The sequence below is a fragment of the Rhipicephalus microplus genome, chromosome 1 (genome assembly GCF_043290135.1).
Source record: "Rhipicephalus microplus isolate Deutch F79 chromosome 1, USDA_Rmic, whole genome shotgun sequence".
NCBI classification, from domain to species: domain Eukaryota; kingdom Metazoa; phylum Arthropoda; class Arachnida; order Ixodida; family Ixodidae; genus Rhipicephalus; species Rhipicephalus microplus.
The window spans coordinates 154971713-155043801 of record NC_134700.1 but is presented as its reverse complement, the minus strand read 5'-3'; the positions used below and the strand labels follow the sequence as shown (position 1 = coordinate 155043801).

Below are 72089 nucleotides of genomic sequence, written 5' to 3'. Positions count from 1 at the left end.
ACGTTTATAGCTCACCATCAGACACCCGGGAAACTTTCAATGTGCTTCTGTGCAAAGCCTCCAATATCGCCGGCTCGGCTTCGTTTACAGTATAGCTGGCGACTTCACTGCGCACAATCAGACATGGGGCTATATCCGTAACACGGCGAAGGGGAGGGCGCTTCTGCAGCATAATAATGATCTTAACCTGTTACTGGTTACTGATCACAACTTTCCCACATGTCTGGGTAATTCTGTAGTGAGGGGCACCACGCCGGACCTGGCTTCTGTCAGGAACGTCGAGCCCCCTCTGGCAGAACTTGCATGATAACTTGGGGAGTGACCATTTCATCGTGTCGGTCTCTCTAGAGAATAAGACACCGCCACCGCGGGTTTTCAAAATTGTTGATTGGGACGCCTTTCGAGAAATTTGAAAGCGGGATGAAAACAACTACGATGACCTTGGCCAGCTATTCGAGCAGCTTAAGGCCGACGTTAAAACTACCACAAGGTGGTGTACACGGATTTTAAAACGAATTGCATGAACAGTCGCCTAGCTAGGCTTCTTGAAGCGAAGAACTCTATACTTAACAGATGGCGTACGCAGCGACTCAACAGGTGGCTCAGAAGGAAAATTGCTCTACTCAATGAGGAGATTGAATCGTACAGCCATACCCTAGCCAGATAACAATGAGGTGAGGTTTGTAATGCTATCGACGGGCAGATGCGATCTGGGGCCAAGTGGAACACTCTCAAGCATCTCCTAGGAAATAGGCAAACTAGGGCTAATCATAGACACACTGTTGAGCGTCTCATTCACAAAGAAAGGTCTGATGGGCTCTCTGATGATCACATCTCGCAACAGCTGGCGAATAGGTACCTCCCACTGGGGGCTTCCACGGGTGCAGACTACTCAGATTTCTCCGGTCTGGAGGAGGCGGAGCTGGACTCCCCCTTTAGCGTAGCGGAGGTCAGGGCGGTCCTTTTTGGTCTGAACGTGAAGTCGGCTCCCAGGCCAGATGGTATTACTGACAGGTTACTTAAAAATCTGGACGATAGATCTATTGAGGTACCAACTGATGAGGTCAACCGGGTTTGGGAGTCGGAGCAGGTGCCGCAAGAGTGGCGAACGGCCTCTGTCGTCCTCATTTCTAAGCCTAGTAAACCTCTCGGGCTCGACACGTTCCGACCCATCACGCTCACGTATTGCGTGGGTAAGGTCACTGAGCATGCTATCCTTAACCGAATTTCCCGCTGCAATGAGCACAACGAGCTCTTTCTTTTCAACGTCATTGGTTTTCGTCCAGCGCTTTATACGCAAGATGTTATGAAAATGATTAAACATCAAATACTCGACACAGACACCAGAGATTTTCATGGCATTCTGGCACTTGACCTCGAGAAAGCCTTTGCTATTTGACATGCTCACATACTTGATCCGATATCTGAATTGGGGTTGGGGTCCCGCTTTTATGGGTTCGTCCACTCTTTTCTCAGGAATTGCGTTACCACCATTCAGCTCGGGGACCTCTGCTCCAAGGAATTTCATTTTGGCGCTCGGGGAACCCCTTAGGAATCGCTAATTTCACCACTAATTTTTAACGCGATGAGGAAACTTTCGCTAGAGCTAACTCGTATCATCGGACATGCGCTCTATGTAGATGATATTACTACATGGTGCCCGGAGAGTAGAGATGGAGACGTTGAGGATTTCCTCCAGCAGGCCCTGAGGTGCACGGAAGAGTTTCTGAATAACTAGGCTGCACTTGTCCACTGCCAAATCAGAGCTTCTTCTCTACACACTGCCAGAGAAACGCAAATTTACTACCATCCCAGTTCCACCAGAAGAGATAAGGATCGAAATTCACACACGACAAGGGCATGCGATCGCCCAAGTCGACAAAATTCGATTATTAGGCATGTTCCTGGAAGAGCACGCAGTAACTCTCATACTTTGACCCGCATTACGGCGAAGGCGGACGGCATAGTCAAACTTATACTGCGGGTTAAACAGTTCAGGCAACAGGCATGCAGGGCTTTGTGAGGCCAACCTCATGAGGCTTTTCCATGCCTTCCTCGTAACACAAATTATATTGCCGCAGCGCACAGATGGGAAAGGAAAGAGAAAAGGAAATTGGATGCAATCATTAGAAAATGTGTTAAGAAAGTCTTAGGCCTTTCAAACAACAATAATGAGAAAAAGCTCAAGGCCCTTGGTATGCCTAACACATTTAACGAGATTACAGAAGCGCAGCAAACAGCTCAGGCTGCAAGACTGTCCTCCTTCAATGCTGGCAGGCGCATTCTGTAGTTCCTGGGCTGAGAGCCTACTTTGGTGGCAGCCAAAAAGAGACAACTCCCTGCTAAATTGAGGAAGCAGATTACGGTATCACAAATTCCAAAAACGTTCACCGACTCTACAATGTAGGCCGCCGGTTGTTAGGGCTCCGTCACTCCGTTCCGCTGCTACCACTCCTGAACTTGTGGCGTTCGTTGATGCAGCACAGTATCCTGGAACAGCCAATTTCGTGGTTGCAGTCACTGACCTTGATGATAAACTCCTCACGGTAACATCCCTTCGAGATAACAAGCCGGACATGCAGGGCTGAGGAGGCTGCTATAGCACTGGCCGTGGCTATTCCCACGCACACGTGCATTTTTACTCACTCTCGGGCTGCTGTATACACGAGCATTCATGACGGGGTCAGTTTGTGAGCAGGCGGCCCATATTCTTACCAGCATTTCAAATAGCACTGCAATCGATGGTCACATCACCTGGTTTTCTGCCCACATGGGCAAAGGTGTCCACCCTGTTATCTCTAATGCAAATGAGTCTGCCATGCCCACGCACGCGCACTGTCCCACCGTGACGGGCATTCAGCCTCTAATTTGGGGGAAGGCCTCCAGCAGCTTGATTCCCCCCTCACCTTTAACGAAATATGCAAGCACTATCAATTGTCCAGGGGTAGGTTCCCGCACCCGCAACTGTCGAGGGCCCAGTCGATCACTTTACGAATGCTGCAAACCGGTACTTACCGTCGCCCTTATTTTACAGTGAGTTTATTGACAGCATGAAGCCTCACTGCCCTCATTGCGATGAGAGACGATGCGCGTCATCCCATGTGCTCTGGCAATGCACGTCGCTGCGCGATGGTGAGCCTCTCACCACAGCGGACGCCTGGAAGACTGTTATCTCCAGCTCGGACCGGGAGATCCAAATCCGTGCTGTCCAGAGGGCCCGAAGTTTGGGGGAGCGGCATGCCCTTCCTGCCCCAACGTGGGTGCGGCCCACAACCAACCCGCCCTCTTGAGGGGCATCGGCTCCTCAGGAAAATTTGTGAATAAAGTTCGTTGACCGACTGACTGAGTGGCCGCACGACAAGGCTAACGTCATTTCCGAACCTACTGGAGCTCTCGCCACGAGCTGCATACTTAAGATGTTCTCGTGTTCCGGAGCAATCGCCTCACCAACCCGGCCAGACTGCGTGGCAAGGTTTTTGGTTGTCTTCATGCTGCCCACACGGGAACAGAAAAAATGCAAGCACGTCCTCATGACGTAATCTTCTGTCATGCTGTCACATGACGCGCATGTCATGATTATTATGTTTGCATTAGCCACATACCTTCTTCATCCATTCACGTCCCGTAATATCAAACTTGGTATATGTGAAGCTAGAGAAACGGCCGCGAGCGCATCATGAGCGCGGCATGTAGTCATGTTGTTACATTTCACGCACCTGATGGTTATCCTGTTTGCACCAGTCACATACCTGCGTCATCCATTTACGTCCCGTAATACCAAATTTGGTATATGCGAAGCTGGTGAAACTTCCGCGAGCGCATCTGAGTGTGGCATGTAGTCATGCTGTTACATGACACGCATGTCACAATTTTTATGGTAGGGTCTGTCACTTGTGTTCACCATGCAGTCATGTCATACCATACCAGTTTTGCAACATTTCATGTGAACGAAACCACAGCAAGACCATGAAATGTAAATCATGACATACATTGCATGATTTTCATGTTATGACTTGTCACTTATGCTCCTCATACAGTCATGTTATGCCATACAAAGTTTGGTATCGACACCATTATCTAAACGGTCTGGAGAGCTAAATGTCGTAGATAGATAGATAGATAAATAGATAGATAGATAGATAGATAGATAGATAGATAGATAGATAGATAGATAGATAGATAGATAGATAGATAGATAGATAGATAGATAGATAGATAGATAGATAGATAGATAGATAGATAGATAGATAGATAGATAGATAGATAGATAGATAGATAGATAGATAGATAGATAGATAGATAGATAGATAGATAGATAGATAGATAGATAGATAGATAGATAGATAGATAGATAGATAGATAGATAGATAGATAGATAGATAGATAGATAGATAGATAGATAGATAGATAGATAGATAGATAGATAGATAGATAGATAGATAGATAGATAGATAGATAGATAGATAGATAGATAGATAGATAGATAGATAGATAGATAGATAGATAGATAGATAGATAGATAGATAGATAGATAGATAGATAGATAGATACGCTTCACCGAAGTTCGCTAAGAAATGCTTCGCATTTATAGTGCAGCCTCTCGCTTCTTATGTGAACGGAATTGCTTCGCATGTTTATAGAGTGACACTACGAAGATATTCGTTTGCAAGTCTATCGAGGTGCTGCTACAGATATTCGTGCTTCTCATTTCGCATCGCTATCGTAATCAGTAGTGGTGGCATTCACTACGAGTCTAAGATATGTGCCAGAGTGAATGCAAGCTGAGTGACGTGCGGGACGTAAGCACTCAAGTGCTCCGACACCGGCTCTTTGAGCTGCAACAAAGGCTCACCGAGTTGCGATTATTGTTATATAGTCCACAAATAAACTCTCTGCACCGTCGTCTTCCATTTTTTCACTGCATATCTGCGCCGACTTCGATGATTCCGGCGGTCGTTGCCCACGAAGCGACGAGTCTTTCGGCAGCGTCAACACAGGCATGCGCACAGCGTTTCTGTCGCATCTTGGAAGCACCAACTACTTGATATCACCGTCTTCCCATTCATCGTAGGTGGTTTACCAGTACGCGAGCGTCAATTTTGTTCACGCCTTCGCCGCAGCGTCTGCCTCAGCTGTGCCCGCGTCAGACACACGAACCCTGCAGTATGGAGGAAGTGCTCTGCAGCATCGTCATGGGCGCAGCCACGTTTGCTGACGAAATTAGGCACGAGCCGATAAGCGCGCAGCTTCCGAGGGCCTCGTGAGGCCGCCTGGCGCAGTGCATTGTGGGAGGAGGGGGGTCTATTCATTCGTCTTTGTAAATTCGCGGACGGGCGACAGCTTCAGCAAAAAAGTGGCTACTTGAGCTGATTGGTAATGCAGTTTTGAACATTTTCTTAATGCGTAGAAAGCGCTTTAGAAAGAATACAGGTAGGACAGAGCGAACACACTTACAACCGTTTTATTGCACAGATGACGGGAATACATTGCCGCGACAGGTTGGCCACGTTAAAGTAGCCCACCGCAATCATCGTGGCACGAGCACCAGACAAGACCCGGCAAGCATGCGCCCCGCGTTCATGCGCTCGGGCTACGAGGAAAAGGAAGACAGTTGGAGCTGTGCAGCTGTCGGCTCCCAAAATCAAGGTATAGCTATTAGTGTCTACAATCTTGTTGATTTTTTTTGACTATCTGAATCTTTTGTTTCTTTCTTTTATTCAATATACTGTCTTCATTCTACAACCCTTCCGCCTTTTTTTCTAAGCAATAGTGCAGTTATCGTCCATATGAGACTATATGTTCTCTAGGCCAATCCCCCAAAATGGGTATGAGCCATGGATTCTAGGGTACAAACAAACAAACAAACTGTGCAACTCAGCTACTCGGACTTCGACGACCATAGTCAATAGACTGGTGGGCACAAGTTCGCCCTAATTAATACTTGTTTTTTAGCCTGTCTGCCTCGGCATCGCTACATTTCTGGTGCAGGTGCGGGGTGATGAATCGAGGTCCCGTGAGCTCAAGACAGCATAGCCTCTGTGGTATAAGGCGTCGCTACCGACTACAGCGCTGTGCGGTGGCACGCGCTCGGTGGCCGCCACGGGGGAGAAGGAAGAAGATGAAATAAACAAGATGTCTCCGTTTATGCTGTGCTATTCATTATGCACGATGTAACATATTTTGGCGACGAGGATTCACCAGCCCATGTGCTACCGGCCTGAACCTCATCTGTGCCCTCGTTTATTGCCTACCATCTTCTACGATGAGTATTTCGGGGCTACAGCCGCCACCTCCGTTCCTGTCGTCACCTGGACACCCGGACATTCCATGGGAGCAATGGATCCAGGCTTTCAAGAATTACATGGTTGCTTCGGGCGCCTTCGACCTACCTGCCATTCGTCGGAAGGCGATCCTGCTCAACTGCTTGGGCTTGGAAGGACAACGTATCTTCCAGACTCTGACGACTACTGACGACCCGTGCCTCGTGCCTGCGAGCGCTGCGGCAGGTACACTGACGTCCCCTAGTCCTGATGTGTTCGACCGCGCCATCGCGACGCTGGAAGGTCACTTCAAAACCACGTTGAACGTCACTGCAGCGCGTCACCGTTTCCGTCAACGTACGCAGGCCCCAGGTGAGACTGCGGCTGATTACGTCACCGCGCTGAGAAGTCTTGTAGGAGCATGCAATTTCGGTGATCTAACGGACGACATGATACGCGACCAGCTCATAGAGAAAACCACAAGTGGATACTTACGTGAACGCCTTCTGCTGGAAGAGTCTCTCACGCTTTCTAAGGCTCTTACCATTGCCAAACAGCATGATCAAGCGACTAATGAAGCAAGAGAACTTGCACAAAATGACTTGCAAGTTCATCGTGTAAAAGATACTTCAAATCACAGAGAACGGCATTGTAGCACATGTACTTGCTATAACATGCACGGTCAAAGTCGCATATCTCCGAAAGAGCAAGTATGTTATCGTTGTGGTTCTACGGCACACCTTGCAAATAGCTCTCTGTGCAAGGCCAAAGCACATAGGTGTCGACAATGTGAGAAAATTGGCCATCTTGAAAAGGTGTGCAAGTCATTGCGGAAGTTTGAGAAGAATGTTCAGCATGTAGCGGAAGGTAACGATACAGCTGATCCAGACGACCATTTAAGTGTTTGTCAGATCTGGAGCCGTAAGAAGGGAATTTACGCAGCGTTGGAAATAGAAGGAATTTCTGTACCATTTTTGATCGATACAGGATCATCGGTTTCGATCCTGGCCGAAGAACTTTACCAACGCTATTTTTCTAAAGCGTATCCACTGAAGTCTACATCCGTCCAGCTTCTCGATTATTCAAAGGCAGCAATTCCTATACAAGGATGCTTCATTGCTACTGCCTCATTTCACGGCCGATGCACTTCTGTTCTACTATACGTTGTGCCTGGGGGAACGACCATTCTGGGATTAGACGGCATCGCTGCTCTGGATATGAAGATCCAAGGGTCACCGCTCAGGTGTCTTCTAATGACGCAAGAAACTCCGGTGCTACCTCCAGAATTACGTTCTGAGTTTGAGCACCTATTTGCAAAAGAGCTGGGAACTGTCAGAGGTTTCACTCACAAGGTCAGAGTTCGCGCGTCTGTACAACCGGTGGCCAGCAAACTGAGACGACTGCCACTTGTCATTCGCGAGCAAGTCTCGGCAGAAGTTCAGAAATTAGAAGCTCAGGGCATCATTGAGCGTGTCGACTCTTCTGAGTGGGTCTCCCCTATTGTCGTAGCCAGAAAAAAAGACGGCTCGATTCGCATGTGTGTTGACTTACGGGAGCCAAACAAAGCTGTGGTAGTAGACAGTTTTCCTTTGCCACAAACTGAGGAGCTCCTGAACAGCCTGGCTGGGGCACAGCGTTTCTCGAAGCTAGACTTAGCTTCTGCATATCACCAGTTACCGCTCAGTTTAGAGAGCCGTGACCTTACCACGTTCATCACTCACGATGGACTATTTCGCTTCAAGAGGGTTTGCTTCGGACTGGCGTCGGCGCCATCAGCGTTCCAGAAAATGATGCACATGATCTTGAAAGGGTGCAAATGTGTCCTATTTTACATTGATGACATCATCGTGTATGGGCGATCCCGAGAGGACCATTTGGGAAACTTGCGCGCTGTATTGCAACGTCTTTCTGATGCTGGCCTCCGGCTCAACAACAAGTGTGTCTTTGACGTGGCAGAGTTGACTTTTCTAGGTCACGTTGTGAGCGCCAAAGGATTATTTCCGTTGATGTCATCCATTGAGGCGATAACAAAGGCACCATCACCTACAAATATTAACGAACTCCGCTCGCTACTGGGGCTTGCAGGCTTCTATTCCAAGTTCATTCCTCATTTTTCGGATGTTGTCGAGCCAATGCGCGCCTTGCTACGAGGACAAGCCTCTTTCGTTTGGAGTGCGGCAGCACAGAGCAGTTTGGAGCGCCTGAAATCTCTGCTCACATCTTGCGAAGTGCTTCATCTTTTCGATCCTCACTTGCCTGTGTTCGTTACAACTGATGCTTCAGGATATGGATTAGGTGCAGTACTTCAGCAAGACAACGGGACCTCACTGCAAACTGTCGCATTCGCCTCCCGCACACTTCAACCGCATGAGCGGAAATACTCAGTCGGCGAACGTGAGGCCCTTGCCTGTGTTTGGGCTTGCGAACACTGGCACGTTTATCTATGGGGACGACCTTTCATCTTACGAACGGATCACGCAGCGCTGGTTACGCTTCTTTCGACGAAAGGCACCGGTCACCGACCATTAAGGATTGCGCGCTGGTCCTCACGGTTGCTCTGCTACAACTATACCGTCGAATACAGGAAAGGTAGCGAAAACGTCGTGGCTGACGCTCTCTCCAGGCTACCCGTCCAGAGTTTAATCCGCGATGCACCAGAAGAGGAATTTATCTGTTTGTTGTCTCCCGTAGTTACCATGCCAGAACTTCAAGAAGCAAGTGCCAATGATCAGATTATCTGTGAAGTTAAGCACTTCACGACTACTTCTTGGCCTGACAAGAAATCACTGTCAAAAGAATTGCTACCTTACTTTTACGTGAAGGCTGAACTCTCTGTTGTAAGTGATATCCTATGCCGGGGTGACAGGATTGTCGTGCCTGCAACGTTGACACGCCGCCTTATGGATCTGGCCCACGAGTCACATCCAGGCATTAGTCGTACCAAAGCTCGCCTGAGAGAGTCCTATTGGTGGCCATGCATGGATAGTCACATTGAAGAACTGGTGCGCACATGCGTGATTTGCCAGTCTTGTGACAAGTCCGCACGTACCTTTCCAGCGCCACTGCAACCTGTTCCTCTTCCTGACGCGGCGTGGGAAAAAATTGCCATCGACATTGTGGGACCTTTCACGCAAGCTTCGGCCGACTGCCGTTTTGCGATTACTGTTATTGACTATTATAGCAAGTGGCCTGAAGTGGCGTTCGTGCGAGATGCGACCACGTCTACAGTGAAGAAGTTTTTACTTGAACTTTTTGCGCGAGAAGGCTACCCACGTAGTATTGTATCCGATCATGGACCACAGTTCTCTTCAGCAAGCTTTGACGAGTTTCTCACGGAGCGTGGAATAACGCACTACAACTCTTCCGTGTATTACCCACAAGCTAACGGCTTGGTGGAGAGATTCAATAGGGTGCTGAAGTCGTACATTCAACTAGCCCTGCTTGAACGTCGTGACGTACGAACAGCCATGCTTGATTACCTGCAAGTATATCGCTGTACGCCTCACGCGACTACTGGTGCGACACCCGCTGTTCTTCTTCATCGACGCCAACCTCGCACCAGACTTGACATATTGGGATTGCCCGACAGATGCTTCAGCACGGACCCGTCAAGGGCGATTGAACAGCTACGAGAGCATGTCAAAAAGAAGCAAATGATCTCGAAGAGCTACACCGATGAAAAACGTGGAGCCAAGGAACCCAGTTTCGTCGTTGGTGATTACGTGCGCGTTAAGACAACTGCAGCTCACGGTAAGCTGTCTTCACAATTTTCCGCGCCCAAGAAGATCATTGGAAAACGGGGACCGGCCTCGTACCTTTTGGACGATGGGCGTGTGTGGAACGCATCTAAGTTAATCGCAGTTCACTCCGGAGCGGTCAACAAAATGAAATCGGGCACCCCTGCTGTTATGAACTGGACACCTGCATTTAATCGGTCTTCTCATGCATTACAGCCTGAAACCGCTGCCCTTATGAACTGGTCCCCTGCATCTGATCGGTCATCTAGTGCGCCCCAATGGGACACATCAAGAGCGGATGGTCATGAAAGGGCAGACCCCGTATCATCTCCACCAGACGGCACGCAAGCTTTGACCAGTCCAGGATTTAATGCGCCTGCAAGGAAAAGCAAGCGTAAAAAGAAGACCCCAAAGAAATTGAAGGACTTCGTTAGGAAGTAGACAAAAACAGTTTTGTGTGTTTCTACCATTTATTTTTATTTTATTTTATTTTTTTTTTTTTGCAAGAGGGGATATGTGGTATAAGGCGTCGCTACCGACTACAGCGCTGTGCGGTGGCACGCGCTCGGTGGCCGCCACGGGGGAGAAGGAAGAAGATGAAATAAACAAGATGTCTCCGTTTATGCTGTGCTATTCATTATGCACGATGTAACAGCCTCGACGACCAGCGACCCAACCCCGTGGAAGTGGCTCCTGTACACCAGAGGGCAAGTCGCCGTCTTCGAGGTGACTCACCTGAGTACAGCTCCTTCACTTCACACCAAAGGGAATTCAAACGATGGAAGCCATCACTATGACTAGCCAGATAACACCGGCACAAGTGTTCATCAGCCAACCGCACCAGCCGCCAGTATTCCACGGACACTCGTACAAGGACGTGAAAGATTGGTTGGACCTGTTCGAGAGTGGCGAGCTTGAATGGATGGGACGAAAGAGAGAAGCTCCGTCACGTATACTTCGCCCTGGAAGACTTCGCACGGACATGGTTTGAGAACCATGAAACCTCGTTGTCTACCTGGGAGGTATTTCGACGACATGCGGTGGCTACGTTCGTGAACATACACTAGAAAGAATTAAAAGGCGGAGGCTGCTCTTCAATCCAGGAATCAGCTCACAAACGAGAGTGCTGCAATGTACATTGAGGACATGGTCCGTCTGTTCAAGCGTGGGGATTACAACATGGCCGAGGATAAAAAGATGCGCCATCTAATGCACGGAGTGAAGAAAGAGCTGTTCGCCGTTCTCGTCCGCAACCGCCCCAAGCACAGTTGCCGAGTTTTATTCGGAAGTGACGGCCATCGAAAAAAAAAAACACTGGAACAGCGGGATCGGCAGTACAACCGGAATCTAGACTGCGTACCTACACAAGTATTCTCTGGAGGCGTGCGAAACGACGTTGAATCCCTGCGAGAGCTCATTAAAACAGTTATTAGAGAAGAACTGAGCAGACTGCAAATGCCCCAGACTGCAACAGTCTTCCTCTTCCTCATAGTCCGAGCGCACGAACGCGTGGCGCATGCCAGCCTGGTCTTGCGTGGTGCTCGTGCCACGATGGGTGCGGCGGGCTACTTCAACGTGGCCAACCTTTCGCGGCAATACACAGTCAAGAGGGCTAGGAGATCACACACAGAAAAAATGGAACAAATGATGGCGCATGCACCAGACCATCTTAGTCCAATCTTGAAATTTGTATTCATTCTCCAACAGATTGAGGGACGGGGCACTTCAGCGTACCCGAGAAGACCTCAGGTCGACTCCTGTTTTGTCTGAAAATTACACGACGCCACTGCCACCGCTTTGAGACAACGATACCTCCGTACCGTCTGGGTCTACAGAACTCCACCGAAGCAAACGCAAGGGTCAACCGCCACGAAGATACTGCAGAACCAGAATTGTAACACTTCTTTTTATTTCAAGAGGGAGAGAGAGAGAAAAGGGGAGATTTTAAATGACGTAGTGCACAATCATGAACACGCGCCAAGCCGGCCAGGAGCCGCCCCCTTTCTTATACGTACATAACCACCACCTTCCTCAATAAACGTCTTTCTTGTATGCAGCGTGCTCATCCACACTCGCAATAATTATACGATGCGTTAAATTAAACACGATTCAATTTCTGCATTACCAGACGCAAAGCTACAAATTAGAGAAAAGAAGTCGCAAGCAAGACGTTCGCTGTCAGGGGTACTTTAAAGGGATTTTGAAACGTCTTTTTTTTTATTTTTGCCTGCATTTAGGCTAGAACATTATCAAATCATTGGCACCACAAGTTTAGTGACACGCCGTGTACCAATTGAGGCCGCTACTAACAATTGCATCACTCGCGCAAACGAGATTTCAAGTTGTGATAAGCAGGTCATAAGTTATTACAAAAAAAAAGTGCTCAAGGCCATGACAGGCGTCAACGAACAGACGTAGCCTCCTTCCTTCTTTTCGGGCCTCCTCTAGAGAGCCTTCAGAGCATTCGCTCGTACGAAAAGAGAGAGAAAGCGCTGTGGTGTCATCAAATTGGTCACTTGCGCGTTCTTTGCTGCAAATGTCAACAGCTGCTCCAGGAAGCACAACACACGCTCCAAGGTTGATGCAGTCTCGCTAAACAGTGTAATGTTGTTTGTTTATATGAACGACTTTTGGTTCCAGTTAGACAGTGACGTCCCTGTGACATCACTACCCTAGGAGACTATTCACCACAACCGAAAGAGCCGCGGTCGGGAAAAGACGACGATGGTGTACGAGGGGACTTATACGGAGCGATATACAACTATACAAAATAATGAAAACGGCTACCATGCTAATCTCACAAGTACATGTATACTAATTACTTATTTTGTAATTAGTCGATTTCTTATATTTACTGTATTCTTTATTTTTACTTTCTTATTCGTTTTATTTTTTAACTATTCATAACTGCCTGTTAGCACAACTAAGCTTTTTGTTCATATAAAAAAATTAAGGCATATCCCTCTTTTTTTCTTTTTTTTCTTTCTCCCGAAATCTCACTGCCGCGCGAATAATGGCCAATACCCCGCAGTGGGTTGAGCCATTCCTCGTGGGTTCAACCAACCAACCAATCGAGCGACGGGGATCTCTTGGCGAGCGGCAGAGAAAATGCATCGGGCAGTCGAGCAGCGGGCGACGTCCCTACGTCTCGGTCCGACGCTGCTGGTATGGGGCCCATCCCTGCTCCCACGATTCCGAGGGAATAGGCTGGGCATCGCCCACCTGTCCCTGGCTGCGGTTCCCCAGTGACGTTCCTGGCGAGTGGCTGGCAATGTCCCTGGCGCTGGCCTGTCATGTCGCTGTCCGAGGTGCCTTCCTTGGCTGGTATACCGTTCAAGCCGCCCTTCGTGGTACTGTTCCTTTTGACGTCCCCGCTGCTGTACCAGGTGCGAGCACTGCTGCACTGGGTTTTTCCCTGGCCTGTATCAGCTGAGCCGGGCCACGCACCGGTCCTGACCCAGAGGAGGCAACTCACCCCCGTCCTGGCCCCGAGTCCACGCGGCCCTCTTCCGGCCCGCTGAGATCTCGACCACACGGCATGCACCGCCGACTTGGCTCCATGCACCATTGCAACCCGCCCCTCGTTCTGGGTACGCCGGACGAGAGCTCGCACCTTCGCTCTTCGACAATTCCACGACTGAAGCACCGACATAACTGCATGCAGCGGTGCGAGTGTGGAACATGTTCTTGGTAGTTACTTGTACGTGCATGCATATATGTCTTGTAGCGTAGTCCCGTGTCCATGCCAATATATGATATAAAGAGGTGCCTCTTCGTCTATTGGTGTTTCCTGTGTGCGTCTGACTAGCCTGCGCCCACATTTGCCCACAATAATGTTGTTTGTTTATATGAACGACTTTTGGTTTCTGGGCACCCAGTTAGAAAATGACGTCAATGTGTAGTAAACTTGAACACGGAGGCCCACAAATCTGTGAGCACGCAGTGCTGCATCGTCTGCTCTTGCAAACAGACGCGAGCAACCACCGAATGCCTTCAAATCTTGCTAAAGGTTTCTGACGTAGAATATTACCATGCACTGAATTCCACTACAAGCGGAGATCTTTGCGGATCCCTATTCCCCTTCAAAATTATATCACAGCATATCCTCGAGGTGAATGATGACGAGTGAGGCGAAGCAGACGGATTGACGCTTCGTCCCAATCATCATCATTCACGTCATGGATATGCTGTGACACTATATTTATTTACATGCAATGCAACTGGTTACTACGACTACGACGACACGGGACATACAACCCACGGTATAAGGAGCTTCACCCCTAAAACATTCTGGCTGCGTTATTGTTCATTACATTACGATTTCCGTCCTCGCTTGAGAAGGTAGCACATATGCGGTAGGTTGATGGCGGGTCCCATCGGCCCCTGGATGTGGTGAAGGTCCGGGACTCCAGGCCAGGAGCAGCTGCATGGTCCTGGCACGGGTCGTCTAATGGTGTGGTCCAGCTCACCCAAGTGCAAGACACGTACGACGCACGACGGTACTGATGACGTAAGGGTGAGATGGCGTGGAAATATGCGCACGTGTGTACCGCACTAGGACGACGTCCACGTGCTTGGCGGAATCGGGGAAAGCCTCGCCTACGCACCGCTCAGTGTGATAAAATAAGTGGTTGTGTCATCAGGGATGAGAGACACGTCTACATTTGTAAGTAGCCTTTGTCGCTGGCCACGAGAGGTCTGGATGAATGCTAACTCCTCTCCCGTTTATAGTACCTGTATAAGAAACTCCCAACTTTTTACAGAAAATTGTATCCAAAGGGGCTAGGCGTTTCTTGTACTGCTGTGGCATGACCGGCAAGATTAGTCAGTGGTGTATAATAACGCCCAAGGGAGGCAGGTAATCCCGTTTTGCAAGCACACTTACTGAAATACAAAAGGACGAGCACCATCAAGGAAGAAAAATTAAGGACATAGCTGAAACAACTAGCCCAACAGTTAAGTTATACAAGCGCACGCAGACCATGTGCGTGTCGATCGGCATGCAGCTTATTGCTACTGGGTAGAAAATTTCCTAGGGATGGGAGAAAATTCCGGCCGCCAATGAAGTGAAATTTCGACTCTTTCCTTCGACTTTCCTGGTGCTGTTTTGGTCAGGCAACGCGCGCCGCAATCGCCTCGGCGAACTTGCGGCAGCGACGGTAGCGGCCCCGAAAGGGAAATATAGATAGCCCTCTCATATCATTCTCACTCGTTCAGCCAACTTTCACAACCCCAACACTCCACCGTGCTCCCTAATGTGTTCCAGAAATAGGCGTTTCTTTGCACATTCTTCTTAGTCATTGCGCAGCAAATTATCCAAGAAATAAAAAAAATTGGCCCCGGATCTGCAAGGTACATTGCAAATTCCGTCGAAAGACGATAGTCTTGCGTCTGGAGAGAGTGAAAAAAAAACATTTATTTGATGTTCTGAAGTATTCTGGAGGCGCTGCGTTAAAGTCCCTCGAGCGTGCAGCGGAGGCGAACGAGCGCATCGAGGCACGTTAGAGATATTCATGGAGGAAGGAAAAAAAGTAAGGAGAATGCATTGCAAGAAGTGTGGCGGAAGTGACGTCAAACTTAATGAGGCAAACAAACCGGTATGGGGCAAACAAAACAGCAGACGCTCCGCGGCGTGCTCTCAGCGCCGTTTTGCCTTATATAGTCCCGGCGTTAACTTAACACGTATTGTATGGGTGCATGCGGCAAAAAGTTGCGAGCACAGCTTTCCCAGACTGCTCATGCGTGGCAGGCCCGAGCGCGGCGTGCTGAAATACTTCATGGAGTGTTTTTGTGCAACGGAACAGAAAGCACCGGTACGTGTCGGTATGAAAATCATTCAGCCCCTGCATCATCGTATTTGAACTCACCCGACAGTGAACTTACGCGTTCTGCTCGTCACAAGGCCTTTCTCTCTCTCTCTCTCTCTCTCTCTCTCTCTCTCTCTCTCTCTCTCTCTCTGTTAGCCATATTTCCTGATCTACGGGCCGAGTAGCAGTTCTTTGCTCGTATATAGTGTCAGTGTGACAATGCAAAACTTTGAGAGCTTGCTTCGTAGCTATTCCGTGCAAGGCCAGCCTAGTACTTGACGTACTTCATGTCGGTAAGAAGACACAGCTGCATTGTATACGTGATTGTGCCCGTTAAGTGTGTATTTCCAGTGCGCACACAACTAACACGCAGGGGGCGCACACCATACAATGCATACACACTTAGTCCGCTAACTAGGAAAGTTTATTGCCCTTCCGTATGAACGACACAACTTCTAAAAACGCGACACGACGCCTACAAATGTAAAAACGAAAGTTCGCGTGTGTTCGCAGTTGACGCAATGAGTAAGAACCAACGAAGCGTACAGCTGAGAGCTCCGCATGCAAATGCAATCAACAGTGAAGCGAACATACGTGAAAAGTGCCACCAGGTACATCTAGCGGTGCACGCAATTCGCACCGAATATTCACTACAGCTGGGCATCGCACAGCTTTTCTATTTTAAAAAAAACACGCAAAAGAAGCAGCCCTCGTGGATTGACTCGCTGCCGGCAGAGAACACCGCTTCCAAGGCCGCTGCGGCAGCTGGTCGCCGGAAATCGCGAAGTCACGGTTTATCTGCTTCTCCACTAGGAAGTAGCGCGGGTGTTGGCGATGCGGCAGCTTCACGAATATGACGTCATGGCCTCTCTTATATTTTTCCTTCCTGCATGAAGATATTGTATATGCTACCTTTAGGTAGCAGAGTTGCGCCACTGTTTTCCGGGCGCCGCTGGCTCCGCCTACAGGAGTTCGGCGCCCCTATTCGCCGAGCGTCATCACGTGGTCATAAATGGTTCAACTGCACTGCGGAAAAGCCAACGCTACGATGATTCTGGGCAGATCAAGCGTGGTTGACATCGGCTGTTGTTATTCTCGCCGCACTTCTTCGGTACTGTAGTCATGTGAGCTGTTGGTCGGGAGAAATGTGGTAGAAAATGCATTCTATGGTAAATTATACTACTTACAGTTTATGTGATTAGACACGGGTGCAGCGGGTGTCGCTAGAGAAATATTAGTGTTCAGTGAGGAAAAAATAAACGTTTGACTTCTTTTTATGTATTCGTGGCACTGCAAGCTTGCTAAATTTGTATTACCCACAGGTGCAGTGAATATAAGTTATACATCCAGAGTTGGCCAGCGTGTGTAGGCTGCATACGTCCCGATTTTGTCTGACTGGTATAACACTGCAAATAAAGGGAGAATGAGTTAAATTATACTTATTCAAATCGGCAAGGTGTTGCAGCTAGCGCGTGAATTGCATGAATTAAATGCAGCTGTCAAACCTTACACGGAAAGAATGTTGGACACGACATCGCTGTTGAACAACGATTCACATCAGCTGTCGTGAGCCGCGATTGTAATACGAGCGTGATAGAGAGCCGCGCCTAACATGGGCATCGCACGGATACTCGATCGCTATCCAGCTCGATTCAGTTGAAGGCGATAAAACAACACCTGGCTCCCTTATACAGTTAACGAATGAGTCTAACACGACGAAAAAACTTCATCCCTAACTGGTTCGATCGTGATCAAAAGTGCAAAAATAGTTTCCTTTCTACAAATGGGAAAAACGGCAGAAAAGAAGACGAAGCTAGTGTAACCAACCATAAATATATATCTGACTGGTTCAATAAGCCGGCGCACTTTGTTTTATTATTACATACCAAGAACGTAAGCATCAAATCAAGGCTTTTAGGCATACCGGAGCGACCGAGTTTTATTCATACCATTAAAGAAATAGAAAGAAAGCTAAAAAAATAAATGAAGCCATTCTAGTACCATAATCCTTCAATATTTAGGGAATATGTAGCACTCGGAAACGCGAGCGTTGCTCCTACGTGGGTGCGAGTGGCTATCCCACAAGACATATGAACCCAAGATGGCGTACCTTGGTGCAACTCTGCTACTTAAAGATAGCATAGGCGTACCTTAGTGCAACTCTGCTACTTAAAGGTAGCATATACAGTAACTCTAAGGCACGTTAGCCACGAGCACCGTGTGGCAGTTATCTCCGAAAACGAAAGAAGGCCTGCGCGCCTGCGGAGAAAGATGCGTGCCATTCTCGGAGGCGATAAGGTGTAGAACGCAAAGCGACGGGCAGGTGCCACAACCGTGTCGCTTTAGGTGAGCATTGGTAGCACTTGCCTTTTTTGAGCACCGCGTCGCACTGTCAGCGCAGCGTGTTTAACGCTACGGTCCTTAGAATTACTTGTGCGTGCCTTCTCTAGTATAAAGGCACACATGCAAAACATCGACGTTTTGTTACGGTACCCAAGATCTGCACAATGATTGCTTTTGAATTGACAATCGCACAAGTGTGAACGCTGGACCTTGAGCAATATTGGTGGGCGCTGCGGATAGGGTCGGCCGTTTGAAGTATCGTTAAGGGCGGATAAACAGACAAACGTACAGACAGACAGACAGACAGACAGACAGACAGACAGACAGACAGACAGACAGACAGACAGACAGACAGACAGACAGACAGACAGACAGACAGACAGACAGACAGGCAGGCAGGCAGGCAGGCAGGCAGGCAGGCAGGCAGGCAGGCAGGCAGGCAGGCAGGCAGGCAGGCAGGCAGGCAGGCAGGCAGGCAGGCAGGCAGGCAGGCAGGCAGGCAGGCAGACCAAAATTCTTCCGTCGAAGGTCCCCAATAAAGACTATCTCTTTAAAATTCGTGACAGAGGATTGGCACCTCCTCTTCGCAGTGCATCTAATGTTACTCGCTCCATGGCGCCACATTCAAGATTCGCCGTCATAGACACGTGACACCAAAGCGCGAGTTTGAATGCCCAATTTTATCGTGTAACTGAAGCAAACAGGCGTCACACTACTCCCAGCGACAGTCTTTTTTTTTTCAATCGCAGCAAATAAATACAGTCAGTACTATTGCGACTGCGCGCGTTTTGAAGAAAAACTCACACACTTTAATCTTTGAAAGCAGTTACTCACTTAGGACGCGCTTTCTGTCAGTCACAAAACAATAGTCGCATTTTGGCTCACTCCTCTCTCACATCTCTACTTTGCTATTAAGAATGCTACGTCCCCCGAACAGCACGTAAGCCACTCATGACCTGAGAGCACTGGAAGCGCTGAGCTAAAATGACCGAAATTAGAAATTTCTCCAAAAATTTAAAATGTGTTTAGTAGGTGACAGAAAGGGTTTCATAAGAGAGCAACCACTTCGAAAATAAAGGGATTATATGTTGGTCCCAAACTACCCCCTTTAGACACGGGCCATTGTCAAAAACTCGTCTGATTAACGTGGCATAATGCTAAGGCTTTCAGTATTACATTCCAAGAAAGAAAAAAAGCGAATTTGTTGTTTTGTCAGTTTCACTAATTTAAGGTAATGAGTGGGCAACTAACTATCTAATTATTCGGCTACCAGTCAGCTTAAGTACTTGATAAAAAAAACTACTAGGCCCAAAATGCATGCAGTTTGTTTTTTGGTTGTGTTCATTTCGAATAGAGGAAAAAAATTGGGGGACCCTTAAGCATAGTCTTGAAAGGCCAAACCCCATAAACTCGGAAACGCACGCGACAGCGACCAGCAATGCTATGAGTGACGAAACAGGGCGTTCGCGCGACGTGTCGCGTGGTAGTTTTCGCGCGATGGCTCGCTTCTCCAGATTTGGAAATCGTCGCCCATCGCCCGGAAGTGCTGTGCTCAAAGCACCGGAACAGGATGTACATGACTGACGTACTGTCAGTTCTCTTCATGTGCCGCGAAATCACCACCTCCTCTCACTCTCCTCTCCGCTCGAGTCACGCGTGCACAAGGAAGAAATAACATAATGTTTATGCACGTTCGCATAAAAAAAGTGCTGCAAGGCAATATTTTAAAACATTTTCCGTTCCATTACACAACAATATATCCCATTTTTAAATTGCATACCGCTCACTACGCGGTTTTCTTGGTACGAGTAGACGGCCTCATGCAAGCAACAGTGGAGTTCACTCACCGTCGCGTGAATGTAGTTAGCCTGCGCTAGCAACTGTTCGCGCGAAGGCAATCTACGTCGCGTCGCTCGTCGCGAGCATTTTCGCGGTTATGAGGTTTGGCCTTAAGAGTTGAACGCGATAGCGAAATCCGGCCCCTAGTGCACCCTTCAACCGCCAAGTGCATACTTATGTTTTGACGCACACGCGCGCGCAGTAGATTGTACTATAGTGTACTAGAATAATTGTACCAGCGCGCGCGCGAATGGTACATACAGGTTTTTGATCTAAAGCAAGAGTAGCATGGCCTTGAAGACATACGCCGCGCGCTTGTCATCTCGGAGGCCATATAGAGTTTCACAATGCCTCACAGATGGCAGCACATCGAGCGTTTGCTGTTTGCTTTATTAACTCTTCTGGAAAAGCATGATATGTTTTCCGCCAGATAGACATAGTTGTATATTTTTAGAGCTGCTTGAAAGTTCCTGTGCGTTTTCAGCAGCGATGGCTGCACTATCCCAGCCTTTCTCGACGTAGTTCAATGGCCTCCCACATGCGCCTACAAATCGCCGAATGGGCTCCTTTTCATCGTGACACCTGTCGAACAAAATGCGTTAAGGAGACTCCTTCCGCTACATGACATTTATGTTGTGTTTTTGCCCAAAGCAACTGCAAGCACTACTTCCTCTATAAGCTGCAAGTAACGTTGTGGCTTTGCCGTAGGACACCTGCTTGCCACGCTAACGGCCCGGGTTTGATCTTCAATGGGACCAAAAATTTTATTCGTTTGCTTCTCAATTTTTCGCCCACGGACGATTTTTCGCTCACTAACAACGGTGCCGGCGCCGACGGCGGAATTTCTGCGACACGAGCTCTCTAACGCTATCGCGTTAAAACTATTTTCCACGATAATCCTGGACGGCGGCACGTCGAACGATCGTTAAACATGGTAGTGTCACCAGCAAACCAACCCTCTGGAGCAATACGCGTAGCACAATGAGATTAAATGACCGCTAATTGTCGGGAACTCAGGTAGCTTGCAGAAATGTGCACACAGAGTTTTGAAGCCATTAAAAGAAACGGGCGACCTGTCACGCGCCTTTGAAGTTCGCGTCCACAAAGGTGGACGCCGTGACTAAAACGGCTACAGTCAATTTGTGTCTTACCTACAGGTTGAGAGGCGGAAGCTCGAGGCAGATGAAAGCTTGAGATGAGAAATCATTGAACAGCGGTTGTCGCTGGTGCCAACTTAGTCTGGCAGTTCACGCAACAGCAAAAGCTCCTTAAAGAGCCAGTCAACAGGCTCCGAAACGCGCTGAAAAAGCTCGGATATGTCTCGCGCGCGTGATCAACCACCTTATACGAGCAGTGAAGCCAACTCGGCGATCACGACGTGACACAGCTCGCAGCTCGTCGAATGGTCTAAACCAGGTCTTAACAAAGAGTAATGAAGTCACCGATCACAGAGTTGACGTCACTGCGCGTGGAAGAAGATGGGTCATACTGCGAAAGATGCGCGAGCTTTTCCTGTGCGTTTCAGAGCCTGTTGACGGGCCCTTCAATACGACACCGGTTGATTCGGCAAATAGGCCGACAAGCCTACGCATTGTTCAATGGCATCATACTCTAGTTAACACGGTGATAAGTGGCCGCAGCCGGGCCCCAATCCGAATAATTCAGACGATTCACGGAGCGCGCCGACCGCGCCGCGCACGTGCGAAGCAAAGGCGTAAAGAAAACGGCGTTCGCGGACAAACGTTCACGCCGGTAATAAAATTTTGGCTTTATGTATAGTTAGTTCGGACAGGGAGGTTTGAGCCACGGTTACATAGTGAACAAAAGCGCGAGTAGCGGAAATTGCGGCTTTTACACTGCTCTTGTGCAAAGTAAGTACAGGACTTAAGAACACATTCAGAAAGTGAAACTATTAACATAACAGACATTTGTTTATTGTTTTCTTGATACCTTTGAAAATTCGTGATTCGCACATTTTTTTCCAGCGCCGTCACATCTGAATTAACGAGCTTTCACTGTAGTTGGTACTCCATTACCAGCAGCGTAATAGCTTGGAAACAAAAGACTGAACAAGAAGAGACGCAGACAAGAGCTAACCCTTCCACAAGCCCACTTCATGCATTGAGAAAGGCAAGTCTTCTTGTCGGAACGTTGTCTCCAGCACCCCAACTTATTTATTAACTTTTTTTATGTCTTGCAGGTTATCAATCGCATGCGCAACAAGTGCTTTCGTGACATCGGCACATTTTTTTCTTTTTTGTAGTGCATTGCATGTGCACCGTGCCACGTTGCAAAAGTTTCCACTCGTACGTTCGTGACAACTTGCTTCATTTTCAGCAGGACAGCCTAAACTACGAGAAGTGTCTCAAGTTTGTCTTGCTGTTGGCGCATACATGACACTGCCAGTCGTGCCCTGCAGTCAACAAAGTGCTGCGTGAAAATAATCAGTTGCGCGCATTTGTGGGCTTCCTAAACAACGAATAGAACCTCTTGCTTACGCTGGAACGCGGTGTACCCAGAAGCGTTACTAGCGCAGCGAACATGCGTGCACCAAAGCTCCTCTTATTTTGCTCATTTTGTGTCTGGCTCTTAGAATGGTAATTAAAAACTTGACCAGGCAGTAGTCAATTAACAGCATTGCAATAAACAATGCAAAAATAACTGTCCTGGCCCCTTCACTATTCACGCTGGCCTTGAAGTGGTGGTCTTGGGATCAACCATCGAAAACTCGATAGAAAAGGTTTCTCATGAGATCATGAAAATCGGTACAGAAAATACCATTTCAGTTTGAGCGAATAAGACAAATTGGAGAAAGGCGTGGCAGACTGGGAATCCATTAATGATACAGTACTCCCAACACATGCTACAAAGCCGCTGCGCACAATGACTTCAACCCTGTAATGTACACTGTACCATTATCGATACATTAAATATGATTGATAACTTCTTTGAAAAGCAATCAGTGCATATTTAACATGTTATAGTAAAGTTACAAGGAGTTACACACTGGATTTAGATATTATCAAAATTATAAATTATCAGTAATTAAAATAATGTTAGGCCTCAAATAAAGTCTACACTTTTTTAAACTGAATTCCACAAGAACAGTAAAATTGGTCAGTGTTTTCGCACAATTTTTCTCAAAGCATAACTGCTTGTGGGCATTACAGGGTTAGTGACCTTACCGCATGCGCAGTGGCGTTGAAGCAGCGCTCAATTGACATACCAAAATGGACGTCTCCCAGCCTGCCATACCTCCCCAATTTGTCACTTGGCTATTGTCATGAGCTGGCATGAAAGGCGGTGCTAGTCCACAGTCTGAGTGCGTCACAGAAACTGTCCTGCGAAAAAAAAAAAAATGCCAGTGACGTCGTATTAAAAGTTCTGAGCGATGAGGTATGGCCATTGCAGCTGTTTCAATGACAGAGAATGTGAAGAAACAACAGGGATGAAATCATGAAGAGAAAAAGAGGCAACAAATAGTGACAGGGGAAGGGTACACTACGTCGGGGTAAAGATAGTAGGAAGCAAACTAAGGTCAGCTAGTTCACAGCCTACGGACTCGGCAGGGACTGCGGTGAATCAGGCACTAAGAAGCAATGAACCATGTAACGTGTCAACCAATCCAAGCAATGTGTGTTCCCTTGGTATTTTGCGGACAAAATTAATCTGCATGCATGCATTCAGCAGAACAATCCAGCAACTTCAAAAGCTGCAGACGATGTCACGTGCTCGCTATGTACACGTGGAACCAACAGGGTTTTTAACAGCTCTTAACAGGAATGTGGCACATTTCTTAGTACATTTTATTCTACTTGATTTACAGCACAGCTATCCAGATACACATCCAGCAGATGCCAATCTTGGCCAACATCGCACAGTGATTCGCTGAATTACTCTGAAGGAAGAGATAAAAAAAGCAGAACATTCCATCTGCTTCCAACACAAAGCAACAAGTCCTCTGGCACTAAAAAAAAAATCACAAGCAGCAGCTTTCAAAAGGACACAAAAGCGAACCTCTTAGGTCGTATCGACACCGACTACAATAGATAGGCAGAAGTCCTGAACAAAATGGAAAGCAGGAACAATGTCCAGTAATGAGATAAGAGGCATGCAATGCTGCCGAGTAAACAGTTATGCATCATAGAAAATATTACAGAAAAAGATGGTGGTCAGTCGGCCTGTCAGCTGACGATTCTTCCTGCAGGCAGACAGTGTGTCATCAATGCCTGCATGAACTTCCATTCAGCGGATAATATATGCTTGCTTCTGGCAGTACAGGGAAGCTCTGGCGCAACTACCAATGAACTTCTGTTGCTTCTGAAGTGGTATGGCCATAGTCAGCATACACGTGCAGCGCCAGCTATTGTCAGGCGACGAAAGAAAATGAACATATTCGGCCGTACCATTTTCTCTTCATTATTCAAGCTGCTGCGACACACAAGTGACAAAAATCATTAAAATATCTACATCGACATCAGTCTTTCTTTTTTTTAGGCTATACCCACAACTGAACAAGGATAAACATGTGAGCAGAGCTCTTACATTCTAAAACACTATTACATGCTGGCAAGAAAGAAATTGACAAGAACAAATATTTGGCATGTGCACTTTTTGACAAGCAACAAGGTATGAAAGGGCTTAAGTTGGGATGTATGCCAGAGTTATTTTCACCACAACTGCTGGCCAAGACAGTAGTTTACTGATAATCAATTCCCAAGCTCTCAGCGATGCTGTATACCTCACTATATTCAGCACAAAATTGTTTTTTTTTTTAATTTTGAGTTGCTTTCTGAGGAACATAAGATTTAAGCTGCCCTAAACCACATGAAACAAAATCCAAACTATACTCTTGAATAAACAGTACTCGTCAGGTCTACTAGCCCATGCAATGACAAAAAATTAAGTAGATAAAAAAACTTGCAGTATTTGGCTGCAACAATTACATACACATTTAACATCATTTGAGCACTGCTCACATATTCACATGACATATACCTGTAGCTTCAGGAATTTTCTGGCACAATAAGCAACTTAATAGATAAAGTAGGCAGGCGCAAAGGATGACGACGAAGATGTAACAATGGTAAAAATGAAAATGTAGCTCAAAGACAACTTCAGGCAATAGCCATAACTATCAGAATATCTCTAGCCAATTACATCAGTCTCTGTGAGGGCTTTTTGCAACACTGGCCAATTCATTTTGTTGTGGCTGAATAGCATAAACAAATCCCAGCAGATATTCAACAATGCAACAAAGAACATAAAGCAAAAGCTTTGGGCACCTCATCTTCCTGATAAGCAAGTAGACCTCTCTCACAGTTATTTTGGGCAAAGAAAGCTTGTTCAGCTTTCCTCAAAGTGCACCCACACACTCGCAAGCAGAGGCAACAATAGCAACACCTTAAACTCCTGGGGTGTGGACTGCCAAAGAAGAAAGTCAAAATTAAAATATAAGCTGCACCCACTAGTAAGACGCAGGTCAGCTTTCAATGAAAACCTGCTTTTACAGGAATGAAAAAAAGGAACATCGCATCACTGCGCTGTAACAGTGCGAGTGCGTCGTAAAATGCGCACAGGGGACACCTGTCAATCATGCGACTTCTTTGGGTGTCACTTGACTTAATTTTAAGAGGAGCACACGAGACTCAAAAAGGAGTCGACTTTCCGAAAGGTGTGCCAACCTTGAGGTCAAGAGTGCAGCAGCACAACTTGATTATGCAACCAAAGAAAGAAGTACTACAGCATTTATCTTAGACTGATGAGATCACAGTTATATTGATTAACCTCATGAAAGTAGTATCTAGAGCTTGAAGATATCACAAACCACAATGCTCCTGAGTCTTTCTCTCAGTCTTACAAAATCCCAAATATTTCTGGACTATTTTATCACAAAAGCAAAATATGCAATCATCATAGCATAACGAAGCTCATTATACAAGATGTTTTTAAGAAATACACAACCAGTAAAAAGGTAGCCATTAAAATGTGTAGAAAATAATTGAAGAAACAAGGACAGAGAAAACAAGAATTAACAATGTGCACACTGAGACAGGCATGCACGAACACAACAGAGAAATGCAGTTTAACTTTATGATTCAGTCCACAAGATCTCACACGTGCAGTGGTATGGGCTGGAAGCTGTGAGGACATGCACACTATCAAACTATGTAAGCAGCAGGTCCTGCATCTCATGGATGTAATACTGTCATTTCAATTAGCAGTCATAGCCATCAATGTCAAAGCCACAGATCTTATTGCAGAAGAAGCATGATTCACCTATTCTAATTTCCAGCAGTACCTCTAGGACGTATGAATCCTAAAAGAGAATGATAGTCACCAAGTGTCTTTGATCATTAGGCTTCATCAAAACTACAATCAATTAATGAAGAATGCCTTGGTGCAAAGCAAGCTGTAATGCCTTATATGTACCAGAGGATGCACTGATTGTAACTTGTCACTGCCACTGCGTGCATTCCTCACCTGTAGCTCTTCCAAGAAGCCCTGATGTCTATGTAGCCGTGTTTTAGGCTACTTTGATTACACATTATCAACAACCCCAAGCTGACTGCCTTAGTTCCTGAAAAACAAGTGTATTCATGAAATCCAAAACATTAGAGCTTTATGAAAACACGTACAAAATGACTTGAGGAAGAGACGAACTCATCACGAACAAAAAGGCAAGATAAACATAAAACCAAAGTTGCACATTTTCATGTGACAGAAAAGCGACTCTTGAACATAGGCTCTTGAAACATGAAAAAACGACAAGCTGCCACAGAGGTTCATCTTGCAGCTTGCAACACTTTGCATTATTTCTTTGTACACACACACTGAATGACATGGCTGTCATTTGAAGAAATTCTGGGTGCACAATGTCCACTGAAAAAATCTGTCTATTCCCCACCCCTCCTTTCTCTTTCACAAACAAAAGATCGAATTTTGAAATCAATTCACCAGAGCTACCTCATGTCTTTCTGATTCACAATAAAACTATGCTTATTAACAAACAGATGTACAGTATAAACTTCATCCACTGAATCTAGGCCTCACAAGCTAACAAATAAACAAGTACTGACAATACGTCCAGAATTAACTAGTTCAACGTGGCAACTATAATTTTGCAGCCACAATTCAACTTGAAGAAATGTCATGCACGTTAATTTTACACCAATAGAAAAACTATTTATGCCCCACCCAGAAAAAAGAAACAGTATTGCTTTTGTGTCACTAACACCTGCCTTGCGGCTCTAACATGCAGTTGACAATCCAAGTCCACAATAAATCGATTTGTCGGTGCATGTCTTTCAAAGAAAGCTACGGTGCAGACGCCAAGTCTCAAATGTAATCAACAGTCATGTGCCGCATGGACCATTCACAAAGAGCACACTTATGAGGACACGCAGTTGGGGGCATGTCTAATGACACCAGCACTGATACAGTTATGCACCTCCATAGATAGGTATTTCGAGTGTTTTAAACAAATCATGCCAAGCCTTACGTAAGACTCACAGCTACATGAACTACCTAAAAGACACCTCTGCACCAGTGTTAGGGGAGTTGCCTAAAATGGGGAGCTTAAATTGTATGATCACTTAATGAGCTGCCAGATAGTATTAAAAAAAATAAGAAGAAAAACCACACACTCTCTATCCAATTAAAGTTGCATCTCTTGAAAACACTTTCAAGCGCCAAAGTCTATATACTATATACATTGCACATTTTGCAAAACATGCCATCTAATTGAAATAAGTTTTCAATGTTCAGTGAACAACATGCATCCACACTACTCTGCAAATGACATCTTCCTGGTAAAGACTACCTAGAGCAAAGACAACACAAGGGTAACAAAAAACATAAAACACTGAAGACAAGGAAAGACAATACATGTGCAACATATAGCACACATGTGTCCCTTTTTTCCTCCTTCTATTGCTTTGGCACTAAATATTTTTGCCGTGTGTTTCCAATTAGAATTAATGTCTGCCCTTGTGACATTTTTCATGCTGATAGAAGACAACCGGCTTATATTTACGCAGTATTATAACTGCACCAATCATTACACCACAAAAGTACCCTTGGGAATGAATGAACCAGCAAGTCACACTTTCACAAAACATCCTGAGGCCCCATAAAGCCAGAACAAAGTACCAAATTTTTGATGATTTGATTGATTGGTATGTGGGGTTTAACGTCCCACAACCACGACAATATACCAAATTTTTTAGTATCAGCAATCAATATTGTTGTATCAATAGCAAAAAAATGATTATATCCAGTATTGTAGTTAAACCAGCAAAAGAAATAAATGTTCTGATGAACAGTTATCCCCAAATTATGAGGGAGGGGGCAAGCAAAATGTTAAAAAATTCAAGCCAGTAGCGTTTCCACTACTCGCAGTCTCCCAGTTCTCAAAAAACCAGAAAAATAAAACGGCTCGCGCAAGACAGCAAGAGAACACATACTGCTTGGAGTGGAATGCACAACGGTTTCTTTAGGGGGTGGACAGATTAGAGCGTTCTTTGTTAGAAGTTGCCCGTAAGCCCCGGCCGATCAGCAGAAGGCCGGAGCCCAACGGTTGTGCCCTAACCGAGTCCGTGATCCTCAAAAAACCCTTGCGGAGTTTCTTCCTACAGATGGAGGGGCAGAAAAACAAAGGGAGGGAGGAAAAAAAGAGGAGGCCACTATTAGTTTCTCAGCAACGCTGCACATGCCACGAGGGCATACACTCAGGACAACACCAGAGAGGAGGGGTGCAATGAGGAGAGGACAGCAACGTCAAGTTCAGAAGCACACCCTCAACAAAAAACGAGAAATAATAGGTTGTGCGACATACACAAATGTATAAAAAAATATATACGGGTATACGGATATATTACCAGGGACTTCCTATAAACCAACCCGTGGTGCTCACAAGCAAGCTTCGTAGAGTATATAACGGTGCAGCTGACACTCAAAGTCCAGTTTCCAACCGTGTGACAATGACGGATGTCCCGCATAAATACCAGCATCATATATGTCAATGCTCTCGTGAACTTTATTAGGGACCACATAGATGTCCTGAACGTCTTTCAGCTGTACAGCTGCAGTTGCCACTTCTCAAGTGACCAGAACGACTACTTGGGTATCCACATTAGGCTTAATTACTGTACCCTTGCGAGATGCTGGTTAGGAATTAATTTCCATATTTATAAAAAAATGCATTATTTTGGATAAATGAGACTAAATTATTACAATAAAGTTTAACGTATGTATGACACTTGGTCAACGTACAAAACCTTGAGCAACATATTGTACACTGGGACTGAATGAAATAACTATATTCAGGGTCTACAAGAAAACGACAAGAAAATATTTACCAGCGAGACATACAAAGGGTTTCACTTTCTTTACATACTGTTTTAAGCAACTTCATACTATGTATGAAACAGTCTTGGGAAGCAGCGATATAACGAAAATTAGAAACACTGCTGAGGTAATAGAAGCATTCTTTCGGAAGAAAATTTGAATCATTTAGGCATGCTGTAGTGCACGGACTGCTAGAAGAACGCAAAAAATAATGCGCTTTGTAGCTATGTCAACAGTGAACCTGGGCGCAAGTGAGCACAACAAACGTGCTAGCCAGTGCATGTGCTCATGCTTCCATACTGACAGCGCCAGCAGCGCTCAGTCCCAGTGTGCAATACAATCTACACCGAAGTCAGAGGAATTACGCGCTTTTTTCCAAAGCAAATGTACTCAAAATAATTTGTACACATTCCTGAAACATTCTACAACAAAACCAAGAACATTAAGCAAAGCAATAACTAAGTATAGGCAACTTAATTGGCGGCGGCGAGTGAAACATGCTTGACGGAATGACTGCCATCTTCAAATGTGCCTGCCGAGTCGTCGCTTGCTTGATTTCTCTCATTCTTTGCTAAACAGAAGCAAATGACGTTGCACAGGAGGGCATTGCAAATACAGCACTTGCAGCGTGGCACCGACAATATGAACTAGTGCACAACATATTGCACGCTGGGTCTCTCGAAAATATGTTGGTGGCAAAGCCAAGATAAAGGAGATGCAAAGTACACGGCAAAAGGTTTTCACGATTTGACACCACTACCTACGTAAAAAAAGGGGGGGAAATTTTTATGTTTCAAGAAATATCGGGAAACAATTACTGCTTCAGCTGATTATGCACATAATTCGAGCTGCATGAACATGCAATATATGCACCAAATACACATTCTGTATAAGTGGAAAATTTATTTTCGGGAATTGAAGTACAACACCGTGAATATGCTTCAAGCTATGCTTTCCCCCAAGTGTCAAGATTGTCACATAGTTAGTGCCCACCAAGTTATGTGCATATTCGCTGCATCTCAATCTAGTGCAGGGAAAAGTATGGGTCATCGAAGACAGTCAGAGAAGACAAGGAGCTGCAAGTTGTGATTAAAGAAATTTTCTCTAGGGGAAAGCTCCTTAAGGTATGGGTTGTGTGTCTCCTGTATGTAGTAGCCACTTCTCGTTATAGTCTTCGGAATGTCCGCTGGATGGCGGTACTTGTGTATGATGAATATATGATGAAAAGATACGAGATGGTGCTACTTGGAGTGTTCACTAGATAGACGGACGGACAGACATGCAGACAGATGGACATACAAACAGACAAACAAACGGCCGGACGGACAGACGCGGCCAGCAGATGATTCACGGTTAGCCGATAAAACCCTTTGAAGCTTTGCCACACTTATCATCATTCACTCTGTGAATATGCTGTGATTTTTTTTTCATGAATATGTACCTTCGATCTATAATCTTTGCACGATTTCTTCATGCAGGCAGCATTGCATAATCAGAGATTAGTGGGGAATAATCAGCGATTCATGTTTGCTGTCATTATTAACAACCTAAATTATTTACGGGGTAGTGCCACCTTTGTGCCGCACTGCAAAAGTATAATGATCCATCTTTTTTAACAACCTGACATTCCATAGCTGCAAATTTACAGGTTAAATTCTGCTGAAAACTGTTTTCCACAGCTATAGCAAGATAATATCAATGAATGTACCACACTTATTTTTATAAACAAGTTTAACAAGGTTACTCTTGAAACACTACACCACACCATCTCTTTCTTAAATTCTATAGTCGTTTATGTCCATATTTTCTAAGTGAAAGAAAATGTGTTGCTTAGAGAATGAGTGACCAAATGGAACAAACAGCAATGATGGTGTGAGTTACGGCAACGCCGCAAGAAACTGGCAGCAGACAGCGATTGCCACGCTACTTCAAGAGTTTATTAAGCAGAATGTAAAACAGTGACAACACAAAAACTAAGCACACAAAAGCGTGCGCTATATATTTATGGGACATTTTTTATGATCCACAATAACAATGACTTTTAGAGGGCGCAGAAAGAAGAATTGCCAGGCTCGTTAAGCTGAAAATGTTTGAAGGTGCATCTCATAAAAAAATGTTATAGACAACATAATCACAAAACACTAATTTGAGCACAAACACACGACACATTAACGCACATACACAACCAGGCAATGAAACTGATTTATTCATAGCACGAAGGCTAGAATATATACAAGTGGCACATAAGCGCATTAACATCATAGAAGGCCAACAGCATACACTATAAATTCTCTGAGACAAAGAAAAAGAGTCTCTGAGACAAAGATTCTAAGCAGAAGCGCAAAAAAACTGCATGCGAAGTGTTAGAGGCCTTTTTCACTAAAAAAAATAAGGATCACTGTGTAAGTGCCCCTTCGCTATCTTTGTTCCCTTTATTGGTTCTAGGCTGTGAGGATAAAATGTATGTCTTGATAGTGTATGCTGTTGGCTTTCTATGATGTTAGTGCACACATGTCCACTTGTATATATATATTCTAGCCTTGGTGCTACGAATAAATCAGTTGGAAGCGAGCACTGAGCGTGCTTGATGCCTGGGCGTGTGCGTGTGTGTGAATGTGTCATGTGTTTGCGCTCAAATTAGTTTTCGAAATGTTCCAGCAACCAGTGGCGGATCCAGAAAGAATGGTAGGGTCGATCACCCCCCCCCCCCCGCCCATCTCTTCAGTGCCTGCCGTCCATCTGCTATCACCAATTAGGACAAATAAGGGGGATTCCTTTGAGTACACATTTACAGTAATTAAACCATGGTAAGAGTTTTTGTGCTAGTAAAAACAAAGACTAATCACAACACCCCCCTCTCCAGTGTTGCTTTAAGCGACCCCCCACCCCTAATATGAGCGGCTGGATCCGCCCCTGTCACCATTAGCTCAACAATAAGCTCTTTTACAACATATTCAGAGATACAACATAGAAATTACGCTGGTACGTTACGACCGCAGACCACCATTAGAGTCACGGCAGAATACCTGCCATGACTTATCGGACATGGCCTTGAGTAGCATTCAGAGGATATGCTAGACAACTTTCTAAATAAAATTGCTTACCGAACAATATAACATTTTTTTATCCTTACGCCAACCAACTCATCAACCACACTTCAAGGTACAATAGAGAAAAAATCCAATAAACATATACAGTGAATCAACTAATGCAACATGCAAAACAATCAGGTCATGCACAGGGCAGACGTACTCTGCTTAGATTAGATAGTATTCATGCTCAACAAATGAACATTACATTGCCACAATCTTATGAATGCCTACCCACAAGCAGAGTGCAGAATGTACAAATGATAAGATTACAAACTGCAGGCGTTATGTATTAGCAAAGAAGACAAAATTGGAATGGCAGACTCCTCACGCTATGGCTATAACAGCACTATAAGTGTTTATCAATGTTTTAGAATATGCGAACTTTTTCACGAGTGACTATGAGCCTACACCAAGAGCAGGCATTTAGAAAATATTAGCACCATGCATGATGAAAAATGTGCTTGCTTATTCGTAATAGGCACGCACAACACTATTGGCATCACCTCAGTGCAAGATAATCCTATTAGTATATTACCATTGATTGTGCTATGTCAAAAGTACTGCTAGAAGCAGTGATCGTGTTCAGAAATATTCCAAGAGTAGCCTGCACACTTGTGTAGCACCAGCGAATTATTTTCATGCTTCCCAAAACTGTTAGAACTCTCGTAATGATTGTCACAGGCAATTAATAACAGCTTGCCTTTTTTTTAACATGACAATGCGTCTGTGGCTACCTACAATGTCAATGAAAAATGCAATCTGTACACCGTTTCTTGTGCTTTACATTTATAGCTGCTAGGAGTATTCACCTACAATTGCCGATTCTATAAGTGACATGTTTTATGTTTAACGAGGCACCTAGGAGTAACACGTTCCATTGTGTAAGGTTGTGATGAACTTCATAGGCTATTCCCTCATGTAGACTCGCAATAAATATTACAAAACATCTTCATAGAAGAAATGCTGTTTTACAGAAATATACACAATGAAACCAAGGAAGAGTGTCATGGCAATATTAGAGAGAGCCCACATAAAGACTTTTTCACGTCTGAAGAAGGTTAGAATGTCAACACTGTACAACAAACACCTACTTTCAACTTCTTGAATGGTTTCACCAAACTGCTACAATACCAAGGAAAGATAACGCACACACACAGCTACATACACAAAATTCGCCGATATACTTGGCTCCAATGTCAATCATCTAAAGCAACCCCCTGAAACACTGCACTGCATCAGTAACGTTGCAAGATGCTTTTCTCCTTTGTGCCAAAAATCTTTATATTTAAATAGTACATATTCCATTTTGGATGTGGAAAAAAAAAAAACTGTTGATAATGGCAGTTACAGCCAAATGGGCAGAAGCCACAATGTTTGAGTGGCATTTGCACTAACATTAAGAATAAAGCTAGCACATTAGGATATAAAATAAATGACGTAGAAAGAAAGAATTAAAAAACAGAATGCAGTTACTTAAAATTTTGAAGAAACTTGAGGTACTTTTTTACATGGCTTTTCAGACTACGAAGTCTGGTTTGAACCAACGAAATGTTCAAACACAATCCCATAGTACAACTTGAATTGTGATTGAACATCATATTCTGCATCATTTGCCTCGATAGCACGTTTATCTGAAACTTTGCTTACAATGGTCAGTGTTTCCCACCTGACAGATCCATCAACGTAAGTTGTACGCACGATAAACATGCGTTCCATGTTCTTACACAACAAGTAAATATAATTTCCGGTAGAACAATCTTCTCAGCCCATTAACAATACAACGACCATTCACAGTTATTCTTCCCCTACTACAGTTGTCGTGGGTAAGCAAGGGCACATCTGCTTGAAACTGAGTGCACATGGTCAAAAAAATTAGGCTAATGTAAAGATCTAAGACAGAAAAGCAAGACGTTTTAACATGTGATTAACATAAACTGCCACAATGAAATGCGGCAAACTGCAGTGGCTGAGGAACTGCTGAGGGCTAGTGATGAGTTGTAAACCTACATTCTAAATTATACTAAAGATGAGAGAATGCTTGCAATATTGATGCGTTGTAAGGCATGAGGTTGTTACCACGCTCGAGCGCAGATCGCAAGATATGCAGATGGCATGACAGTTGCATATCTTGTTTTCATTGTACATACCTCGATGCAGAAATTTACCGCGTTTTAAACATGCAGTGATGGTGCAACTACTGAAAACAGGACCGCCTACTTCAACATGGTAATGGCCAGCAGACCATTGCCAGCAAAGTTTTACCGATCTTTGTAGATGCTTTGTTATAAAATGATACCAGGCATATTGGCCGAAACGTATTGCTACAAATGGTAATACTGTTACCATTTGTAGCAATAATACGTTTACCTTGGTAATATTACGTTTACCTTGGTACGTTTACCTTGGTAATATTAGTGCACACAATACGTTTACCTTGGTAATATTAGTGCACACACACATATTTTGAATCTTCGGCACACCAGTAGTCTTACAATGACAATAAACTTTAGAAGTAGTGAAACAGCAAGTATTGTATTTCAGCCATTGTCACAAATCCTGCATTACACCACGAACACTACCACACCAGCTTGTTGTGGATTATCCTATTTCTCTTAGCTAGCACTTCCGAGCCTCACAATGTCACCGTGGGTGGGTGTAGGACCCCCCTAAGAAAGATAGATTCTAATATGAAAGAATAGCACAAATGAATTGACATAGTAATTCAATGATACCCTAACACAATATGATGCTACAGTGGTAACCGTATCTCAACAAGATGAGATTGCTGAAGTGAGCAAATGGTGCACATTTTTCCCATGCTATATCAACGAGTTGTAATAAGCCTGGCATTGCTGCTTGTAAATAGTGTCTCTGAACTACAACACTGATAATACACATTTCCACTTTTTACCACCGCTGCACTTTTTATGCCACGTTTTTCTTAATTCTTCATTTTCTTTGAAACTGCATTTCGAAAGCATGGATTAACTCGACAACAATCATAGTGTCAACAACTTTATCACGATAGCTGAGCTTAAATGCTGCTGTACTTGAAACAAAGCTAAAATACCAAATGGGACAATTGACATCACCAATATTAAAAATGTACAACATAACCTTCATCCTAAATAATGATCATGCTGGAACGCGACATCTTGCATGATCATGTGAGACCATACAATGCAGGCAATCTCTGAGGACGTGCGAAAATTTCAATACAGACCCCTTTGACAAGGGACCAAAACGTGACATTCAAGCATTCATGAAAATTTAGACAGCACGTGCACCAAAAAGGTTACAGAATCTAAACATACATGAACAGTTTAAAAGAACGCAACGCAACTTTTTTGCAGTTCCTCGACCACAGCAGTACCGTCATACAATGACACCCTAAATGCCGTTTTTTATCAACAATTTACAGGTTTGCAGTGCTGAACATCTATGCTGCGGCACGGAAATTGTGAGGCACCGTGCTTTGGTGTTTCTGACAACAACACAACACACTTTAAAAGAGGCAAGAACGAGAACTCTGTACTGAGAACGGAGGGGTGTCAGGATGAAGGGGGAAATCGGTTATTCAGCATGGGCCCAAAAGCAAGCTCCAACAATACAGGGAGGAACAATAATGGGAAGTGCAGGTCGCAGGCACACACGATGGTTAGTCTTGCACGCCAGTCTCAAGCATTTCATCCTTTAAAAAACAAATGGGTAGGGGAGAAAAAAAAACGAGAAAAAAAGAAAAAAATGACGAGGCAGGCTTGATATTTTTTTAGCTGTTACACACATTAGAAAAGTATGCATGCTGTAAACGTACTTACAGTAAGTGAAAAGTTAGCGGAGGAATTCCACTGGCATGCAAGATACAAGTGCAGCCTTTATTCAACCGTAAGAAAGCCATGAGCAATTGGTGTTGAAAGTAGATCATCTAGAAGAGGAGACTGAACCGTCGTAGCTCAACCTCTCAAGAGTGTAGATTAGTGCTTGAAGAGAGGATAAACAGTGCTGTTTCAACATTAAACGGGCTGGGCATCTCAAAAAGGAAAGGGGGCCAGGAAGAATGCTCTTTAGATGAACCACGGCCTATTGTGATGCACACCCAATTCTTGGTACACAAGTTGTTCGTACCTGTGAACTATCATCTGTACTTTTTCCTTTCATCCCCGATTTCCTTTATTCCTCACTGTATTACACCAATACTACTCCATGAGTACTTTCCAATGCCCCTCGAGCACCCCAATCAAGCTACGACTGATTTGGGCAGATTGAAAGCCCGAATTCTAAATTCAGGAACAAAGTGGTGCATGTGACTGCAAGGCTGAATAAAACTATCCCACACTTAAAGTGGATTACACCCCAATCAGACAAAGGGCTCGATTCAAACCCAGCTTCTTTATTTCTACAAAACACCCACATTCCGCTCAAACAGGGTCCATTATGCGCTCGAGCTAGCTTTGATTACACGCCACGCAGCGACTTTTATAATTTTCAACAAAGGATGTCGTTACTGGGTGCAAATAACAAGCGTCGTGGGGCCTATGGATATGTTATCATGGTCACGCAATGGGAAAGCCATTTGCGATGCACAAACTGGCATTCACAAGCAAAATAACTGGTATCTACTCGTCACCGTAATGCCAAAGACGAGTAGTTTGTGCTCACGATGCCGCTTCAAGGCTCATAGACTGTCAGAATGCCATGCTAGCAGCATTTACAAATTTTACTGTCAGGTAATAGGAAACTTGATATCGAATAGGATGGCAGGATGAACAATGCAGTTCAGTTTCAATTATAAAAAATGCTGGCACCCTTTTGACTCTTGCACTTATGGACATCATATTGTGTGTGTGCGTGTGTGTATGTGTATATATATATATATATATATATATATATATATATATATATATATATATATATATATATATATATATATATTCACTTATTTGTTATCTTTCAGTTTGTCTGAATTTAAGTTTACTACAAACTGCCGCAGACACGACCTCAACTTTATTGCTTCTGCTATAGGCATTGCCATATTTTGGTCATGTTGGTAAACTGAACTTGGAAGGATATTCAGAGCTAGCAGGCAAGAATGCAAGGTGATGATACTTGCTGAGGTGTTGTCTCTCTTAGTACCTTGTCAGCAAGTGCTGCGTATGCTTTTGGAGTAAGAGTATTCAACATGCAAGGGGTCAACACTATTGACAATGTCTTGTGAAAAGTATCACTTCGGTGAATTTTTCTAGGAGATAAAGTGAACTTCAGGACAACTTTGCAGGATGAAAAACAGGGAGCTCATTTCACAGAGTAAAAATGCAACATTTTTTAACCAATTATCTAACTTACTCGGAATATTCAAGCAAATAAATAATACAAGCTACTGTTGAAGAATCTCAAAAAAAAAAAAGAAATGTAATGGAATTGAACTATCCTAGCACATCTCTAGGAAATAATTTTTCAATGAGCAATTAGTCTCTAACCGTTAAACTTTTAACAAATTCAATTAACTGGACCACCTTGCTGAACATTAACATATATTGCTAATAATTTGCAGTGTTATATCATGATAATGAACAATTATACAGACAAAAGATGACTGGTCACAATATTAGACCGTGTTCATCACAATTTACCCCTACACAGTTATTTTTAAGACTCACTATTACACTGAAAAGACTCTAGCAGACTTGAAATGGCATTTCAAAGAAACCCTCTTAAGAAACAGCAACATTGTTAAAAAGGTGTTTGCTGGTGCAAAGTTTAAATGGAGTACTAGTTTTGCATGTTACATTTTAAAGTGTTAAATTTTTGTGCTGTAGTACTGGAAACTTTGCATCAACATTCCAAGGCCAGTGATTGTGAAGAAAGGGTGCTGTAGGCATTTGATGCAAGCAGTTTTGTGTACTGAGAGCCTCCCACCTAGAAATCACGAATATATGCAAAGCAAAACGATTGTCTATCTGGACGAAATTTTCAGCCACTGATGCACGGCCTCTTTCATACATTTAAATACAGGTACTACAAACAAACGTTGGCTCACGCCAATGTTGTCCTCGCGTGCTTTTCATAACTATGGGTATGTCAGTCAACTGGCACCTCACATCCCGCACTGCGCAGCCCCTACAGGCTAGACCTGTGCACCAAATGACAAGGGAAACTATGTTTCCTGTTCATGCAGCCCGATGCGAGGTGCAATTTGAAATGAGCGTGACAATGCACATTTCAGAATCTCAGCTACTGCCCTCACAGTGAAACCGAGACTGATAAATTGCAAAGAAAGCCTGCATACCACACAAGACAGTCACCAGGTTTGTGTACATTCGAGGGATAGCATGACCGTACACTTACGACATCAATCACATAGATGTGAGAAGTGTGCTGCCATGTGGCTGGAGCAAAGGTGCCTTACCGTCTGCAGCATTGCAATGCTTACACTACACTCAATCCTCGTTATAACAATCGCGTCTGTTCGCACAATAATTTCATTATATCTGAAAATTCGTTATAAATGTTTATCTGTAAGAGTGTTATCTGTGACAAGACTATTCTTCATTTACTTCTTTATAACCAATAATCCGTTATACCCGTGTCTGTTATATCTAGGTTTGAGTATAAGCGATAGGGTTTACAGGACCTTCTAAGAATCAGTCAAAAGACATGAGTGAAGCTCGATTTTTATAACTGGCTTTCACGAAGCAGAAGTATTGTATATAATCTTTCATTCAGTTGTCTTGCTTGCTTTGCTTTTTTTGTCGTGGCTTTCTATTTACAACAAAATCCATAAACAACCGGCAATAACTGCCATTAAAGGTAGACAAAGTGTGTCGAACATGCGCTAAGAGCGAATGTCGACATGTATTGCTTAACTTATATTGCTTCTTCGAAAGACAACTTCTCGTGACCGATGAGTTCATTCCCTTTTTTTTAGTGAAATCTACGATGCTGCAGCCACTTAATTAGCCCACAACTTTCATGTGTGGGCAGATAACATGTAGGATCCCAATTCATTCACAGTCCTCATCACCTAGCAAAAACATTTTGCACGATGACTGTAACAGTGCCAAAGCTATCTTTCAAGTTAAGCCAGTTGGCTTAGTTAAATAGTGTTGCCCAAATATGTAACCAACAAGGTGAATGCAGGCTCTGCCCATCATAATACCAACCATAGATGCTTTGCCAGTGAAGCTAAAAGAATAAGAATATTTTTACCTAATTATCTGCTTCTCTCTGTTTGCAGTCTAAAAAGAGATATTGTAGGCTTTTGATAGCACAGGCTGTTGTGAAGCGACTGCATTGGCAAACCTACCATTACAAGCTCCGATGTTACTCAAGCATATGTAGTAAATGAGACTCATGTAATGACAAACACGTCAGATCTGTTACAAGAGAAAATGCCTTGCAATAACTGTCATGAGCGATTGATTCATGAAGCTGTCATGAGAGATTGATTTTCTCGCTACATTCTGTTTCACGGATTTCGCGAAGTGCAGCGAAAACCAGGCATTATGCCAGCCAACCAGAAACAAGGCCTGGTTGCACAATCCAGAGAAAGGGCAAGAGGTTGCCCACTTGCATGCAATAGCAAAACATCCCTGTCACTTTTATGACACAGAAAATATGCTACCCCCCTCTCCCCTTTCATTTGTTCAGACCACACCAAGTACCACAACAATTTGTGCTATATAAGGTCCAAGCAACAAGCCTGGGTCTTATATGTACACAAGGGTTAAAGTGTACACCAGCAAAGAAGAGTAAACAGCGAATTTCAAAAAAAGGAATATGCGAGCGTTAATTGCACTAAAGCAGAGACGAGCACAGACGTACCGCCACCATTCATGCACTGAAGACAGCCACGACACAACACAAAATTAAGGAAACTACCACGTGCAGAAACACACAATACTGAACAACACCGGGCGGGTAAGGCATTTGCCAGGGCTTTGGGAAGAGCCAGTGAAACAACAATGCGTATATTTGGTGAGAAAGCAGGCATATACACCTGCATCAACTTGTGTGCAGTGACTGACAGTATGCAGAGTTCACAGCAGTTGAACTGCTTCATAAGAATAAGCCCCATTCAAAGTCCTTGAATATCTTTACCTAAAACTACATTATATTTGACTGCTTGGAAAACAATCTTTACCTAATGTGACTCCTGCCCCTGTAATTTTCTTTACCTCACAAAAGAAAAAATGTACTCAACTACCAGAGTGCTGTTAACTGTATTACACCAGCATGTTTTCTGAACTGTCCAGATAAAAAAAACCTAAAATTTAAACACCTTTAGCAATTATTTTACAATTAAAATGGATATTTGGGACCTTTAAAATGACATTCTGATGTTCAAGAACTTTGAGGTCTGCCAAAAACCCAGCCACTACCCATCAATGCAAGAGACCTTATAGTCTCCCCTTTATCACACAACCACCGGGTCTCCAAAAAAAAATAAAGAAGAGTGCACAATACAGATCTTGCTTCTATAAAAAAAATAAGCAGCAATGAGTACACAGGAGTAAATTTGTTCGGTACAGTGTCTCTTCGCATTTGCGCTAAGTTTGTCACAAAACCGTACACAAAAGATGTCACAGTCTGTGAAAAAAGCACCTGTAAAAAAAAAACATTTAAAGAAAAAGAAGGATAAGCAGTCCAGGAGATGGAAGTTGAAAAAAAAAAATAAAAGACGAAAGGCAGAAGAGCAGACTGCCAGAATGTCCCTCTCTAGATGAGATAGACCACAGTGATGCTGTCATCGTTTAAAAAAAAGAAAACACATCACATTCAAATGAGTCCAAACTCTTTGAGGGCGTTTTCAACGGCTTCATCCTTGGGAAGGAGGACAGGAGAAAAACAGTGTTAGGAGCTTCAGCGCGACACAAAAAACTCTAATGTGAGGCTATAGAGAACAGTGAGCTTAAGCTATGTTTGATGAACTACATTCAAACTGCAAAGCAGTCACTTGCATAGAAAGCGAGGGTTCGGCTAGCCAAAAAAAGCAGTGAATGTAAAATGCAAATGATGATGCAATCATGACAAGATCTTGGTCTCAAGGTCTTCGTCATGTCGTTCTGAAGATTAAAACTTTCCTCTGCCATGTTTTCGCATCATTTGCTGGTTACTACGAGATTTATTTTGCACAAGAGGACGGTTCGTTGTCAGCCTTCTAGTTGTGCCGTCCATATCTTATAAAGATGCAGTAATGTTCTTGCATGTGTCTTGCAATTTCATAGTAAATTATTGAAGAAACAGTTTTTATCATGATATTTATTAAGTATGTATATTGGTGCTAACACTGGTGCGAAGAAAATTTCTTCTTCTATTAATTGGTATTAAGCACTTTTTAAGCAGTATGCTTTGCTAATAGCAAAAGAATATATATATATATATATATATATATATATATTTTATATTGATACGGAATGAGCCGGGCCATGTTTTGGAGACAAAAGTAGAGGAAGAGGAAGTTAGTTGGTTCGGCCTATGTTTGCCATCATCCCCCATAACTTCCTCTTCTTCTATCTTTGTCTCCAAAACATGGCCAGGCTCATACCGTATGAATATATATATATATATATATATATATATATATATATATATATATATATATATATATATATATATATATTGAACCACCTAAGAAAGTGCTACTCTTTCCATGTACGGGAAACCGTTAATCAACCCTGTTATCAAGCCCTCACCACACAAATGCACCATAACAAGTCATCACACGGCGCTTAGACTCGGCATTAAGTTTTGTTCCTATAAAAAGAAAGGGCGCACAGCTACATGCTTCACGAGCTGCTTGATGTTGCTGCACGTCAGTAATGGCACAGGCAGCCGAAACACTTGCCTGCATCATGACTTGGGGGGCATGCAGAAGACTGGGTACACTTTGTTGCCGAGACCAAATAATTCCTCATTAAATAAAGCGACGCGTCTAGAAGGTGTCACTTCGACAAAGCGAGTCGCAGTATTAAAACCACTCACAAGATCCATAGTCCCGTAAGAGCCCTTTTCGCATGTAAAGAGCGACGCTGGCAGTTTCAGTGAAGCAGTTCGCTTTCACCTTTGTTCTTCCCATCGAGGACATAAAAAAACTATCTGCGTAATATATATTAATGATCGACATTAAAATACAGATGCTAATCAAGCTGGCCAAAGTAAGTGCTGTAGAATGAACTCGCAGTGGATCAGAAATGGCATCGGCAGAGGCGTCCGCCTGGCCTGGCTTACTGCGCTCACTAGTGGAGCAGTCAGTATTTGCGAGCTGTTGCGGCTTCCTTGTCGCTAATGAAGCCACACTTTTATTGGCCATATTTTTGAGCAAAGAGGCAACGTTGTGGAATTCCGTTTCTGTACGAGCCCTTGGTGAATATACGAAGTCTTCTAATTAATGTACACACCGATATTCGGGATCAGGGTGGAGCAAGACTGCTCGCTCAACCACCGTGCACTTCGAACCGCCATATGCCTGGGCATATTACGCCGGCTGTGTGAAAATTTCCTTCCGAGCTGCAAGTTGTCCACAACGGCGCAAAACTTCACTGTGACGGTTACACTCTCATGCAGCCAGCATTGAGACTACCTAATAACACACGGAGCTTGCTGCTCAGAGAAACGCGTTCCCATTCACATTGAAACATTGTTCTGGAAATGACATAACCTTGCGTGCTGCTTGTGCAGGCTCACTCACGCACACAACGCCCATCGTAGTTGCTGGCGCATGACACAAAAAAGCTGAGTGCTAGCTCTCGTCTTCAAAATGTCAACATGCCATCCGGCCTTTTCGACTGATGCTGACACAGAGCATAGAGTGGTGACACGTGCCAGCCTGTGCATGTGGTCTGGGTTTTATGCGTTTCACATAGCCTGATACTTGGTCCTATTTTTATGCTTTTACCACACGTGTAATAATGTTCCTGCGACTTTTCGACCAACACGACTCCTGCATTGCCAAAGCTTGTCATTTTCTGAAGCAGTTTAAAGCCCTGACGAGGTTGCGTAGTAGATTACTCGGCTGCCATGCAAAATGCCTGGGTTTCATCCCTGCTAGAACCCCGATTTTTAATCTTCGCATTCACTGCGATTTCTCGCTCATTGACAATGCTTCTGACACCACATTTTCTGTAACACAGGCTCTTTAACGCAATCGCATCAACACTGCGGTAATATGACATGACAAAAGCTGAATATGGTGGAAGAGAAAGTATGTGAATTAAGCCGTAAAATGACATGAGCATTCCATGAGCATTGTCTACAGCTAGATATACTATATTTACTTGCATAATCTCCGCACTTGCATAATTATCGCACCCCGCACATTGCCTAACAAAAATAAGATTTCTTTTTTTTTTTCGCAAGTGATTAGTATTGTATTTTGAAAAAATGCAGCCATAAAGTCGTCTGCTCCTTCCAACTGCTGATGATGATGGCACATGACAGCCTGGCACCATCTCTTATGCATTATGCATACTATCAACACACAGAGCTCCAATCTCGTCCAAGCCAAGATAAAGTGGCAAGCGTGTGTTGCGGCATGAATGGTGTACGTTGTGCCCATTCTGTGGTTATGTTATGAAGTGATAAGAAAGCTACATGGCCGCTTCCAAGTTGAAAATGATTGATCATGTACTAAACAACGGCAACAGAGCTACTAATAGGTACTTTTGAGACGACGAGTTTTGTGTTCGCTACTGGCAACGGCAGCATGGGCACCTAAAAGCCCATTATTGAGATGTTTGGTAAAACTTTGTTGTGTTAGATGGTAACTGTGGATGATTCTTTGTCAGATGGCCATCAGCTTAACGTTGATGTTGTATGCTAACCTTTTGTGGGCTCCCATTGACAGATGCTAATGCTACGCCAACAAGCTTTGCATACAGTATTCTAAAAAACTATTTGATTGCAGCTTTTGTGTCTCAAATAAATCTTGTCTCGTGTTGAACCTGGGGTTTTATTGTTAAGGTAAGTACTTCTCAAATCTTGTAGTAGTTAGCATGAGAAAACCAATTTGCACCCAGTTTGTTCTCTTTCCCCCCCCCCCCCCCTTGTTCCGTACGTTTTCGAGAAAAGTTCTCGCACCACCGTACTTTTCATTGCTTTTTCGTGAAAGAAAGTGCGAGGATTATGCGAGTAAATATGATAGATACATTACAAGACAGCACACATACTAGGAACTTGTCTGTGTGTTTGTCCACATGTTCCCTACTTCCTGTATCATTTCGCACCTTTGCGGCTATTTTGTCATGTGTGAAAGCTGCACTTCATACAAGTAGCAACGCGTAATTCCTTCACAGCCTTGAATGTCACAAATCCTCAACAAGAGCTGAAGAGCAACATCATAAAGAAAAGTATTCAAGTGAGTGTCTTATATTTTGGCATTGTAAAAAGAAATGCTGTATGGATTGGCCAATGTTAGGGGCAATTTCATGACACTACCTGTTTGCGAAAAATCAGATAGGAACTGTTTACTGATTACCAGTGGGAAGAATGCGCACTTTCGACTTTTAAGGGGAGAATGATTGCGAATAAAAATGCATTCTGCATTTTCTCTGTCTATTATTGCATCCTCAACACACCCGCAATGTCACAGTTCCACACACTGCCTAAAAAAGAGAAGTTTATGGTAAAATAGATGCTTAAACCAATAAAGTCGTAGAACATGTTATGTCCCAGGGGCCAACGTTTCGACAAGGGGACAGTCAAATTTTGTTGAAGCACTGGCTCTGGCAACATTGCCTGTTCCATGACGTCTTAACACAGCTCATTAATTTACTGCAGGCCGACACCCAGGCCAGGAGGATTTTGTCCATCGCGCATCATATTTTCGGACCGACCACAAAAGACCTTAAGATAGCAAAGGGAGACAGAAAAGTGAGGGGGAGGGATGAAAGATGCGCTCACCTCCTGAAGTAAATCTTGCGCTGCGATGGCCTTCAGGACATTCTTCTTGCTCGTCTCCTGCATTTCGCCGCCGACAAGCAGCTCGTCAAGGATGAAGTAGGCCTTCTCAAAGTTGAAGATGATGTCCAACTCGCACACCTACACATACGGGTGACGGTAAGGAAAAAAAATGAGAACAGTTGCGCAGTGCACCTACTGAACCTGCACTAAGCAAGTTTCTTATCATAATCACAGTAGGCTCCCAACCACCATCCTTCACCCCACCACACCTCCCTGCTTGATGTAGTAGACAAGATAGTAAAGAAAGAAGAGCTTAAATCTACAATGCACAATGAACACGGTCAGTCTTCTGTAAACTGTTTTGAAAACGGGTTTACCTTTCCTGTAGGCTGAAGGGTCATTCACCTGTGTTCCATCGTAATCATTTTCTTTTTTCAGGCACAACACAATCTTAGAAAATTCATTTTTGTTTGTATAGCTAAGACACAGGTCCATTATTTCCTGTTAAAATCATTCTGTCAGATAATGTTACCTGTGCATGCAGATCAAGTTTGCGGAGTCGCAATTGGGTAAAATTCTATTGCTGAGAAGTTGGCAGACTAATCAAAACTTCTATTATTACTATGGGCACAGCGCATAAGTTCGGCACTAAAGGCGCTTAAAATCGTGCTGGCAGAACCACAGCAATTTAATATAAAACAGGTACGACCCACCTTCCACATAAAGCGCTAGACCCGGTCACCATGCGGTGTTGTGCACACTTGGCACATGTTCAAGCATGGGTACTCTTCAGCTAATACAGTGTTACCGCAATTTCCGTGTGTTAAAATGGCAGTGCTAGCAAAAGCACTCTTATCGAGACAAAGGGTAATAGTTCGGTCCGAGTGTTTTGCGACTGCTCAGGTCAAGGAATCGTGCACAACCGCACTGCAACACCAATTGCCACCCATCGCACGCGAGCCCACAACATACTGAAATTCACGCACCGAACCAAGGAGACGTTGGCCAAAGAACCCACACGATCGTTGCCTTGTGGACAGCAGACAATAAAGTGATGGTGACTTTGTTCCATCACTTCAGTTGTTTTGTTCTAATTGACATCACACACACAATATTCCCAATAATAATGAAAACCCTATAGGAAGAGTCTGGGCAATCTATAAAGTTCATCTGTAAAAAATTTGCATCGCTCTCCAGCCTACACAAAGCATTGCGGGAGGGGGAGGAAGGGAATGACAAGAAGGCAAGAAGATGCATCCAATCATCAGCGCACATTACAACCTTAAACACTTCCTTTTCTTTTTCTTTCGAATGCACGACTTATTTTCAGTGTGACTGTATACCAGGGCATGAGGCAGCAGCCCTTTGCCCTCAGTCTCTTCAAGAAGGGCTCAAATAGGTAACTCTTCAAGTAACTAACATATGACCACACTTTAGGCGTTAGCTGTTTAACGAATCTTCTGCCACGAAAATTCGTCACAGCCACTCCATAATGACCATAGTGCCTTTGCCACATTAATAGGCTTATCAAGCATTTTCAATAAGGTGCCCACACTACAGTTCATACCCGAAATTCCACTACAGGCAAAGAAATTTGTGTATAGCCAAATATCAAGCCGACTTAGTTTTATTAAGCAGACGACTCTTGATCAAGACCCAAGTACAAATATAACATACTTTCTCAGAGTTTCTAACGAGACACACACATTTTTGATTATTTGAACTAAACATGGCCAAAAGAAGTATTACAGAAAGTGTTTTCGCAATCATGAAACCAGAAAATGGTGGTGCCCTTCCCTCCTATGCAGTCGATCAATTTGGTTATGCAGTTTGATGAGAGGAGAGCGAGCGATTTCTTGTTGGCACTTATACAAAACTGAATATTCCTTGTTGCATTCGGGGGGGGCTATATTTGGCTCATCTGTTCACAGGAGACTTGAGTAAATGCTGATTGGCATTGTTTTCTGACTATGTTCAGAAAGTGTTACAGGCTACCTTCCTGTGCCAGCTTTTGTAATGTGCCTCTTCAGCTAGCCAATCAAAACTATGGACTAACTAATCCTACTGGCCAGCAAGAAAGCTGCACCCACAACGATTCAAAGCAGCGGAACTTCCTTCCACTTGGATCGACAAGCTACCTAAAATGCAGTTTGTTTTAGTGCAACAGAAGCATACGAGCTGTTGTGGCAGTGAAACAATCCTGGTCAATGAGGTCACACACGAACAAGCTTCCACAATACTGGTCCTGCCATCACGACTAATGCTCAAGAAGAAAGGAAGGAGCCCACCTAGTAGTAACATGAGACACAACTTACACTTCCAAAGTACTTGTCCAGCAGCTCCACATATCGGTGAATTACTTCAAGAGTCAGCAGCTCGTTGTCCACCTGTTCCACAGCACAACAGAAATACAGACTGGCATACCTGCATGGAGAAATAAAAGCACCACAATAGGGTCAGAAATGACAAGCAGCAGGGAGTGGCAGTACGGCTGTTACCACAGCATGACCCAAACTCTGGCACACTGCATGTAACTCAAGTCAATAAAGAGACTGCCGAATTGATGACCACAATTTGTGGATTACGCAGCAAATAAGTGAAAAGCTTAAAGAAATATTTTAGCAGAGTAAGCCAGCGCTAATGATGCGCCACACCATCCCACTTTCGTGCAAACCCACCCAGTTCACAGCATCGCAATGCTTGTAGGCCTTGCAATGCACCCTCTCAACCCCACCTCCTCTGAATATTTAAATGCTTCCCTTGTAGCAGGGTCAAGAGAGACAGTATCTAGTCAGAGCAGCTAGTAGACGAGTACGACAAAGAGCTGAGCCTGTGACAGTGACTGACGCCCCTAAAACCAGGCGGTTGGTTTTAATCAATAAACACCCTTGTAAATTGTTGGAAGTGTGGGGCACGTAGTCTTCGAAGCTGGAACTTCGGAGTCGCGCCTTACCTCCAGTGCCAACAATGCCTAAAGAACCCTCCACCCAAGGTACCTCCAAAGTTATGGCCTCTACATGTCCCGGCGTGTGGCCACTGCGTCGCCCACTGATCTTCAGGGGCACTGAAGGACAAGGCGTTGAGGAGTGCCTGGCTACTTACCACAAGGTGAGCGCAGCGAACAAGTGGGACGATGTGGCTAAGCTGACTTATGTACGCTTGTACATGTCCGGCATCGCTAGTCTCTGGTTGCGCAACCACGAAGCCGACATTTCCAGCTAGGATTCGTTCAAGACTGCCTTTTTGCAAGTCTTCGACCGCCCTGCTGTGCAAAAACTCCGCGCAGAACAACGACTTCATGAGCACACTCAACAGCCAGGAGAGACCTTTACCAGTTACATTGAAGATGTTGTTGACTTGTGCAAGCAGGTAAACCCAGCGATGCTCGAAGCCGACCAAGTCAAACAAATCCTTAAGGGCATATCCCATGATGCATCTCAAATGTTGTTAGCCAAGGACCCACAAACGACAGCTGATCTCATCAGCTTGTGCCAGAGTTTTAACGAATTGTGCAAGGAACGCGCCCAACACGGCGCACTCTGTAACGGCGTGACTTGATTGCGGCCTTGACTCTCGGAGACCAGAATGACATGCTGGTTCACATAAAGTAGTTCGTGCGTGAGGCGGTCGCTCGAGAGCAGCTGTCCATTTTATCGAGCATGCCCAAACCAGCACAAACGCATCCTCTGGCCCCAGATCATCTCGCCTCGGCCATAAAGCACGTCATACAAGATGAGCTAGCAGACGCTTCGCCTTTCGCTCGTTCATCACCTCTAGAGAAAGCACCCTTGACGTATGCGCAAGTCGTTGCAGCCAGAGCACATCTACAGCCCACTTATGCTACCTCACCGGTCACTGTTCAGTCATCACCGGCTCCGTTCAGTCAACCACTCGCAGTGTTTCCAAATCTGTGGCACACCGCAGACAATTTGCTATTTGCCAGTTTTGCTATTCTTGCGGTTACACAGGACATGTGGCTCGCCTCTGCCGCCGCCGCCCTCTCATTCACAGCGGCACCATGCAAAGATCATCGCACGACTCTTGGCGCTTTAACGACACAGCACATCAACAAGGATCTTTTTCACCCAACCCTCCCCCCCCCCCCCCCCCACTCAGTCAGTCACCGATCTCCATCTCCCCGGCGTAGCTCCCTGTCACCTATGCACCGCCGACCCTGCCCTTCACACGCAAAAAACTAGATGCCACTGTTCTTGAGGCACAAACTGCGTCGTCATCGAATGAATCAAGTCCTCGCATTTCTTCGACAAACCTCATTGACGGATGGTTACCGTACCCTTGCGCTTGTGGACACTGGTGCTGCCGTTTCAGTATTTGATTTAAAAATTTGCTGCCTGCTTCGGAAGGTTACCACAAGGCCAAACGGATTGTCCCTCCGTACTGCCAGTGCTCACTATATCGACCATCAGATGAGAACGCAGGCATGTACCACCCACGTTCTCACCTAAGATGTTTTGTATACCGTTGAATTTCTTTTGCTACAGGCGTGTTCTCATGATGTGATTCTCGGCTGGGATTTTCTGTCTCTTTATCATGCGATTATCGACTGTGCTCATGCTGAAATGGCCTTCTCTGTCTTGTGTGCCTCGTCTCCAGAACTTGCATTGAACAAGCTGTTTGTCGCCGATGACATCAACATACCACCGACTAGCGCCGCCTTTGTTCCCGTGTCTTGTGCCAATGTGTTTAAGTATGCAGTGTTCTTTACGCCTTCCCAAACATTCCAACTTCACAGGAGCCTCGCGTTGCCATTTGCTGTCCTAGATATTTCGGCGGGCGCTACCAATTTGCTTGTCACGAATCCCTTGCCATGCCCTACAACCTTGTATTGGAACATTCCAAGACTTAGATGTTTCCTCCATCTTTGGCCTTGATGGTGAAAGTGATTTGCAGCTTAATGCACTGACACCATCTGCCCGTTCGCCTGTTCACGCAAATATTAAATTGTATGGCCCCTCAATTGATGGCGAACTTGAAAAACCACACTGTGAGAAGCTTCTAGAACTTCTTCACCAGTTTTCCGGCTCGTTAGGTTGCCAGCAGACGTCCTTAGGCCGAACGCACACCATTGTCCATCACATTAACACGGGCTCCCAAGCGCCTCTGCAGCAGTGTCCCTACCGTGTATCTCCTGTTGAGCGTCGTGTGATCACCGAGCAAGTGGCCGACATGGCGTCATTCGGCCATCCAGCAGTCCCTGGTCTTCACCTGTAGTGCTTGAAAAAAAAAAAAAAGACTGCTCGATTCGCTTCTGTGCAGATTACCACCGTTTAAATAAAGTTAAGGTTAAAGACGTATGATGCCCTGGACTGCTTGCAAGACGCTGAATTCTTTTCATCACTAGACCTACGATCCGGTTATTGGCAGGTCCCCATGGCACCATCAGATCGCCCAAAAACTGTTTTTGTGATTCCCGATGGGCTATATGAATTTAATGTAATGCCCTTTGGCCTATGTAATGCGCCAGCAACATTCAAAAGGGTGGTGGATAGCATCTTCCGCGGGCTAAAATGGAAGACATGTCTATGTTACTTGGATGATGTCATTTTCTCCCCTGATTTCGACGGCCACCTCAATCGTCTCACCGAAGTCTTGAGCTGCCTCTTAAGCGCAAGCCTTCAACTAAACATCAGGAAGTGCCACTTTGAAGCTTGGAAGCTCACAATACTTGGTCACGTTGTCTCAAAACGTGGCGTCCTCCTAGACCCAGAGACACTTCATCTGTCACTGAGTTCCTGAAGCCTACGACCATGAAAGCGCTTTGCAGCTTCGTTGGACTGTGCTCATACTTGAGCCGCTTTGTGAAGAGCTTTGCTTCGATAATCGCACCACTGACACAGCTGATCACTAGTGATGGACACCTCTCTGATTGGTCACCAGCATGCGATGATGCTTTCGCAACACTATGCCATCTCTTTACTTCACCACCTATTTTACGCCACTTCGACCCTACTGCTCCAACCGAGGTGCACACGGATGCCAGTGGCATAGGACTTGGCACTGCCCTTGCTCAACTCAAGCCTGGCTTCTCAGAGTATGTAGTTGCGTATGCCAGTCGCGCCCTCACCGAGGCAAAGCACAAATACTCGGTTTCCGAAAGGGAATGTTTGGCCATTGTTTGGGAATTATAAAAATTTCAGCCTTAATTATACAGACGACCATTTGATGTTGTTACCAACCATCATTCACTCTGTTGGCTCGCTTCATTGAAGCATTTTTCAGACTGGCTTAGACCTTGGGCGCTACGTTTACAGAAATTTGATATTCAAGTCATTTACCACTCAGGCCACAAGCATACCGACTCAAGACGCTCTTTCTCGCTTGCCCCTTCCTTTGCCGAAGCTACCACCGATAGCATCAATATCGCTGACATGCCTTCGGAACAGCACAAGGACTTTTGGATAGCCTCGCTCATTGACGTTCTCTCCTCATCTTCGGTGACACCACGCCAGCGTCTACCTCGTGCACTACGTCGACAAGTTCCCCATTATGCGATTCGGGATGCCCCCCATGTTTTACCATCGCAACTATCAGCTCGGTGGTAGGAAATGGCTTCTTGTTTTAACTCGCCATTTGCGCTCCAACATGCGCGCGTACTTCCACGCAGGCCCTCAAAATGCCCACGCTGGCGTTTTGAAAACGTACAACCGGCTTCACCAGCGATTCTTCTGGCGTGGAATGTACTCATACGTTCGCAAGTACATACGTTCCTGCACTGTGTGTCAGCGATGAAAAACAGCTTGTCATGCCTCTGGCGAATTACAACCATTACCGTGTCCAGCTCGGCTGTTTGGTAGAATAGGCACCGAACTCTATGGCCCACTACCTCGTACTCCTGCTGAAAATCGCTGGATTATTGTGGCCGTTGACCATCTCACCCGTTACGCTGAAACCGGCGCTTTGTCAGCCGCTGCTGCTCGTGATGTTGCCTTGTTCACCTTGCGTAGCTTTGTCTTTTGCCATGGCGTGCCACCTGAATTGCTTAGTGACCGTGGCTGTGCGTTTCTATCGCAAGTCGTGCAAAAGCTTCTCAGCGAGAGCAATATTATTCATCGCACCACTACGGGCTATCACCCGCAGACAAACGGTTTGATGGAGCACTTTAACCACACACTTGGTGATATGCTCTCTATGTACATATCCTCCGGCCATTTTAATTGGGACTTGGTGCTTCCTTTCATGACATATGCATATAATATGGCCACGCAAGCGACTACTGGGTTTTTACCTTTTTTTTCTACTGTACGAACGTGAGCCTTCTTCTATGCTTGACACGATACTTACTTACCGTCCAGATGCTTCAGAATACCGCGCAGCCTCTGAACTTGTTCACTGTGCCGCCAATTAGCACGTTCGTTTACGTCCATCGCACAAGGTCTCAAAAAAAAAAAAACGGCTTGACCAGGGCAAGCCTGCTCACAGCTTCCCCGTAGGTTCATTTGTATGGCTTTTGGTTCCATTCCAGTCCCCCAGCCCTCCGGAAAGTTTGCACCTAAGTACAGCAGTCCATACCACATCGTTCAATGCACAACACCGGTCAACTACGTCATCGAACCAGTAACACCTGCCAATGAGAGACGATGCCATGATCGTGAGACAGTCCACATCAGCCGCTTCAAACTTTACCATGATCCCCTTGTGCTCGCTTCGCCGTGAGTCGCCAGCATGACTCCTCTTCACCACCGGGGCAAGTATAGTGAGGAGGAAAGAGACAGTATCAAGTCAGAGCAGCTAGAAGACGACTACTATGAAGAGCTGAGCCCGTGACAGTGACTGACGCCCCTGAAACCAGGCAGTTGGTTTTAGTTAATAAACACCCTTACACCGTATTCAAAATCAAATCGAAACAGAGCTATCTAGTTTATTGTCCAAAAGCAACATAATCGCTGTGAGGGACATGCATAATTATACCGATTATTTCGGGAACAAAGAAGAACAGGAGGGACACGGCTAAATTTACGTGCACAAGCACACAAAATTCCCATCAAGAGTTCATTTTCACAGCCTACTTCTCACCTAAGCATGTCTCATATTTTTCTGCATATTTCTTGGAAATTTTACACGTGACTTCTTGCTGTAAACTCGGTTCAGTGCACTAATGTTCATGCAATGACCAGAGTGTGGGAACTCTTCAATACTACTACTAATAATCCACACTTTGCTCCACCCTACTTACAGTACTCTTACAGTACTTACAGAACAGAAATGTGAAAATTAAGGGCTCACATACTTTCATTTTTAGTGTCTGCAGTTCATGTCCTATCACCATAATTTTGGCTCAAACATTCAGATCAGAGCCAACATTACCTTAAAGGGCCCTGAAACACTTTTTCAAGTAACCATGGAATGAATTCACTGGAAGAGTTTATTGCCTCACAAATTCAACGCCGCAAGAACTTTAAGAATCCATCCAGTGCGAGTGGAGTTGCAAAGGTTTGTCGCATGCTGCAATTGCACTCTCTCTCCTCTCGTCCTGACGAAAGCACTGGAAGCTAAGCAGGGAGGAATGGCAGGGACACAAAAAAAAAACGTCACTTGCGCCTCGTGACCTTGAGCAATTTTTTTCCCTTTTTTTTTTCCTTCGAATGCGCGGCTTTTTTAATGTGATCATGTGCGCACGCGTGGACAAGTAGCAGCCTCCCCCACGGCGATCTCTGCAATGAGTGAGTGCGCCAAGTTCAAATCAGCCAATGGCTGATAGATGAGCTTGCTGCTTGGGATGTTTGCTACCGTGATTTGTCGAAAAAAGAGAAAGCAATTTTTAGCTGACTGATTATTTATTGTGAATTCCAGGCCTCCTGCTGCGCAATAATATTTGGCTCGCATGTTGTTAAGAGCCTCCACTACTGATCCACAGCGTTTTCTGACCATGATCAAAAAGTGTCACAGGGCCCCATTAAGTGGACATACAGTCGCCGACCGATTTTCCGGACTCCAAAAATTCGGACTTGTTGGATATTCCGGACTTCATAAGTGCACCGTCAGGGATCCCATAGAGCTAATGCATTGTTTCGACCGATTTTTCGGGCGAATTTGCCCCTGAAAGTTCGATTTTTCGGACTAAATCGCTCGTTTTGTGCCACGCCTCAAGCCATTGTGAACGCCGCCATGTTGGATTTTCCGTTGGCTTGACTAAGCTTGGTCTTCAAATGCCTTTCCTGCCTCCGAGATTGGAATGCGCACGCCATACTTTAAGTTTCGGAGGCCGTGTTTGCTTTTTAAAAGCCGCGGTGATGGATGCCGTTTTTTCCTCTTCGGTGAGCACTATCGTCATCACATCGCACGGGGAGGAGGCGAAAGAAGGATTCTTTTATTGTCGTTGCAGCTTTTTTCAGTCGCCATTCTGCACGTGTTGTGTCGCGTAGCGTCGAGACGTTGTGTGCTTCGCAGCGGCTATCTGCGGCATTGAATTTTGTGTTCTCGGTGCCATGGCTCCGCTATCTGTGCCATCGCGGGAGCCAGGTGGTGTGAAGAAGCGTGGGAAGTACACGACCCTGACGATGGAGAAGAAAGCTGCCATAATCAAGCTAATAGAGAGTGGACGTTCGCAGCTAGATGTCGCTAGATGACGGTCGACGCCGGATGACGGTCGTCGTTGTCGTCGGATGACAACGACGACCGCCCGCAGCCGTCGGAGATCGCCAACGCGGTGACAATTTTGTCGAGCGTTTACAGCGACGATGTCACCTTGGCGCAAATACGGGCAAACCAAATTGCCTCCAAGCGTAGTTTGAGGCAAGGCAGCATCAAGGACTTTTTTAAACCTGCCTGATGCAATAAACTTCAGATTTTTGGCAAAAACGAATTTTTCAGACTGTTCGATTTTTCGTACTTTTTTTCGGTCCCCGCCAGGTCCGAAAAATCGGTCGGCGACTGTATCTGCATCATTATGACGTGGTTACCATGAACTGCTCACAGTAGTCGTACTAACAAAGAAAGAAATAAAACTATTCACATTTCAAATCATGAGTACTGTGATAAAGTAAAACAGTTTCCTTATAAGTACACCTCCATCTGCTATATTCTCAGAACATAGCAAATGGTACGTACTACTCGGAGAGCATATGACATATGTGACCAATGACAAAACTGACTACACCAAATGAATCATCAGGGGTGCTACCGCCAAAATAGAATTTGAAGCAATTTTTTTGGAGCAGAAAAATGTCACTATTGGAGCACTAAGATCCAAATTTCAGGCAGGTTATAAGGGCACAAACAATAATTTCTTATTATGAAAGACCTAATTTGGGGCAATATGGAAAAGAAGGCTCAGATTTAGAAAAAAAAAAGTAGGTACAAATCATTCAACATCCCCTAAATCATGTAGAGTGGATATGAGCACTGCTATTTCATAAAGACAGTACTTAGAATACCCCACTCAGCAAACGATGATAAAGTCCACATTAGCATTTGCCACGTCTTTGACAGACTCTGTGGATTCAAAGGTGGATCTGTAAGCAGGCGACCATGAGGTTCGAGATTCGTAAAACAGAGGAGAAGAGGTGGCAAAAAAAAAGGGCACACATATGTGTTTTACTTTTAGGGCTGCCAAAATATCATAGAGTGCTCAAAATGATTGACAGTAACGTTTAGACTTCAGCGTTCCTATTGAGTGAGAATTTATTAGAAGGCAGAGAGGTCGGCCTGAGCTAGTTCGCTCTAGCCTGCTACTCTAGCGTTCATATTAGTATGTACTAGCAATTATGCGGCGTATACACACATGAGTAATCGAGAAAACTGTGCTGTGTCCTGTGACTAGTGCTAATAGCCCCTTCCAAATCTTAAAAGGCTTTTTCGCAAGCTACCACTGTATTGCAGCAAAGGTGGCTCAAGAGGCGTTCTGCACAAGTTAGAACACAGACGACAAATTTTCTAGCCATACATCGCCCCTTCTTCCACCACCATCGCTTTCTCTTTTTTTTTTTTTCTCAGGATGAGATTACGTTTAAGGCACAACTTCTCGGCTCACTTGCAAGGCGCGTTTGACTAGATATGGCACGCGCCTGTTACCCCCGCGGCTGTACCAGATATCTACCGCATGTGCCTATGCTATGGCAACAAACGTGGTCGCCAGCCATACCGACATTCCCAGCACGTAGAGTTATTTCGCGTGCAGTAACAGCCACACATGCTTTCAGCTTTAGTTCCTAACCTGTCATAGCTATGTTTGCTGACTAGGAAATTCATATTTCCCGTGAAGTGTTGCTGGTTGCGGCAACGCATTATTGTCTTGAAGTTGCGTCGTCCCACCGATACTTATTCGCTGCGATTGGTGGACCGATGGGCATGCGGCGTTATAACTATCACATTGACCCCGTGTAACAAGTGTCCCTGCTTAATGAGTACATATCTGACACCGTGGTTTAGGGTTAGGGTCTGAGCACCTGGATTCCTGGATTCATTGATTGCGCGAACTACAGGTGGCCAACGTAGCCTTCATTTCTCACTGAAATTCAAGCAACTGAGAAAATTCTGTGGCTGGTCAGGCATCTTGTCGCAGCGTAGAGCAATTCCATCAAAATTTCATGGTTTGGTGCACCTCGATGCAAAAAGGGGCAATTGTATCAAATTGGCACAATTGGTGCAGCTGTTGCACCCCTGAATCGTAAGTGTCGGCTGCACCAAGTGGGGCCTCCAAACTTAATTACGTCTTCAATACGTAGATTTCTGCAATAGAACCCCCCTTCACACCAATTTTTCTGGTGATCTGAAGAGCACACTCGGTTTTACAGGGCCAGTAAACAAGCTTGGACTGTTTTTATTACGCCTTTCAAACGAGCTCGCTAACCTGTGCAGCAGGCCATGGTCGCAGCGATTGCCAATTGGTGAAAACCGTATAATTCCGAACAAGCGCCCCCACCCGTACAAGCGCCCCCCCTCCTCCTACTGCGACAACATGCCCAGGCAACAATGGCCACGAATGCAATCCAATGCAATCCAATCCTGCTTTGCACTGTTCCGCGCATGCTCCACGCCATTTGTTGCTTTGTGTTTGCTGTGAGAGGTCACCAACGCCTATTCAGTCCTACACAGTGGCAAAGGTTATTCGATGGCATCAAGAAAACGGACAGAACAGTCACCAGACATCTCGACATTTCAAGCTCGACCGAAAGCGAATACGGTAATGGGAGACGAATTTCGATAATTTGCTGCATCTAAACTACGGGAAGGTAAAACTTCGACGGAAGCTCAGTAACAGTACACCAGTGTTCAGAGAACACGTGGACGATGCGCTTTTCGAATACCTTCATTTCATTTCATTCATTTTGCCCTCAATTTCACATAGCTTTACAGAGGAGAATGGGATACACAAAATGAACTATAAAATAAAGCGAACAAAGTAACATCAGGACATTGAAACTTACAGAACATAAGATTTTGTGTTAGGCAATACAATTTATTACAAGAGTAAGTGTGATCAAAGCATTTGGCAAACAATATGTACAATATATATATATATATATATATATATATATATATATATATATATATATATATATATATATATATATATATATATGTGTGTGTGTGTGTGTGTGTGTGTATATATACATTTTACGTGTCATAATGTAAAAAATTTTGTATGGTAGAAGAAAACAAGTCATGATTTGAAATGGAAACTATGTCAGCGTGAAGGTGGTTCCAGTCATGGAGGAAGGAAAAACACAGGATTAACTCGTTTTGAAGCCATCAAAGTCGGCCCAACATGTGACCTTTTGTGCAAAATCCCGCCAGCAACGAGACTTGCCGATACTTGGGAGTACGGCGCCTGGCGTCTTTTAATTGAAGTGCACTGTTTCAGCGCATACCGACCAGCTCACACAGGTGGTTCAAAGGCGGAATAGCATCAAGAGTACTAAAACCTACCGCAAGCTCTGACGTTTCGATCACATGTTGGGCCAACAAGGTGGGCTTCACTCGTGCGACATAATGCTCCCTCCTCTCTTTTTCTTCCTTTGTGGTTCCAGTCGTTGGATGTGCGTGGGACGAAGGAATGATGGAAAGTGTTAGTGCAGCAGCTAATGATGTGCACCTTGAACGCAAAAGAAGTGCAGGATGTGCCGTCAGCAACTAGATTCTTTCCGAAGAGGCCGTTGAAATTGCCAACAGCATGCAGTTGGGAAACTTCGTAGCCTCCAGTAATTACATAAATCGCTGGAAACAGTGGTTTGACACTGAAGTGCGCTGCACTACGAACGAGAGCCAGAAGACGCCCCAAAAACTTTTCGAGGCAGCAAGTGCCTTTTGCTCTTCCACGAACTCGCTGTGACAGCGCATATAGCACGGCCAACATGAATCAGACGAAGGCACGAATAGGCAACCCCATCAACAGGATGAACGTGGTCGGCGCAAGCACCATACAGATTGCGAACACTGGATATGCCCGGCGATGCTTCACAGTTTGCCTAGCTGCTTGCGCCACCAGCCACAAGCTCCAGCCTTCATTATCAAAAAGAAGCAAAGTGAAAAAATTCTAGCCAGGGCCTTTGAGAGCCATTGCACACCAGGTGAGAATAGTTTTATTTTTTTGATGAAGGCGAGGGTCACATTCTCGCCTAGTTCCTTTTACCACAACGCTAACTTTTTTCGTACTCGTAGCTAATGGCAGTCTCACCATCACGAAAAATGGCTGGATGACATTGGAGAAAATGCAAGAATGGTTGTCGAGAGTCTGGGGACGACATGCGATGCTTACTAGTGTTGGACTATGTGCCCATCCATAGGAAACCAGCCGCCACAAGTGCCTTTGAGCAATACGACACCAACGTGCTTTACGTGTCTGCGGGGTGCACGAGCATCCTGCAGCTTGCTGGCATGTATTGGAATAAGCCGTAAAAATCCAACTTGCGGCGTTTGTGGGAGCAGTATATGCATGAGGAAGCCCGAATACTGAAAAAAAAAAAATTAAAAAAAACTTGAAGCCGTCATGGCAACCTGTGCTTAATTTTGTTGCCGAGGCGTGGGCCAGTGTACCTCAGGAGACAGTGGCACGGTCCTTCAAGGAATGCGGCGTCATTAACCCGCTCGAGGGCTCAAAGGAAAAGGACTCTCACAGCAGACTGGCCGATGTTGGAGCTGTGGTGCCAGATGACCGCGGTAGACTTCTAGCAGAATGCTGCGACCTATTTTTTGCAACTTACTCGGAGGAGTCTTTCAATGGCTTTGAAAGCGATTATAAGCTAAAAGAAATGCTGGGTCTAAATAAAGTTCACTGTAATGAAATTTGAATCCATGCGAACTGCGATTTTTTTCTGCCGGAAAAATTTTGCTGCCATCTTGAATTTTGGTGCCATTCCGAGATAGCGCACCCCCCCCCCCCCTTTCTCAGTAATTTCAACATCGCTGGGGGAGGGGGGACCACTTGCTCGGAATTTTAGGGTAGGACAGCGCAGCAAAGCCACTCCATTTAAAAAAACAATTCTTGCAGCTCTCTCCAGCGCTTGTCCTATCTTTTTCGTACATTGATGTAATCTTGCCCATGGGCATCATAACTCAGAACTTTCGTTGATTGGTTCTTTGCACAATGAAACGGCATCTTGGGATTGCATTGAAGCAGTTACAGCCATTTTCGCCACACAGTCGCTTTTCCATTTTACTGTGGAGCCCTCTGCCATTTCGATAGAGCCCTGAGACTACCAGGGCAAAGTGATACTGCCAGAACGAAAGCATCCGAGGTAAAGTGGCGTCTCGTGACTTAACCGCTAGGGGAAGGCTGCCTACCTCGCTAATGTATCGTACCCCTCCCACTGCACTTCCTCCCTGCACCGCTATGACATGGAGGAAGCCTTGCTCGGTCACTGGCTGTGTATCGATGACGTAATTGCTGACGTCGCACTATGCCGTAGAAGTTGGCGTAGTCGCGGCACAGGGCTACACCTACCCCTCACCGCTGCCAAGAAGAATGGGAAGGTCAAGCGAGAAACCGAAAGCAGCTGAACCTGGTTCTTTTGTACCCTGTAACTTCCTTATTACAGCACTTACTCCCAAAATTTTCCCGACAGCATGTTCACATTGTATAAGTGTGACATTCTTTATGAAAAATTTTGAATTCCGAGGTTCTTTACTGGTCCTTCAAGAAGCTTAAGTGGCGCTTACAATTTATGCTCGCACATGCCTGCATGTGGGACGTATAAAAGCATCTATCAGGAAAGATGCAATAACAAGCAAACGCAGCTTGCACGAGCATCTAATGCGACGTAAAATGTGCATACCGTTTGTAGACGACTTTCAGGTCTTTCCACTCCAGGAAGGAGCACATCTTTGGCTTTCGGGCAAGAATGGTTGTGACTAGTTCACGAGTGATCTTCTTCTTCAACTTGTCTGGATGAGCCATGTACCACTTCTGAAGCCGCAGCTTGCCCTGTCGGCTGAACAGCAGCATAAATTGCATCTGGAAAAAAAAAAGCATCGTGTCAACAAATGGCAGGTCACTCGTTCCAATCGCATTCCATTCTATGCATCACAGAAAACTCCGATAAAGCGCTTGTTGGCAATGACATCACCGCAAGGCAAGTCAAATTTGAAATGGATGATGTACCCTATTTAGCTTTGAAAGGGAGAAATGGAGCACGCTATTTAACCCTCGGCAGATTCCCACATTAGAGAGAGAGAAAAAATAACAATAAAATTAAGTGTGAGATGATATACGTTTGCTAATTTTACAATGATAGTCAGAAACAACATTGCAATATGGCATAATATGAAAGCAATAAAAAAGACATTGTTTCATGCAAATTCATTCTACTGTACAATAAGAGTTAATTCTTGTGACAAATTACAGTAGTCATTAATAGATCAAGAAGCTAGTTCCATTCTCTTTACGTACATGGCAAGAATGATTGCAAAACATATCGCAAGCAGAAATTCTAACTTTTTTTTCTGGTTAATGTGCAAAGCGGCCATAACATGGCCAATGAAATCGACAGACAATGAAGCAAACAAATGAGCAGGGGGTTTAATTTGCTGTCTTTTGGTTTCAACAATCACGTGCCACATGGCCTCCTCTGGTAATAAGTGCGTTCCCCATTCACCACTGCGGTTACGAATGGCACAGGCTGACAAACACAGGGATTAATCACACATAACTGCCTAACAAAGTGGACGAGGCAGCATCCTCCTCTGCTGCAGCTCGATCAATGGAGCATAGGATGTGCAATTTGAAAATTCTGGGTTCGGATACTGCTAATAAAAACAAAAAAGCCACTTTTTCGTCGGTTCGATTCCTTGCAATTTAGGCCATACTTTTCATATCACAGTTAAAAAAAGTAAAATGTCTGTTATGACTTTCTTAGTTGATTGTCTGTTGGTTTTATTGGCTGCATCTAACAAAGATTCGAGCTCCTCTAACAGTGCCCGTTCTTTCGTAGTTTGATGACAATTTCATATGTAGAGCAGGATAGCAAGATAATTTATGCAGACATATGTTTGGCTGCACTCACAAGTGTGCGCACGTGAGGGGCACCCCCCCCCCCCTCCCTCCCTGATCACCTCAGAGGGATGGGGCGCCAAATCAGCCGCACACATTGTGATATAGGGAGGGGCGGCGCTGTGACCCGGGGGAAGGGCGCAAATTCAGCCTCATGCATTGACTTAACAGGGAGGGGGCGCTGCGACAAACCTTCGCACGCGCTGAGGCAGAGCCCAGCGCGCACTTATGGCTGCCCCTTCTGTAGTTTCATGACACGAATTTCCGAAGTACAGCTAGACAGTGATATAATGTATGTAAACATACGTAAGGCGTAAGCATACAACCTCTCGACTAGTTAGTAGTGATTGAAGGTCCAAACTAGACTTCATTGCATACACAGTTGCAGTACGGCTGATTCAAACACTCAAGCGAGACGAGTGATTTCGCATTAGTTCAATGGAATATACCCATTGCGTTTTCGTGACGTGAGAGCCATCTAGCTGCTATTTCTAATTTTGACCATAACAGGGCTTTAAGAATTCGTAACATCAATGGAAACAGAGCGCGAAACAAACTGCGAGGCGTGTATTGCAGCGAGCCAGTTTAGAAAATGTCAGAAACAGAGAACATTCAATACGGCTATATTTTATGGCACTAAGTATTTCAGATAGCCGATCACAACACCGATGAAACTACCGAAAGCGCTAGGCGATAACGTTGGTGCTTACAGAAAAAAAAAAAAATGTTTACAGCAGGGCAAGGTTGCCCCCTGCTGAGAGACTCGACATACCGGCCTACCCTACCTCGGCTGTTCTTTGTGCAGCACATTTCACGGTTCCACACCTAAACGCCGCTCGAGAACGTCCCCGTTTTAGTTTAGCTTTCCTCGTACATCGCTTCGGAACGCCAATTGAGAGTACGATGTGTGTAGTGCGCGAATGGCGTACTCAAACGCCCAATGTGCCAGTCACACACAAGTCAAGTTGCTCATTTCTTTTAACAGGATCACAAGCATTGCAACTCGAGCTTGCTGGGGAGCAGACGGTCGTAAACCATAGTTTAACGCAATGATCGAACTCGCACGAGCAGTAAAGCAGTTAGAATTTGACTACAAAACTGCGCGAAAAATCGACAAGAAACAGAGAAGGCACACACACTGTTTCTTGTCGATTTTTCGCGCAGTTTTGTAGTGATGATTTACCAACTCGCCCAGCGTTCAGTACTCTTAGAATTTGAATAGGGCGAAAACATTGACTTGGGTCTTGCTTACCATCTTGCGGCCGACTTTAGAAACACTTTCACCGGAATGCAGTGTAAACACATCTACAAATACACGCCCTCGAACGCCCGGTTCAGCGCCTAGAAATAGAGGCCTGCTGCTTGTCAAGCGGCCATTTGCATTGGCTTGGAATTCTGGGATGCGTGAGGACCAAGGTTTGCAGCCGTTGAATAAAGTTTCAAAATTTTCTGAAATACCAAAATTCATGCTTTTTCATGATTGCTCGAGCACATTCGAAACAAAACTATTGCTTTTGCTAATTACATGACCGCATATTTTTTTTTATTCATAAACAGTTATATGTGTTGTTCTTGTTTTGGTTGTTTCGGTTTGCGGCAGTTTTTTTGTTGGCGCTTATGTCACCGCAGCAATAATTGGACGTAGTTCTCACGCAAGGAAATACCCGGGCGTCATGGATTCCTTACTGCGTAGCTAATTACACAGCGAAACACAAAGTACTGATATCTGGTACTCCTACGCAGTACGTCAAAAAAGCTCAAGACTCAGATTTTGTGTTCCGGACGGCAGCTGGCAATAATGATAATAATAATAATAATAATAATAACAATAATAATAATAATAAGAAGAAGAAGAAGAAGAAGAAGAAGAAGAAGAAGAAGAAGAAGAAGAAGAAGAAGAAGAAGAAGAAGAAGAAGAAGAAGAAGAAGAAGAAGAAGAAGAAGAAGAAGAAGAAGAAGAAGAAGAAGAAGAAGAAGAAGAAGAAGAAGAAGAACGTATACACTGAGCATCTGTGTCAGAAGAAAAGGCTGGGGTTGGCATCATCTCTCCTTCTTTGGAATGGTCTTTTTCGATTCGACTCCCAGATTATACCCCGGTATTCATGGCAGAATTATTGGCCATTGTTCTTGCCCTACGCAAATTGCCCTCAAGCGATTCATTAGCAGTTATCATTACAGATTCGTTATCAGTTTGTAATGCACTTTCTACGGCAGTAAATTCAGAGCTGATGAATACGTTTCGGCATTTAGTACCGAATAACGTAAAAAAACTGCATTTGCTATGGGTACCAGGCCACCGCGGATTATATTTGAACGAAATGGCGGACTCTTTAGCAGCAGTATCCCTGGGTGGGCCCACCATCCCAGTTTTGCCAGATACGGCTTACGTAACCACGCTAAGGTTCCGAAATGCTTGCCTGTAATGGGGAAAAGGTAATTTGGATAAATTTAAAGATTTCGAGCATTTGAGCTATTGCTGGAATAAACAGTGGTGTGTATCTCGCCAGTTAGAGGTCACTTATACCAGATTGCGCTGTGCAGTTCCACAACTAAATTATTACCTTAATAAAGCTCAGCTCAAGGCGTCACCGCTATGCATTTGGTGCAACAAAATTGAAACAATTGAACATTTCTTTTTATTCTGTCATCGTTATTCTTATCAGAGAAAAAGATTTTTAGTAGCCCTATTACAAAAGCTAGGAATACAAGTAAATTTACCAGTAATTTTATCACTTGGCGGAACTTCATTTGGTTACTGCCACAGGGATGTATGCTCCGCTGTGTTTGATTACATCAACTCAAAGATTACCATGCTAGTGAACCACTACCTCTTCAGATATTTAGTTTATAATTCGTAGTTATGTCTTTCAAAAACAAAAGATGGTTTGACCGCTTGCTCAGCACACATTTTTGTTTTTTAGTAGTATTATTTTAAGCTACTTTTTCAGATTGGCTTCATTTTCAGTTTAGTTTCATTTAAGTATCCTGCCGCCCGATTCTTGGCCCATCCCCCTTTGTGGGTAAGCGCCATCCATCAAAGGTCATCAGCATCAGCACTGAGTTAAATATGATAGCCACAATTGCTTCAGTAATGGATGAAAAGACAGGTGTAGGTATATACTCCCATTCGCTTGACTGGCCTTTTTCATTTAAGACTACCGGATTTCAGCCCCGTTTTTGAAGCTGAACTGTTGGCAATAGTTCTAGCGCTGTGAAAGCTACCTTTGAATGCCTATAACGCAATCATAATCACGGATTCCCTGTAAGTATGTACGTCGATTACGGCGTCAACAAAATCGATGGCCTTAAAGACGCTTCTTCTGCTAGTTACTCCTCAGCTGCAGCTGCTGAAGTTAGTATAGGTACCTGGTCATTGCGGCTTAGAAGTCGGCTCTCTAGCACGAGCAGCATTGGAAGGTCCAGTACTATCGGTCCTTCCCGAAGTGGCCACTATGACTGCGACAAGATACAGAAAACTTTCGCTCCGTGCAGACGCTATGGAAGCAATAATGTCAACACCAGAATCTACTCACTTAAGATTTCCGTGGAAACTTCATTGGTGTCCTACAAAACAGTTGTAAGCATAATAACCAGATTTCGATGTCGTGCCCCCCCCCCCCCCCCTTACATTTATATTCACATAAGGCTGGTCTGGCGATATTACTTTTGTTCTGAATTAGAAACAATAAAACACTATTTGTTATCACGTCGCCGTTACAAATTGCTCAGAAAAAGACTTTTAGTCATCCCATTCACTAGCCTGGGGCTGAACTTCACAAAAGAAAATATACTTTCCTTCAGGGCTTCCGATCTGGGCTTCAGCCACGAGAACGTTTTTTATGCTGTTTGGAATTACCTTAATGAAAGTAAAAGAATTAAGTTTTTATTGCGTGATTATTATTCCTGCAGTAATATTTCAACATAAACAGGAGCTTTGTTTAACCACGCTACTTTCTATTCACGGTAATGAATGCATTGTCTGATCTAAATGAGTGACAAAGAATTATTGCACTCCTTTCAATCTACCTAGGGTGTGTTTTCTTTTTTTCTGGTGGGCGGCTTTGATATTGAATTAAAAAAAAAGTCTCATTGAATTAAGTCATCGATACTTGGCTGATCCCCGTGAGTGGGGTACGAGCCATGGCTGTGAAATCATCATCATCATCAAAAACTAAGGTTGTTCAACAAGAACAAGCCCTGCAGGCGCTGTCATTCCTATTTCGCAATGTTTTTGCGTTGAATACTTGAAGGTGTACGTGGGACATCTAAATTACGTTCGGATGTTCGCGCACTGCCTCGCATATCGCGCTTGTGGTGAGATGTACAGTTCATCGGTGTATCATAGGTGTTCTCTGGGTATATATGTGTGGTCTAGACACAGCTAACTTGGTTGACAGCAATCCACTAACAACCAGCCCCCGCAGTGAACTCTTGTGGCCGGATCCCTCACCAGAAGCGTGGGAAGTCTGGTATATTCCGACCAGGCTGGTAGACTGGCGTGAGCCAAAGTTGCGGCCCACTTGTTCCTAATCTGGTCCCCATTGAGCCTGGCTGCCCCACTTTTACCTGCAGTAAAGTATATTCCTCCTACTCCTTTTTATCTTTCTCGGTGCTACGTTATTGCAAGGTACACTTTATCTCTGCCTGAATCACTAACAAAAAAGCGAGTCGCTAGCTCTTTTTACGCAAAAAGGCACGGCGCAAAAATATTTTTGGAGGAGAAACTTCTAGGCCGCGCCAGCACGTGAGGGCGACGCGATATCGTCACGGAGGAAGGAAGGAAAACAACGGAGGAATGCGGTTTACGCCGAAGCTCGACAGCTGACTCTTTCGGCGTGTTGCCATTAGTACCCGATTTCGTGATCTTTTCAGGACGCCCAAGGGAGCGTAGTTTCGCCTCCTCGAGAAATTCTTGCTCCATGGAAAAAGGTTACTTGTTTACCAGGACTACGGAGTGACCAGCGCATCAGGAATGGAGAAAATCAAGCTACAACGTACACCAGCCACCACGCAATTGGCTGCCGTTGCCGTAAATGGCCGGACCGCTCCACTTTACTGAAAGTTTATTTTTAATCAGTTAGATGCCACGGTGACGACCTGCTTCTCAGGGGCGGCGCCAGGGGGGGGGGGGGCAAGGGTGGGCTGGAGCCCCCCCAAAATTCTCGCCTGCCCCCCCTATGCCCACCCAAGTGCCCGGAAGCATATATTGAAAACCTAGTAGGAGCAGAGCTAGCTTGCCCCCCCGGAGGAACTCACTTTTCGTGGTTGCCCCCCCCCCCAGTAAAAACATCCTGGCGCCGCCCCTGCTGCTTCTACACCACTCTATTCTATCTAAGCAGGACTAAGGATTCAGAAGGCATTTTTAGATGCGGAAGCATCTTATACTCGCGCCTTGTAGCGCGCCGTCCGCGCCGTCCGCGCCGTCCGCACCGCTTCTCGAACATTCGACAGCTGACGCGCGCGCATGCGCCGTCGCCCACCATCTGTGCCGCACGCGCTTCTCCTTCGAGAACATTCGACAGCTGACAGCGCATGCGCCGTCGCGCCGTCGCCATCTGTGCCGCGCGCGCGCTTCTCCTTCGAGAACATTCAACAGCTGACAGTGCATGCGCCGTCGCGCTGTATATATACTCAAGGTCGGCGCTCGCTCGCTCAGTTGCCGCTCGTCGGTTGGTTTGTACGGCGCGTTGACGTCCAAGGTCGCGGTGAAATGAATTCCAACAAATCCACAAACACAATGATCGACGTCCCTTTGACCAGCGCCGTCCTTTCGCATACGTGTGTACGTGTTCACTCATTTAACACCCCCTCCTACAACCACGTTAACCAATTTAGCCATCAACCCAAGTAAGTCGCAATTTAACACCCCATTTCACAACCACGTTAACCAATTTAGCCATCGACCCAAGTAAGTCGCACTTTAACACCCCGTTAACCAATTATATGCTCCGCATCCTCCTCAGTGTTCCCCCGAGGGAAGCTGCGGGCAATTTTTTTTTTCATAAACAGCTTCAGGGTAAGTGAAGGACAAACACGACACGTCCGAAAAGCCCCACGCGTTTTGGCACGGATCCAATCCGAGGCCGACATAAATGGCAGTAATGTTTGCGATACCTCACGGATGTTAAAGAAACAATACAATAAAAGTCAATCTACAATCACGCGCTACTTAACTAATTGTATGTTGTCACCTTACGAAAAGTTCCTGACCTCAATTGTTACATGACCTCACGGATCGCCAAGATTTGTGACGTCGTGATGACGTCATCACACGACATCATCGTTTGATAAAAGGGTCATGAAACACCTCTTGGGCTTGGTGGGAAAACACTTCCTACAAAGTATTGCACTTCAGCCTTCAACAATTCAGCCAGGTCTTGCAGTCGTGCATATCAAAGAGAGTTGACACGCGGAGCGTGCTGTTGCCACTCTCAGGCGCCTATTGTAGCGTAGCACTGCCACGGTGGTCTAGTGGCTAAGGTACTCGGCTGCTGACCCGCAGGTCGTGGGATCAAATCCGGGCTGCGGCGGCTGCGTTTCCAATAGAGGCGGAAATGTTGTAGGCCCGTGTGCTCAGATTTGGGTGCACGTTAAAGAACCCCAGGTGGTCGAAATTTCCGGAGCCCTCCGCTACGGCGTCTCTCATAATCATATGGTGGTTCTGGGACGTTAAACCCTACAAATCATTCAATCAATCTACTGTAGCGTAAGCTACACTGGCCGAGGTTGAGCAGTTTCGCGTTGGGCAGTGCTGCGTGCGCATGGCGAGAAGTAGTGACGTCACACTGCGCCCAGCTGGTGCGCTGAAGAAGGCCTGGAAGCTCCTGGAAAGACGTGTCACTAGTGCATGGACGTGTCACTTGACTCACGTGAAATCGCTTGCTAGTCCGTGCATCCGTTCATCCGTCCGTCTGTGTGTCTGTTCATTTTTCCAGCAGTAAGCATGATAAGCTAATCTTAGACGACCAGGAAAGCTAAGAATAATCAGCTGAACCTTTGCTCACGCTACGTATATCCTGGCAGCCGAGCTAAGCCACTGCTAATTTTTGATACCGTAGATGCCTGTCCTACTCTTCGGAGCTGCCGGCGTCTGCTATATGGCGTCGAACAGGATTGAGATAGCATGCTATTGGCCATGACGCGAGTCATGAGTGGTGTTTCGATCAGATGGGCTTCTTGCCATAAGGGGCCGCCACGTGGAGGCGCCACGCTCTATATGGTCTGTTAAGATCAAAGTGAGCCCCGTTCGCACGTAGCAATCGCAACGAGGGAGAGAGAGATCGCGTTTCATCACGCCCGCTCATTGTCATTACGTGCGCTGACATAACTTCATTTCCGTTGCGCCATGTACCGTTGTGTTTATCCCTGTGCAGCTTCCAGTCTGCTCGTCCGGTCGAGAGAAGAGAGACGGGGCGCGACAAACACCTGTCACTATATATGCTCGATCTTGAAGAATTCGAGAAATTTGCGTAGCAATTGGTTTTTGAGGCAATAAAGTGTGATGCTGCGGTGATTCGACTTATAAGATGTACCGATATATAGGGTGTACCATTTATAGGATGTACCGATCCTGAATGTGGCGCAAAACCACGTGACATGTGGAAAGCGTCGGTGAAATGGAAGGGATCAGTGAAGTATGGGCTGAGGTGGAAAAGAACAAGCAGAAGATGTATTTCGCTTTCGAGTCGTCCAAGGCAAATATATAAGGAACTCTGTGCTCACGATTTTTCCCATCGCTCGCCGCAGACATGTACGTACATATTGTCACGCGTGTTTTGTTGCATCGGTTTCTTGTAATCGGATTTCGCCCGCAAAGCCTGTTAACAACGCTCGACGCAGATCCCACCGCAATGTTGACACTATATCCTGTAAGATTACACACACGATGCGGAAATTCGAGTTTAATCAAGAGCTTGTGTGAGCACCAGCGCAGCGCTGGGTGGTTCCATGACTGCCTCATAAACGACGAGGTGGTGCGACTATATAATCAGATGATCTACGGCCGATGCTCTGTTCGCCACTATTAGTGTACAGCATAACTTTTTTGTACCTTGACTTTTCATTTTCCGAGCACAAGTTCGCTCAGAAAGTTTCTTCCCGAAGAAGCCGACCATACTACCTCCGTCGTAAACGAGACAAATAAAACAAGACTATCTTGATTTTGGAAAATCCGCGACACAATTGTCAGCTTTATATGAACTACGTATCGATCTTAGATAATTACCTCAAGGTGTCAGAACAAACTTCTCTTTCTTTTGTAAATAGCGAAACATCTGGGGTATCATGCTCTATAGGTTTCTTGTGAATAGCCCCGCCGAGGTGGTCTAGTGGCTAAGGTACTCGGCTGCTGACCTGCAGGTTGCGCCATCAGATCCCGACTGCGGCGGCTGCATTTTAGATGGAGGTGAAAATGCTGTAGGCCCGTGTGTTAAGAATTGGGTGCACGTTAAAGAACCCGAGGTGGTCTAAATTTCTGGAGACCTCCACTACAGCGTCTCTCATAATCATACGTGGTTTAGGGACGTTAAACACCGCATATCAATCAATCAATCTTGCAAATGGTATGTACATAAAATATCTGACACATACAGGTGTCACTATAGCTGCACTATCACACGAAATACGAAAAGAAAACTAAGCGAAGGAAAAACACCAAGGACACAATAGGGTTTCAATCAGGGCACCCCGCGTGCCAGCCTATAGTATTCTACCACAGAGCCACGCCGGTTTTCTGAAACGGTGTTGCAAACTGGGGCGGCTTCATGTCAGGAAAGGAATCGCGCTAACGGTAAGAAAGCGTTTTAGAACAGCAAAGGAACAACCAGGCGTCACACAATCCGAATTGAGTTACGAGTGGGTCCTCGAATGCTCCAACCCATCACAAAAGCTTTGCTTGTTTGTTCCCTTCAAAATGTGGCGCATAGCAACTCTGAGAGATCGTCCAAATTTATTCATGAATATAGTATCCTAACAGAGAGAGATAAAAGACATTTATTTGGTCCACAAGTAAGTGAATGAGATGCGTATACATCCAACAAATGTATGAAAGCTTCAGGCATATTTCTTCATCGTCGTCAGCCACAGCATCAAAATATTTGACAGAATTCCTTGCAAGTGTGTAGCGGGTAGCACGCTTCTCTAAAGGATGACGAAGGATGACATAGTGAGAATTAGAAAATATTGCACACTGCTCTCCGTCATGCCACGGATATTTCAATATTAGATCACGACTTCTCATTATTTCGCTTTAGAAAAAAGGCTTATTTTCGACTAAAGAAATTGCACAAAGCTTCGCCACCTCAGGTTTGGGATACTGCCACAAAGATGTCGTGAGCAATTTCATTCAAACTACGAAACGAATACCATTTTGGTTGTCTTGAAAAATTTTCTTTATTAAGATGCTGCAAAATATTGATACATAACAGCCGCTAACTCGTAACAATAAAAGTAATCTCTTGAAAATTCTTCTCATCGGGTTATTATGGCAGTTTGAAATGTGAGCTCAAAAGCACATTACTTGTAGTAAGTGACTTTTGAAAGGGGAAAAGGAAGAAATAAGCACAGTTCTGTTAATGCCTCTCTCTCAACGGAGAGCACCTCCACAGTTCTTGCGCAAGGGAGGGGGGTAAGGGGGGATTAAAAAGGATAGGGAGGAATTAAATGTATATAGAGAGAGAGGAGCAGGAAGAGAGAGAGAGAGAGAGAGAGGTGCAGGGACAGCCACATACGGAAGTAAGCAGACGAAAGATGGACATGGTCGCAGAAGTCCGAGGTCGGGGCACACTTCAGCGAGAGCTCTTGTCGGCGTCAGGAGATGGCGTATAGGGCGAGCCAGTCGGCCAGAGCTGCATTGTCGTCGGAGATCGCGGGGGCACAACCGGTTGGCACGAAATCCAGAAAGCGAGTGCATTACCTGTAGCCTTTATTTATTGTAATACGATTCATTACCATTTTATTTTTTCTGGCTAACAATTTCCAATAACATTTTCCTAACAATTTGAAATAACCGTTCAAACTTTCAATCGCTCATTCTCGGCCAATCCCCCAGAGTGGGTACGAATTAACAGTTTCGGCGCACGGCCGAAGCAATGAATGCGATAGCAACACACCGGACTATTATACGAAGTAAGGCTAGGATATTTAGGAACCATACGGAATGTAGTGGACGTAGTCGAATTAGCTTTGAGCCGCAGCGTTTCTCGCACGCTCAGAAGCACGTTCTTCCCGTGTCTGGGCACGTATGCGAGCCCGCCCTGCTTCAGCGCGACTACCCTACTGAAACGTTCCGCATATACGGATCCGTACATACGCAATTATTG

General features: G+C 45.0%; 1 protein-coding gene across 4 annotated transcripts; it reads right to left on the bottom strand.

Moving 5' to 3' along the window:
• Positions 1–23135: 23135 nt before the first annotated feature.
• AP-1sigma (AP-1 complex subunit sigma-2) lies at positions 23136–63154 on the bottom strand. Of its 4 annotated transcripts, none has more exons than XM_075887528.1 (5): positions 63023–63154; positions 60557–60735; positions 47639–47747; positions 45324–45461; positions 23136–23327 (listed from the first exon to the last, which is right to left on the bottom strand). In XM_075887528.1, the coding sequence occupies exons 1-5, from the start codon at positions 63023–63025 to the stop codon at positions 23268–23270; spliced, it is 489 nt and encodes a 162-aa protein (XP_075743643.1). In that variant the 5' UTR covers positions 63026–63154; the 3' UTR covers positions 23136–23267. The 4 variants fall into 4 exon arrangements, with proteins under 4 accessions (XP_075743643.1, XP_075743644.1, XP_075743645.1 ...); XM_075887529.1 differs by lacking the exon at positions 23136–23327 and adding an exon at positions 28184–28616; XM_075887530.1 differs by lacking the exon at positions 23136–23327 and adding an exon at positions 35924–36117.
• Positions 63155–72089: the final 8935 nt, after the last annotated feature.

Coding starts and splice junctions, on each gene's coding strand:
- AP-1sigma (XM_075887528.1), bottom strand. Junction 47,748..60,556: donor CTGAAAGTCGTCTACAAACG/GTATGCACATTT, acceptor TTCTCCATGCAG/GTATGCCAGTCTGTATTTCT. Junction 23,328..45,323: donor CGCAAGATTTACTTCAGGAG/GTGAGCGCATCT, acceptor TTTTTTTCGCAG/GACAGTTTCTGTGACGCACT.